Source organism: Lactuca sativa, chromosome 7, assembly GCF_002870075.4.
Source record: "Lactuca sativa cultivar Salinas chromosome 7, Lsat_Salinas_v11, whole genome shotgun sequence".
Lineage (NCBI taxonomy): Eukaryota > Viridiplantae > Streptophyta > Magnoliopsida > Asterales > Asteraceae > Lactuca > Lactuca sativa.
In genome coordinates this window covers 202,250,505-202,316,667 of record NC_056629.2, presented here as the reverse complement: position 1 = coordinate 202,316,667, position 66,163 = coordinate 202,250,505, and the positions used below count along the sequence as shown (strand labels likewise).

At 37.8% G+C, this 66,163-nt stretch overlaps 2 protein-coding genes and 2 long non-coding RNA genes across 4 annotated transcripts in view; 2 read left to right on the top strand and 2 right to left on the bottom strand.

Moving 5' to 3' along the window:
• Window positions 1-828, top strand: part of LOC111904525 (probable BOI-related E3 ubiquitin-protein ligase 2) — a 1,368-nt gene extending 540 nt beyond the window's left edge. Inside the window, exons 1-2 of the mRNA XM_023900273.3 lie at window positions 1-19; window positions 103-828. The exon at window positions 1-19 is cut by the window's left edge and continues 540 nt beyond it. Coding sequence (XP_023756041.1) covers window positions 1-19; window positions 103-690 — 607 coding nt within the window. The 3' untranslated portion in view covers window positions 691-828. The remainder of the gene's footprint in view (window positions 20-102) is intronic.
• Window positions 829-28,625: 27,797 nt separating this feature from the next.
• Window positions 28,626-31,499, top strand: LOC128127012 (uncharacterized). The gene is made up of 3 exons (XR_008224999.1): window positions 28,626-28,694; window positions 29,460-29,526; window positions 30,523-31,499. It is a non-coding gene; the product is annotated as an uncharacterized LOC128127012 (long non-coding RNA).
• A 355-nt stretch (window positions 31,500-31,854) lies between these two features.
• On the bottom strand, window positions 31,855-33,737 carry LOC122195123 (uncharacterized). The gene is made up of 2 exons (XR_006185139.1): window positions 32,759-33,737; window positions 31,855-32,166 (listed from the first exon to the last, which is right to left on the bottom strand). It is a non-coding gene; the product is annotated as an uncharacterized LOC122195123 (long non-coding RNA).
• A 2,500-nt stretch (window positions 33,738-36,237) lies between these two features.
• LOC111904524 (elongation factor 2) lies at window positions 36,238-40,229 on the bottom strand. The gene is made up of 4 exons (XM_023900272.3): window positions 40,085-40,229; window positions 39,159-39,221; window positions 38,968-39,055; window positions 36,238-38,860 (listed from the first exon to the last, which is right to left on the bottom strand). The coding sequence occupies exons 2-4, from the start codon at window positions 39,159-39,161 to the stop codon at window positions 36,420-36,422; spliced, it is 2,532 nt and encodes an 843-aa protein (XP_023756040.1). The 5' UTR covers window positions 39,162-39,221; window positions 40,085-40,229; the 3' UTR covers window positions 36,238-36,419.
• Between the last annotated feature and the right edge of the window lie 25,934 nt (window positions 40,230-66,163).

Here is a 66,163-nt window from a genome sequence, read left to right as displayed (position 1 = left end):
TCAATTCGTCGCTCATCATGTAATAATCCTAATTATCTCATTCGGTTTTAATTTCCAAGTGTTTTTGTTCGAACTTGTTTGCTAAATTGTTGATTTTCGCAGACGGAGAAAGTGAGACTCGATATTGAAGAGAGACGAAAGAGAAATTCAAGGAGATTAATTGCAGCAGTAGAGGAAGGAATCTCGAAGAGACTAAGAGCAAAAGAAGAAGAAATCGTGAAGATCTCGAAATTAAATTGGGCATTGGAAGAGAAAGTGAAATCCTTATGTGTCGAGAATCAAATCTGGAGAGAATTAGCTCAAACCAACGAAGCAACAGCAAACGCATTACGCAGCAACTTGAAACAAGTCCTCGAACAAGTCGTCCATGACGATTTCCGCCACCGTAGCACGGCGGCGTGTGTAGACGACGCCGAAGACGCACAATCATGCTGCGAAAGCAACAACGAAGAACAACAACAACAACAACGAATCGGTCATCATCATGATAATAATCATAACAACATGAATGATGATTGTAGCAGTAGCAACAACAACAGATTATGCAAGAAATGTGGTCAGGAAGAATCATGCGTGTTGCTTCTTCCTTGCAGGCATCTCTGTCTTTGCACAGTATGTGCTTCCTCTGTTAACATTTGTCCTGTTTGTAAATCCACAAAGAACATCAGTGTTCATGTGAACTTGTCCTGATAATTAAACTTGTTTTTTTATTCTCTTCAATTCAATATTACAATGACAAATAGTTTCAAGAAAACTAACAAATTGTAGCCATTTTTGTTGTTCAATGTTTCAATAGTGTTAATCGAATGAGCAAATATGTTTATTTTATTATTATTATTATTATTATTATTATTATGAGATTTAATTCTGATATGATTAAAGGAGATAGGGATAATAGAGGGGTAATGGGAAGATAGGTGTTGTGATGTCAACGTGGGAACAGGAAAGTGCAAAGGTGCAGTGGAAGCCTCCCAAATGTCCGTATTTGACCCCACTCCCATTTTATTGTTCTTTTTCACTTTTTTTCTTTTTAACGTTTATAATATCAAGAATTATAAAAAGGACTTATTAAAGTTCGTGTATAATTTGATTGACCCAATTTAAAAATTAACAAACATTTTATTACCATACTGTATAAATTATAGAAAAATCATCTTTTTATTTAAATAAAATAACATGTGGAATTTACTAAGTCTCTTTAAATTTTGCTGTTGATTTTGGCATTTGTATTTATCCAAAATGCATAAGAAAGATAGAAAAAAAAAAGTTCTCTTTGTTTTAATTTAGGAGGTCTTTCTTTTTTTATTATTAACTTATTTACAAGTTGAATTCAACAATATTGGTGTGGATTTGGATGAAAATTAGGTAAATAATTGTTGTCTTAACCTATTATTCTAGATTTTCTGACTTGACCCCTTAAGTTAGAATATCCATGTTGAATAAAACACAAGACATCATTTATATCTATTTAGATTAAATATTCAACTCAGTAAAAGAAAAAAAAAACTTTATCTAAGATGACATGCATTTGTCATTGTGACCACTTGTTTTTTATTTATTTATTTGAGGGGGTATTGTTATAAATTATAATATGCGAAATGAAAAAATGGGTAGGAATAATGTAGGCGTTGATAATAATTAAAATTAAAAAAGAAAGGGAGGTTGCATTTACTTTAGTGTTATCCCTTTGGGAGAAAAAAAACAAAGGTATATAAAGAGGCGTGAAGCATCTCTTTGACATTGGAAAACGATAGGGGGCAAAGTAAAATACAAGCCAAATTTATGAGGTAGACACATTCATCGTATTCGTTTTTTCCTCAAACCTCTTTTCAAGGCATTATTTGTGGTTATTCAAAGTTGAATAGATACGTTGGATATGTTTGGAATGTAATTTTAACTTTTTAAAGAGTTAATTCTTAGTGTTCACATGACAAAATTCTTGATTTGATTTCGAAAAAAAATATATATCATTTTAATAGTTTTGAGAAAAGCTAGAGTTTCTAATAAGGGATTGTAGGAGTTTTTTATTCGAAGTGTTTATTAGTTTGTTTATGGGAGAACCTACACTAATAGGTAGGAGCATGGATTATCTCTCAAATTCTCTAAAATAATGTAATTTTTTTCATACATTTTGTAATTTTATTTCGTGCGAACCTTAAAAAAATTATGCAACATGTGAGGTTTTGTTCTAAATTTCCGTGTTTGTTGAGATTTGATACTATCAATAAACACTTATTTTTAACATGATAAATCAAATATATTTTTATCTTTATTTTTTATTTTTCTTTCGATGATCAAGACAAATATCAAAATCAATAGAAAGCTAGTAAGTTTTATATGACATTATTTTATATGAATAAGAAAATAGATATAAAGAAAATATAGTTTTTAACATTATTTTTATAGATTAAATAAATATTTTAAATTTAATAATTTATTTTTAAATGGACATTATATTTTTATCTTTTTAAATAATTAAATATGAAAATCTCATTATACCTCTTATTGACCGTCTCCTAGCGGTTAACGTCTCGTTTTTCGGCCAACATTTATGTGTATAGAATAATAGAAAGAATCACATAAAAATAATAAAAAAATAAGGTACATACTTATTAGTTTTGGCATGTAATAATATTAGTATATAGATGTAATAGGTGGGGCCCAAAAAGACGGATTATAAACGCCAAAGTAGACATTTAATGGGAAAGAGACATTAAAATAATGAAGAGGGAAGGGATCCTTAAAAGTAGGTTTTTTCTTCTGTAAATTGGGTCCCACAACCATCTGTCGCTTTATGGCCGGCATCCCACTCCTTTAACCTATGTTCCATTTATATTTTAATTAGTGGTCCCTTGGTCTATGTACATTTTCATTATAGGTCCTTTGTTAAATATTTATTACACTATTAGTCCCTCATGTCAAACTCATTGCCCAAACAGTCATTTGACACCAAAAACTCATGTCACATTGTGTGTGCTAATTAAGTTTGGTTACGGCCAATTATTAAGTAATCTACGTTGTATTTATCTGACAAAAAAAAAGACTTCTAATATTGTAAGAAACATTCTTCTTCGAATTGTGTTTGCTAATTAAGAATAATTGGGTGGTATTAAAACATCATCATATAATGTAAAAAAACCTAAAATTATTAACAACTTGTATCGAAAATTTGTGACTATTAAAATCTCTATTTATTTCAATTAATACAAAAATAAAACCTCTAATTCTTTCAAGTAATAGGACAAAACTTTAAGTTTATATTCCACTAATAGACCTTGATGTCAAAATCATTTCCCAAATAGTCATTTGGCACCAAAAACTCATGTCAAATGGTGTTTGCTAAAATTAATTGCAACCAATAATTGAACAATCTATGTTGTATTTATATGAAAAATATAAAGTTTCACATCTCTTTTATTCGTACATGATGTTGATAAAAATTTCTTGTCAAATAGTGTTTGCTAATTAAGATTAACTGCGACCAATAATTGAGTAATATATTTTGTATTTATCCAACAAAACGAAGTGTTTTTATCTTTTATATTCACATGGGATGCTAGCAATAATGAATATGACAAATGTAAAAGAAAAGATAGCTTATTATGAACTACAAAACAGAAGAACTACTATATTAATTTTGGGTCTATTAAAACACCATCATATATCAAATTATTTACTTTTATTTTAACTTTGTGACTATTAAAACCTCCCGTTATTTCAAGTAATAGGAAAAAAGTTTATATTATATGTTTTTAACAATAGTCGTTGATGTCAAAATGATTTCCTAAATAGTAACTTTGCACAAAAAACTCATGTCAAATGGTGTTTGCTAATTAAGATTAGCTGCGATCAATAACTGAGTATCTTATATTGTATTTATCTGAACAAAAAAAAAAAATTACTCATGTCTTATATTTGTATATGTTTCTGGCAAAAAAAAATCTCTTGTCAAATGGTGTTTGGTAATTAAGATTAATTGCGACCAAAAATTAAGTGATATATGTTGTGTATATCTAACAAGAAGAAGATTTTTCATTTCTTATATATATTCATATAGGATGATGGCAATAATGAATACAACAAAATGACAAATGTCATAAAAAAAATATACATAGCTTATTATGCACTACTAAACGGAAGAATTACTATATTAATTTAGGATCTGATCATAAAATTATTATATTAGCTTTTTGGTTATTGACTTGTAATAAGTTGTATTTTCTGATATTTGCCCAAAATGATATAAACTTATTATAAATACACCTTTATATTTATCTTTATTGAGCCGACTCATTACAAATAAACTATATTTTCTTGAAAAAGAAAGGAATACAGATCTTTAACGGAATTTCTTATGTTATATCATTTAAACATTCTGTTTTCCATAACGTTGTTTGACAAATTATGGCATTGAATGAGATGTCAAAGGATTAGGCCAAAGAAAAACCAAATACAGACGTATTTTATCTTTGGTTGAAGAAAACTTCAAAGCAACCAAGAGCCGAAATTCCAATGATAAAATAATAAAATAACGTTTAATATATCACAAGATACTGAGTTCATATCTTATTAAATATTATACACTAATTAGTAATTACAATATAAATTCAAAACTTTTTTTTTTGAAAAGAATATAAATTCAAAACTTTGTAAGGTTAAAGTCAATATATTCTTTATTAATCATTTAAAAATGTTAGTTAACACCCAAATCATATGTAATCTTTAAAATATATAGATCCATCAGGACTATATATATTTATTGATTTGTAAGCATATGTCAATGAATACAATCAAATACATGATACAAGTTTTCTATTCGGACGTGCCTTTCCAAGTGTGGTAAAGAATTAAATATACAAGTCTAATTCATGTGGACAATGCACATGAGACATGAATATAGAATACATTACGTAATAAAAACTATAAAACTCTTCAACCATCTCCATCTCCATCTCTAAATATAAATATAAACAATTGAATTATTTATTTCTAAATTTTTAATTCCCAACCAACCATTTTACAAACCTAACTCCAAATGTGTTATCTTGATACAATATTTTAGTTTGATTAAATTATTACATCATAAGTACATTCCAAAAAATAAAATTAAAAAAAAATGATGCAAGAAGTAGGCAGTCTCTGTCAAATAGTAAAAATAATGCTTTCATAATTGACATCCAATATAAAAAATAAAATCAATAAATAGATAAAAATTTGTATAGTTCACCTGTCCATACCGACTGATCTCCTGCAATATAAAAACATCAGTTAGAAAGAAAAATGGTACTATATTATTAAACGAAAAAAAAAAATAGTATAAACAATAAAGTTTGGATGTAAAAAAGCAAAGGTAAGCAATGTGATTACTATGAAGATACACAAAAGTAAAAACAAAATAAAAATAAATTTTCTCAGCCATTCCAAAAAATAATAGTAATAATAAAATAAAAAGCGGATATTGATGCATATTGATGTGGTGGCATAGGGACAACAAACCAAAGCAAATAGAACTTATTAAATTATTGTCTGTATATCATGATTTTAAATCACTACATGCTACTTAAATTATTAAATTATTGTATTTACTAAACTAATAGGAAACTAATCAAATTGAATTATTTTATAATTAAATAGTTTATACGTAATTCAAAATTGGGTGGTGCAATCCACATTGGAAACCCCATCTCCCATCACCATCTAAAATTTGTCAAAATCATCACGTCTTCTTTTACACTTTAAATACCACACACACACATATACATATAGCTTTTAAATATATGCGTGCCGAATAAAGTCAATCCCATTGATCCAAAACTTGTTGAGATATTAAATTAACATAATAATAACAATAAAAACACCCCACCCCACCCCACCTCATGTACTCATTAAATATTCATCAATCTCTCTCCTGTAGATGATACATATGGGTCATGAATTTGTATATATTCATTCTTTTTTTTATTTATTTAATTGATTAATTGAAATGGGAGGGGAGGTGTTTGAATAATATCACATGAATCCATATTGGGGCATCTTACAGACCACGCACTCCCTCATCAATATGCCGGTCGAAGAGGACAGTGACACACTGCCCTATGGATTGATGGGTGGAGAATGCATTTATACCCATGCCTATGTTTACTTTCAATCTTTCTTCTTTATTATTATTTTGTAAAAAAATTATCCCATAATATAATAAAGGCTAATATATCTATTTTAATCAGTGTAGTGGGTTAAGTATTTATTTAAGTATGGACAAAATGGTTTAATTTGTTAAGCCAAAAAAAAAACTAATATTTTATTTATTTGTTTTTTTTTTCTCAATTCCTTTCATTTGCATGTTAAAATGGATGAATATTTCTACATTGTGAAATTTGTTTTTTCAATAGATAAAATGGTAATTTACTTTTATTCAGACTATTTATTCAGCATAAAAGAAATAAATTTTATGTATATAACATTTTATCTAAATATTTATAATACATTTATTAATACGTTACTTAATACTAGAACTAAGTATTAGCTACCTGATTGGATCGAGAAATTGATCGGTTAACAAAGAATGTATCTTAAGACTATAATTGTACCAAATCCTTATACTATTATTGCTATATTCGATTCATATGTGATATTATGTTGGTGTTTTTGATGGTACCGGTTATTTAGTGCAATTGGAATTAACTCAGATATCAATGAGAACGTAAACTATGATATAATAGTATAAGTTAAATGGTATGGAATACGCATTTATATATAAGACAAGAATGATCTTGAAACAACTAATAACAGAGGGGTCAAATGGTGAGCTTCTAGTGGTTGAATATGGTGAAAAAAAGATGATCATAACGAATGATCATTGAAGAAAGAAACATATATTAGGTATGCTCGGTGGCAAATCATGTTGCCTGAAAACCAAGCTGCCTGTGGTAGGTTCTACTGTAGGAACAAGTTTTTTTCAATCGTTAATTAAATATTTACGTTGATCTTATTCATATCTTGGATAGATGAGTCTACGTACTCATACTTGATCATTTTTTGGATGCTCTTATGAATTCTAACAATCCATATACTCTCTAATAACGTTATTTATGTTTTATGCCTAAAACTTAAAGTGTTCTTTAAAAATTATCTTATATTGAATTTCTGGTAACCTGGAGAAATATAAATATAGAAAGTAAACATACATGATTACTGAGATTTCATATTCATTTATCATCACTACCTTTTTCACAACCCTTACCCTAAGATATTATTCCAAACCCTAAAATATCATCAAGGAACCAAATGAGTTTCTATGCATTCAAGTTTTGAAAATATTAAAATCAAATCAAGTCACCTTTTTCACGAGAAGTGAATGTGAAGCATAGGGAAGGGAAGGGGGCCCAGAGGAAAAGATGGGAAAAGAAAACCCAAAGAAGAATATAAATCTTATGTGAAAGGGTGAATCATGTAATGTGGAATAAGTATTCCATCAACATCATCAATGTGTAGTAGGTTTTCATATAAGTTTTCAATTGTCCTTGTGGTGGTTTTTTGAAAAAGCAAGAATAGTACAGTACTACTAGTAGTATTATTGAAATTGACACAACATTTAATTGACCTTTTCAAGAATACCCCACTAAAAAGACAAAACACCCATCATTTTATGTTCAACCATCATTAATATTTTCCCAGTCAAGTCACCATTCTCCATATTCAAGCCAAGATGGCTTTGTTTTGCTGTTATTGTTATTATTATTATAATAAATTATCAGGGTATTTATTCCCATAGCAGACTTAGGTGTTGTGGGTCATCCACATTCTATACACCTCTTTTGATTTGATATTTCACCTGAAAAATATTAGCCCATCAACCTTGACTCTTACCATCAATCACACCCACCTATGCTTCCTTCTCTTTTACCCATAATTTCATTAGAATTTAGAATAATCAATATTTTACTTTTAATCTCCACTAAAATAAACAAATTGAGAATATCACAAAATCACTATCTTTTAACAACTACAAATAAAGGCATTTGTAAATAGATTTTTGTGAATTATATCTAATTTAACAAAAAATTATGAAGGATTAACAATTAAAACTTTTCATTTGTCATTTATAGAAACACATCATATTTGGTAAAATGATAATATTTTATCAAAATAAACGATAATAATCACACTCACAAAGACACAGTATTTAACGTGATTCATTTAATGTATATTAAATCCGCATAGCATCATTCTTATACATAATTTTGAAAGCAGTAGAATAGTATAATTGAAACACCGCGTATCAGCCGACATATAGACAAAATACAAACATGATCCATTTTATAAAATACAGTTGTTTTTTGATGTATTTGAAAAATATGGTCATTTCTTGTTAGTATTTCTTTTTGTTTGGTATTTTAGTGAATAGTTTTTTTTACATGTTATTGTTTTTTGTTACTTACAATACTTTATCATTTTTGTTCAAAAAGTTCATTTTGAATCTTGGTAAACTCCGTTTTAAAATGCTTAAATCCAAATGATCATAACTAAATCACAATGATAACATGTATTGTGACTTTATTTGAAGCAATGGACATCTTAATATTAATCTATAATCATAAACAAGTGGCTGAGTGAATTAAGGGTGATACTTTTTGAAAGTATAATAATTAAATATGCACATTAAAAAGTACAACAACTTTGATAACATAAATAAAAAAGTATGTTGCTATTTTTTTATATAGTTAAGTATAACAAAACTCTAATGACATCTCACGCGGTTTGCTTTCTAGTTGATCCCCAAGAAACCTCCTATCAATTTCCTATTAATAATCACACAAAAAGAAGATAGTAATGATTTGTTTTATGTAGATAATGGGAAAGAAAGTTTAATCAAGAAAACACAATTGCACATGGCATCATAACAAGAAAACAAGAGGGAACATGAGAGATTAAAAGCCAAGCTATCAAAGGTTGGCCAACAAGTGTTTAAAATATTAAATTGAATAATACTACACACAAAGTTAGAGAGAGAGAGAGAGAGAGAGAGAGAGAGAGAGAGAGAGAGATCACTATTCATATTATATAAAGAAAAGAAAAAAAGAAAGACAGAAGCAAGTGGGGAGAGATCTTCCACATATCAATCGTATCTTAACAAAACAAACCAAAAGACACATAAGCAAAAAGAGAGTACATTATGGTAAACCAATAGTATCTCTAACACTTTAAGAAAAGATAAAATAAATGTGTTATGTGTGTCTTCAATAATACAATAGTACTTCCCACTCTCCTAGAAAAAAAATAGAAATAAATTCTTTTTTGGCATATAGCTTTCAATTCACACCTAATCTTCTAACATCTGTATTTTTATATATCATATTTGAGAAATCCGATACACTTTAGTGTTCATATCAGATTGGACATGTACTTTGGCATATCATTATAAATTAGGAATACATTGCTGTCGAGAATTAATTACTTAATTGACAAATGATAACGAGATACGCAATTTTAAAATTGTACTGTGGATACTTGAACTTCAAAAATCGAGTAATATATGTGATTTTGCTAATATTGAGTGGAAAGTAAATATTTTCATCCGATCATTTTGACCATTTTGACCTGACCAGATCATATCACCAGTGTCCACAACAGGAAAAATATTTGGATCCACAGTTCATGATGTATGGTAGTATTTTGTTAGTCGCTTACACATTGTTGTTGTTGACATTACTATGGACATATACTACATGTGCATGTACATGTACGAAAAATAAATGCAAGAAAAAGGGTACATTCATAATTACTACATAGTCCTGTTACAATATAATATAGAAATATGCATCGGGTGTTACTACATATTCCTTATGTTTTATTTTGTTTATCGTATGTCCCTAATACTATTATTTTTCAACTCTACTAAAGAACCAAATGGTTAACAGATATACTTTCCAAATCCATTTTAAGTGGTTTGGAGATATATATAACCTAATTTGCTACACTACTACTAGCTCATGCTTACTTTTTTGTTTTCCACTCATTTAAATAGTGCACATAAGAACAAAAACATGTATGTGAATTGTGAAGTAATGTTGCAATCAAAGCACATGCACTTTTCAAACAAAAGCAAGCACTTGAATACCAAACATTAGTCATATGCAACAACAGTGGTTTGCTTTAGTGGCAATGCATCATCATCATCATCATGTACCTAATGGTGGATCCTTAACAAATCATGACAAATGACACCATCTATTCTATACATAGTTTTTTTACCATGATATATTATTTATACCCTTTTAGTCCAAATAATATTATGTGTCAGTGTTAAGCACTCAAAGGGCTCTTTAGTCTTTAATCTTTAATCTTTATGGTCCACTGTGATGAGAAACAGGAAAAAGAGTTGTTGATTCAGTGATGTCTAATAGGGTCCATTGATCACTAAGATCGCTATCATAAATTTAAGAATCACACATTTATAAGTAATATATACAATAAGTGGTCCATCTTTTATCGCATCAAAATTACAGCAAAATTGACTCAGAACCACCAACAAGTATGCATAATGGCCAAACAAATGACAGTGGGGCACCTTTTTTGTCTATATTCTCACATGGGAATCATTCCCAATTAGGTATAAGATCCCCACAAACTTTAAGAGTTTCAACTAAATAGTCATGAAATCTCACTACCTCTTTCAAAAAAAAAAAGGCAAAAAAGAAAGAAAATTGATAGGTGATTTTTCCCCACTATGAGAAAAAGGAGTTAGGAAATTTGGTAGATAAAATGATATAGTGTCATGCCTAGACTTTTGTCAGAAGTTCCCATTGCTTTGCAGATTTTACTTACACCCACATACCACTTAATAAGTGGTGGAAAGATGTCTAAAAAGTAGTTTATGTACTATTGTCTATTGGTGTGGTGGTTTGTGATTTCAAAAGGTTTGAAAATTATTTTTTATAAGATAGAACATTATCGTTTTATCCATCAGGTGTTGAATGGGTTGATTTATCTTTGGCCCATTTGATTTGATTTCTTTATTTTAATCTTTCGACGATTTGGAATATAATGCAACTTGAAAATATAATTAAAATCTTAGAAATATAGAAATATATACATGTATAGTTCTTTGTTTTCGACTTAATCCAGACTTAATTGGTTAAAAAAAAACATGTGTATTAAGACAATAAGACACTAAACCTTTACATGTTTGTTTTTCTTTTTTCCTCCCAACACCTCTCACAAAGTTTATATATTTTCCGATTTTTTTTTGGAATATAATGGTAAAACAAACCATTCAGTCTGATTTTGGTTATTCAGTTTATCTAAACAAACATCATTACTCATTCAGCCACTTAACGGAAAAATTAACGGAAAAATAAAAGGACGTTTGAAGATGAAGTTAACTTTGTTAAGAGGATCAAATATTGTTGCAAATAATTGAAGTGGGATAAGTTTGCAAAAAAGTACAATGAATTTTAATTTTTCACCTATAATTTTCTCAATGAAATCAGATTTGCATAGCAATGGGCCACCAAAAGGAGATAAATTGAAACCATAAATTAATTATGAGTATGTATGCATGTGTATTATTTAGGGTCTGCATGCTTCCAGTCATGGCCTATCTTATATATGGCCCCCAAGGTAAAGGACGCAAAGGCAGGACTCAAATGTTTGCTGCAGGGTGGCCCACCACAAGTTAAGTGGTCGACTCAACCTACTTCTGTGAGTATCAATTACTTACTGTCCTCTCTGCCAAGATACATTCAATCATTCAATAATAACATAGTCCTCTCAACAAGCTTTAGGCTTATTTATTTATTTACTATCTTGCCATTTCTAGCAATGCTTGTTTTTAGGTCACAAAATCTACTAAGGTTGATAGACACATCTCTGGAATGACATAGACGAAACATGGTGACAAATCAAATCACATTCGAGCTCGATCGAGTTCCATGTGTATAAGCTTATGCCACGAAAAATACTTTTAATGGTATTAGACAAAACCGGTTCCAAGTTTATATCTAAATAAGAGATGTTGGTTTATAGAAGTAAAAATTTATAATGAATGTCTTGTGCCATAAACGTCTTTTGACCAAAAGTCATTTTTGAGTTGTGGAGTATGAACTCCAAAACAACAAGCGGGTGTCTAAGGGCGCATCATCAATAAAAAGTGAGAAATAACATAAGACATAGCATGATTACTCTAACCATGTGAACGACGTAAACTCTTGTGTTCTATCTTTTTCTCTTACCTTTGAATTTATTTTTGGTTTTACCTAACACTTGCAGCCCACATACCTTACGAATTAAAATGTCAATTAGTCCTAAATACCTTACAATGTCAAATGCTTAAACATGTCGATATATATTAAACCTAACTTCACATTAACTCACATCCTCTCTAGTCATCAAGAAATACGTTGAATTGTGGAGTATGATTGCTTTTGGATGGACCTTATCACTGTTATTTAGACCAAATAAAGTGGTTTTGGGCTCGACCAACATGCTAATTTAGATTCGAAATTGAAAAATTGGCAGTTTTATAGTCGAAATAAGATACCTAGTATATATATACATCTTGATGTAATTGTAAACATTATTAACTTTGTAATTCGATTGTAACATGATTATCATGATCATCTGAAACGGAGGCAATGCACATAAATACCAAATGGCTTTCCAACACCCCCAAAAACACAAAGTAACTTCTGAATACTATAAATCAAGCTAAGGTTGTTAAATACGAACAAGACCCATAATATTTGCAGACAGGGACGGAATTGATATACTACAAGGGGCAGGGGCGGTTTTGATGTGGTGTACCGGCAACACCTGTTTTTCCCGCACGCAGTATAAAATTTTTCGATTTTATTTTGTTTTTACCTTTTGTGTCACCACGTGAAAAAACCGGCAACTACGTGAAAAAAAATGTCAGTATATTGGACTAGCACAAATAATTAGTAGCCCAAACACATTTTTATTTTAATCCAACTAATATTAGCCCAAAGGAAAAAGAATAGGAGAAAATAGCCCAAATAAAACAATTATCCAATTGTCCAATTGGGTTCAATACTCCAAGTCTCCAATCGGTTGAATCAAAAAAAAAAAAAAAAAAAAAAAAAAAAAAAAAAAAACGAGGAGACCTCGTCGTTTCCTTCTATCCGCTCCTAGCCTCCCATCGACGACTTCTTCTTTTCCTGTTCTTCTGTTTTGATCGACAATCGACAATTTCCCTTCCCAAGTGCAAAAAATGAGGTGCTTCTTGCTAGCTTGAGGTGCAAAATTCAATTCACAAGTGCAAAAACAGCTCCGATCCAAGGTCCAATCCCTAATGAAGCAAGTAAGTATTTTTAATTTTCTATGGTTTTCGAATTTATAGTTGTAATTGCTAAGCAAAATTCGAAATTGCTATGGTTTTCAAATTTCCAATATGTTATAATTTCTGTGTGTTTATTGAAGTTATTGGATATTTGGATGATTTGGTAAAATTGTTATGTTCTTATAAAAATTATTGTTTGATTAGTTGTAATTTCTATGCTTTTTATTGAATTGATTGTTTGATTTGTTAAAATTGCTATGTTTTAGGTTTACATGTTATTGTTTAATTAGGTATTTAGGTGAAAATTAAAATGGCTATGTTTTTATTGAATTTATTGTTAGATTTGGTGAAAATTCTATGTTTTATTGAAGTTGTTTTTTGATTAGGTTAAATTGTTGTGTTTTTATAGGTTAAAGTAAGTGGTTGTTTTACGAAAAGACCAAGACCTAATCCTAATGAAAGTGGTGAAGGATGTTCCCAAGCACCAACCACCAATCAATCAATCCCTTCTGTTTCTAATTCTAATGCAACTCCACAAACACCAATCACCAATCAATTAACCCCTTTGGTTTCTAATGCAACTCTACAAACACCATGTTCTAATGAACCTAATGATAATGTTGATTTGAAAGATCTTCCAAAGGACCTGTCGGATAAGCCAAAGATTACAAGTTACAAATCAAATGTAAGAGATAATGTAAGAAGAGCGTATTTGCTTCAAGGACCTTGTCAAATAAGGTTACATAAGTTTCCAAAAAAGAAAATAGGTGATAGATTTAGAAGCTTCGTTCCTTCATGGTATGATGATTTTGATTGGTTGGAATATAGTGTGAAAAAGAATAAAGCATATTGTGTATATTGTTATGTGTTTGGAGACCTCATGAATCAAAGAGGAGGGAGAGATGCATTTGTTTCCCAAGGTTTTGACACTTGGAATAAAAAAGATGCATTTTGGACTCATGTGGGTAGTTGTAACACCGTAAATTTCAAAACAATTTTTCGCATTTTATAAAAACATAAATCATTTAATATTCATAAAACATCAATGTTTGAAACTCAATCCATGCCATATAAAATCCCAAGATCTCATGACATAAAAATCCCGTGTGTGTGTACTGATCAAGCCGACGCCATCCCACGGTCATCACTAGTACCTGAAACAAATAACACCAAACACTGTAGGCACAAAGCTTAGTGAGTTCCCCAAAATACCACACAACACATATTAGCCACTCGAGGCTATAACTCTGTGGGTCCGTGCACCCATACTCTGTGAACCCTCAGGTTCTAACTCTGTAAACATGCATAACATAAATCACATAGAATGATGCAGTGCAACACATAATATACATAGCATACAAATACTCTATCACATAACTCTGGTTACCTACTCAAGGTAAAGTATAGTGAGAAAACTAACCTAGCGTATCTCGGTAACTCGCAAATCCCTGAAATCACTCGTGCTCGATCCCCCGATCTATAGTCCTCCTATAACACAATATATCTCTAAATTAGCAGTTTCACAAGTGAATGGAATGATTCTTCCCCCAAGGGTGACTTCACTACCTGGATCACTTCACAAATAAGGTTGACTAACCCTATCAAGTCAACACTGGTCAACACTGGTCAATGGTCAACGGTCAACTTTGACCGGACTCGGCGAGTGCACTATAGCGACTCGGCGAGTCTATACGCATCCACTGAGTCCCTGGGATCCTCTCTCGACACGTCGAGTATTTTCCTAACTTGACGAGTTCCACCTGGCATGAGTTGCGGGGCCACCACGACTCAACTCGTCGAGTCTCAAGAACAACTCGGCGAGTTCCAGCTTGACTCACTCCACCTGTCAACCCTCTCTGACTCTCCCTGACTCACTGAGCCAACCCCTTAACTCGGCAAGACCACTCACTGAGTGGTTATGGACAATCTTCATGCCACTCGCCGAGTCTGTTCTTCAGACTCGGCGAGTCTATGTCATGCATAAACTCAAACTCACTCCTGAGGTCAGATCCGTTCCAATAACTCATAGATCCAGTCCTTCCAAGCACATACATCACGTAAAGTTACTATCTTGGTGCTCATGCAAAGGTTCAAAGGCCTTATTTGATGATATGGTCTCTAGAATGCTATTCTAAGCTCATGGCCTCCATTAACACTCATAAAGCTTGAGGGAAAAGAGTCTCTGGACCTCTTTGGGTCCAGATCTAAAGCACCAACACGAGAAGAGGCCAATTACTCCATGGATCATTCCACAAAGAAACCCTAACTCTAAGATTTACACCAAGGACTAAGAAAGGAACGAATGGTTACCTCAAATGAAGTCTCTGAGCTCAGGAATCGCTGGATTAGCACCTTCTTTGGTCTCCTCTTGCCTTGATCCTCTTCTATATGCAAAAACATCCACAAATAGTCAAGGATCTTCCTCTTCTCTCTCACAAAACGCTCAAAGACTCTTTAGGGTTCTCTCTGGGGTTGGTGGCCGCAAATGACGGCCATAAGCCCCTTTAAATAGGTCTCATACCCTGGAAATTAGGGTTTCATTAAACAGCGTGGACTCACCGAGTCCACTCTTGGACTCGCCGAGTCTAGACGCGAACCCATGCCCATAGCCGCGATCATACTCGGCGAGTTTGGGCTCCAACTCGCCGAGTCTCCTCACAAAACACCAAAAATATATAAATGAATAATACCTGGGAATCCGGGCTGTTACAATTCTTCCCCACTAGAACTAGACTTCGCCCTTGAAGTCTCGCTCTGTAAATAACTTCGGATGCTGCTCACGCATCTCACGCTCCGGCTCCCAAGTCATCTCGGACCCCTTCCGATGCTGCCACTGAACCAAAACCAAGGGTACCTCCTTGTTCCTCAGAAACTTGATCTTTCGATCTCTGATTGCCACTGGTCTCTCAGCATAATTCAGGCTCGCATCCACCTGAATATCCTCTAATGGAACCACTGCCGACTCATCGGCTATACACTTCTGCAATTGCGACACGTGGAATGTGTCGTGAATCTGCCCTAGCTCTGTTGGCAAATCCAGACGATAGGCTACCCTGCCTACCCTCGCGACCACTCGGAATGGACCAATGTATCGGGGCCCTAACTTGCCCCTCTTCCTGAATCAAATCACTCCTTTCCAAGGAGAGACCTTCAAGAGCACAAGGTCGCCGACCTGAAACTCAAGCTCGGACCGGCGTCTGTCTGCATAACTCTTCTGACGACTCTGGGCGGTCAACAACCTCTGTCTGACCTGTTGGATCTGCTATGTCGTCTGAAGCACGATCTCTATACTGCCCATCACACGCTGTCCAACCTCTCCCCAACAAATGGGGGTCCGACACCTCCTCCAATACAACAGCTCAAAGGGCGGCATACCAATGCTCGAATGATGGCTGTTGTTGTAGGAAAACTCTGCCAAGAGTAAGTACGTATCCCAACTTCCCCCGAAATCCAACACACGTGCCCGGAGCATGTCCTCGAGTGTCTGAATCGTCCGCTCACTCTGCCCGTCCTTCTGGGGGTCATATGCGGTACTAAAATGCAGCCTAGTACCCAACTCCTCATGAAACTTTTTCCAGAATCTGGAAGTGAAACGTACATCCCGGTCTGAGACAATCGAGATCGGCACCCCATGCCGAGATACCACTTCCCTCACGTACATCTCTGCTAACTTCTCTGCGGAGGAGCTCTCACTAATAACAAGGAAGTGGGCGCTCTTCGTCAACCTGTCCACAATCACCCAAATTGCATTGACTCCCCTAGCGGTCCTTGGCAATTTGGTGATAAAATCCATGGTGATCTGTTCCCACTTCCATTCGGGAACCTCCAACGGCTGCAACTTACCATGCGGTCTCTGGTGCTCGGCCTTAACCCTACGGCAGGTTAAGCACCTCTCAACAAACCATGCAACATCCCTCTTCATACAGGGCCACCAATACTCCCTCCTCAGGTCCAAATACATCTTAGTGGCCCCAGGATGGATCGAAAATTTCGACCGATGAGCCTCTTCCATCAAAATGGTACGCGCCCCTCCAACAAACGGTACCCATATATGCCCCTGGAAAGTCATAAGCCCCCGACTATCGGTAACAAACTTTGATACCAACCCAACAACTCGCTCTCTCTTCTGGTTCTCCGATCTTACGGCCTCAGCTTGTGCTCCACGAATGGTGTCCAACACCGGAGCCATCACGGTCAATCGCAAACATACACCTCGTAATGGGGCGCTCTCCGCCCTGCGACTCAGGGTGTCGGCTACCACATTAGCCTTGCCCGGATGGTACAGAATCTCACAATCATAATCTTTGACCACATCCAACCACCTCCTCTGCCGCATATTTAGGTTGGGTTGATCCATCAAATACCTCAGACTCTTATGGTCCGTGTATATCGTACACCGAACCCCATACAGATAGTGACGCCAAATCTTGAGGGCGAACACCACTGCCCCCAACTCTAGATCATGGGTGGGATACCTCGTATCATGAGGTTTCAGCTGCCTCGATGCGTATGCTATCACATGCCCTCTCTGCATCAGCACCGCTCCCAACCCCAAGATCGATGCATCACAGTATACCACAAAGTCCTCCATCCCCTCCGGGAGGGCTAACACCGGGGCTTCGCATAACCTTTGGCGAAGCGTCTCAAAGGAGGCCTGCTGCTCGGGGCCCCATGAAAAAGCGATACCCTTCCGGGTCAACCTGGTGAGTGGCACTGTGATCTTGGAGAAGTCCCTGATAAATCTCCGATAATAACTTGCCAACCCTAAGAAACTCCTGATCACGGAAGGCGACCTCGGCACTTCCCAACTCATCACTGCCTTGACTTTGGCCGGGTCGACCAATATCCCTTTCTGGTTAACGAGATGTCCTAGGAACTGGACCTCTCGCAACCAGAAATCACACTTGGAGAATTTGGCATAAAGCCTCTCCGATCTCAGAACTTCGAGGATCTCCCTCAGATGCTCCTCATGCTGCTCCCTAGATCTCGAATATACCAAAATATCGTCGATGAATACAATCACCGACCGATCCAACATCGGCCTGCACACTCGGTTCATGAGATCCATGAACACTGCGGGGGCATTAGTGAGCCCGAAAGGCATCACCACAAACTCGTAATGCCCATAACGCGTCCTGAATGTTGTCTTCTAGACATCCTCATCTCGAACCCTCACCTGATGATACCCAAACCTCAAATCAATCTTGGAGAACCAAGATGCTCCCTGTAACTAATCGAACAAATCATCGATCCTTGGCAACGGGTAACAATTCTTGACTGTCAGCTTGTTCAACTCCCGGTAATCAATGCACATCCGGTGTGAACCATCCTTCTTCTTGACAAAAAGGATAGGCACTCCCCATGGCGAGCTGCTCGGCCGAATAAACCCCTTTCCCAACAGCTCCTGAAGCTGCGAGGATAGCTCTTGCATCTCTGGAGGTGCAAGGCGATAAGGCACCTTGGCGATAGGCGCGGCACCCGGGACCAAATCGATACTGAACTCCACTTGCCTCACGGAAGGCACACCCGGCAACTCCTCTGGGAATACATCCAGAAACTCACGCACTATCGGAACCTCCTCAATTAACCTCGGCCTCTCTGAATCAACCCTCGAATCCATCACATACGCCACAAAGCCCTTACAACCCTGCTGTAGACACTGCCTCGCCCTAGCGGCCGAACAAAATGCTGACCCAGAACGGGTACCCTCGCCGTACACCGTAAGAACTCCCCCACTAGGGTCTCGTATGGTCACCAGCTGTCGTTCGCAGTCGATAACCGCACCGAATCTGCTCAAGCAGTCCATGCCCACAATGACACAGACATCGCCCATCGCGATAGGAACCAGGTCAATCAGGAACTCGACCCCGAAGATCTCGAATACGCACCCGCGGATTACTTCTGTGGCATATATCACCCTCTCGTCAGCTATGGAAACTCTCAGAGGCCGACTCAACGCCTCACGACTAAGACTGATCTGCTGACTAAAAGCTAAAGACACAAAAGACCGACTCGCACCCGAGTCAAATAACACCAAGGCAGGCACAGAATTCACAAGAAAAGTACCTACGCATAACATAATATAAGCATGATATCTCAACATCAAAATAAATACACGAAAGAATACATACCAGCCACGACATCGGGCGTTGCGCGGACCTCCTCCGCGGTCAACTGAAAGGCTCTCCCTCGTGCTCTCGGTGCCTCGGCCTTCACTGGCCGACTCTCGGTAGCTCTGATGGCGGCAGGGGCAGATCCCTGAGGTGCTCCCTGAGATGATCCCCGCAATTGCGGACACTCTGCCTTCCGGTGTCCGGTCTAGTTGCAGTGGAAATACACCGCAAACCCCTTGGGGCAGTCCTTGGCCATATGCCCCTCCTTGCCACACTTGTAGCAAGACCCCTCTCTATAGACTCCATCATGAACCTTGTCGCACTTCCCACAAGTGCGGACCTTCTGGCTCCCTGATTTGGGATCAGCGGGCTTGGCCAGCTTGGCTGCCGGCTGGGACTGTGCCGGTCGCCGATCCCTCCCCTGAGACTCCGCCTCCTCCCTAGCCTGAGTCTCTAACTCAATCTCCCTCTTCCGGGCATTTTCCTGAAGCTCGGCAAATGTCCGGTACGAGGAGTTCGCCACGAACTCCCGAATGTCTCATCTCAAGATACTCAAATATCGGCTCATACGTGCCTGCTCAGTAGACACGTGCTCAGGGCAGAACATCGCCCTCTCGTGGAACATCCTGGTAATCACCGTAACAGACTCAGTACCCTGCTTGAGGGTCAGAAACTCTTGGGCCAAATGCTCCCTCTCTACCTGGGGAACGTACTCGTCTCGGAACATGGCAGTGAACCTCTCCCAGGTCGCTGCCACAAGCTCAGCAGGCGTAAAGTGCGCCGTCACAAACTTCCACCAGTCCTTCGCTCCCAAGCGAAGTTGGTTCAACGCGAACCGGACTCTCAAATGCTCAGGAGATGAGCAAGTGAAGAAACACCCCTCTATGTCAGAAATCCATCTCATAGCCGCCACCGGATCCTGGGTCCCATCAAACTCTGGAGGTTTTGTGTTGTTGAACTCTCGGAACAGCAACGCATCACCACCTTGCGGCCTTGCGGCAGCAATAGTTGTGGTGGCCGCTGCAACAGCAGCCTCAGAAAGAGCAGCATAACGCTCGTCGAAGGTCTCAATCAATGTGGTCTTAATAGACCCGAACATCTCTAGTATCTCTGCCCTGATGGCCGCAGCCACCTCCTCATGGATGATCCGGCGGATCTCCTCATCACTGGCCCCACTGCTCTCAGGCATAAGATGTGTCCTCACCATGATCTACCTCTGAAATACAACATATGATAAATTAGAATCCATTCGAGCATACTCACACTCGACAACTCATTCCTCCTTGATCCTTGGTATTCCAAAGATTCTTACTTGGGCTGTACACCGCCCCGGTGCTTTCAGTAGTACGGGCCCAATAGTACTGTTCGCATCGTATCAGAATACACCCCAAGTCCTCCTCTTCGGATCCCAAATTCCAAGTACTCTATCATGCATAATCCACTCTCTAACCGATCTCTCATAAGCCCCTCGCTGCTACCTACTCACTCTCAAGCACCTCATAGCAGCTCACCTCTCCCTAGGCTAAGGCATCACAAATCAGGCCACTCTAGTCCTAATAAGAGTACCTAGCCTACTCTAGCATGAGAATACATCATATCAATATCAATATCACATAACATGAGGGTATTTTGGGAAATCACCGTTCGGGCGCGGAATGATCGTACACACAACTCTGCTCTGCGTTTTTCCAAAAAATCTTTTACTCTTTTTGAAAATACTTCTCAAATCCTCAGTTTGAGTTCAAATACGCCCGAAGGTGTACTCGAATCCCTCAAACCAAGGCTCTGATACCAACTTGTAACACCGTAAATTTCAAAACAAGTTTTCGCATTTTATAAAAATGTAAATCATTTAATATTCATAAAACATCAATGTTTGAAACTCAATCCATGCCATATAAAATCCCAAGATCTCATGACATAAAAATCCCGTGTGTGTGTACTGATCAAGCCGACGCCATCCCACGGTCATCACTAGTACCTGAAACAAATAACACCAAACACTGTAGGCACAAAGCTTAGTGAGTTCCCCAAAATACCACACAACACATATTAGCCACTCGAGGCTATAACTCTGTGGGTCCGTGCACCCATACTCTGTGAACCCTCAGGTTCTAACTCTGTAAACATGCATAACATAAATCACATAGAATGATGCAGTGCAACACATAATATACATAGCATACAAATACTCTATCACATAACTCTGGTTACCTACTCAAGGTAAAGTATAGTGAGAAAACTAACCTCGCGTATCTCGGTAACTCGCAAATCCCTGAAATGACTCGTGCTCGATCCCCCGATCTATAGTCCCCCTATAACACAATATATCTCTAAATAACACTTCACAACTAAGGTTGACTAACCCTATCAAGTCAACACTGGTCAACACTGGTCAATGGTCAACAGTCAACTTTGACCGGACTAGGCGAGTGCACTATAGCGACTCGGCGAGTCTATACGCATCCACTGAGTCCCTGGGATCCTCTCTCGACACGTCAGGTATTTTCCTAAATCGACGAGTTCCACCTGGCATGAGTTGCGGGGCCACCATGACTCAACTCGTCGAGTCTCAAGAACAACTCAGCGAGTTCCATCTTGACTCAGTCCACCCGTCAACCCTCTCTGACTCTCCCTGACTCACTAAGTCAACCCCTTAACTCGGCAAGACCACTCACTGAGTGGTTATGGACAATCTTCATGCCACTCGCCGAGTCTGTTCTTCAGACTCGGCGAGTCTATGCCATGCATAAACTCAAACTCACTCCTGAGGCCAGATCTGTTCCAATAACTCATAGATCCAGTCCTTCCAAGCACATACATCACGTAAAGTTACTATCATGGTGCTCATGCAAAGGTTCAAAGGCCTTATTTGATGATATGGTCTCTAGAATGCTATTCTAAGCTCATGGCCTCCATTAACACTCATAAAGCTTGAGGGAAAAGAGTCTTTGGACCTCTTTGGGTCCAGATCTAAAGCACCAACACGAGAAGAGGCCAATTACTCCATGGATCATTCCACAAAGAAACCCTAACTCTAAGATGTACACCAAGGACTGAGAAAGGAACGAATGGTTACCTCAAATGAAGTCTCTGAGCTTAGTAATCACTGGATTAGCACCTTCTTTGGTCTCCTCTTGCCTTGATCCTCTTCTATATGCAAAAACACCCACAAATAGTCAAGGATCTTCCTCTTCTCTCTCACAAAACGCTCAAAGACTCTTTAGGGTTCTCTCTGGGGTTGGTGGCCGCAAATGACGGCCATAAGCCCCTTTAAATAGGTCTCATACCCTGGAAATTAGGGTTTCATTAAACAGCGTGGACTCGCCGAGTCCACTCTTGGACTCGACGAGTCCAGACGCGAACCCATGCCCATAGCCGCGATCATACTCGGCGAGTTTGGGCTCCAACTCGCCGAGTCTCCTCACAAAACACCAAAAATATATAAATGAATAATACCTGGGAATCTGGGCTGTTACAGTAGTGTTGATAGTTTTCACAACAATGTAACGACCAAAAAATTAAGGGTAAAAATTTCGTTTTTCATTATAGTCAAACACAAATGCTACTTCATCCAATCATTCAAAAACATTGCTTAATTAAAACATTATCAGAGTTATGTCCCAGAATCACATAATGCGGAAAACACAGGTGTGTGCGCTGCAATCAAGTCAGACCCTTCCTTTCCAAACCAATGATACCTGAAACCATAAACAAAACTGTAAGCACGAATCTTAGTGAGTTCCCCAGAGCATACCCCACATAATCCACATAACCGCATAAACCATATCAATTACATAGTCCATATCAATCACATAAGCCATATCAATCATATAAACCATATCAATCACATAAGCCATGCATATAAACATATAAGGATGTCGTGGGCTCCTCCCAAGGTCTTATTCTAGGGTGTCGTGGGCTCCCCCCAAGGTCTTACACATATGTGTCATGGGCTCCCCCATGGTCTTTACCTGGAAAGCCATGGGCTCCCCCACATGGTCTGCCATCCAAGTGTCATGGGCTCCCCCACATGGTCTGATATCCAAGTGCCATGGGCTCCCCCATGGTCTTTACCTGGAAAGGCATGGGCTTCCCCCATGATCTTTACCTGGAAAGGCATGGGCTCCCCCCATTGTCTTTCATGCAAATATCACATAAACAACTAGCATACCACATAGCATATAACCAACTAGTATACCACATATCACTACATCAACTAGTGTACCACATATCACAAAAAGGGTCGGCCTTGGTGCCTTCGACCCATTGGTATGGTGAGGAGACTCACCTCATATTGCCGAAGTCCCGCAGATAAAACTCTAGCTGCTGGATAGCAGACTCCCAAACTGTCCATATCAAAACAACACCCAATTAATAATTAGGTTCCAATATATAAACATACGTCCATTCTTGGGGTAAAAGACTACTTTACCCCCAACCTAGCTTGATCCAAGCCCAAGGCCCAAACACATATTCTGAAGGCCTAAAACTCAAACAATGAACCAAAGCCCAACATATGGCCCAATTTTCCCAGTTGGGCCAAAATCTCTACATGGTTTTATCTTATGGCCAAACCATTTATCCTAGTCCAAACATGTGGCATTCCGATTGTCCAATATCTCATAATCATCAAGGCCCAATTATGGCCCATATATGGCCCAATTTTTCAAATTGGGCCAAGCCTTTCCAATGGGCCTTATCCTAAAGCCCAATAACTTCTTTAGTCCATAAACATGTTCCCAATTGGCCCACGAAGGCCCATAGCAACTTAGTCCAAGAAATGGCCCAACAAGAACCCAACCCTAATTAGAGTTTTCGCATAAAATGACGATTAGGGTTAAGTGTTCTTACTTAACCCATTAAAAACTTAATCCATTAAGTCCATCAATCTACTAGGTCAATCATACAGTGTGGTTGGGCTTGATTCATAATTCCAATCCGATGGTCCAAAATACGGGTCCCGACAATCCCAAAACTAACATATCCAAAATTAGGGTTTCCAACCCCAATCGCGTGCCAATTAGTCCATTGGTTAAGTTTTTAGGTCAATTTGTGTTAAATAAGTCGGGCACCACCCACTACTACCTTGGGTAGTGGTGGTCAACAGCGGCTCCCGGCGGCGGCCACTACTTCATGGTGGTGGTGGTTATGATTCTAGTCCAAAACATGTCCAAGCAACTCAATTAACAATCCAATCACACATAAATGCACACCGCTACCCAACACGAGGCAACCACCACCTCACAATGGTGGTGGTGGTGATGGTGATTTCCTTGATTATTACGGCCAAAACTATGATTATACAACATAATATCCAAAGTAAACACACACAATATATAACACACATACAACCACCCTTACAGCGGCAGGCAGTGGTCGGGATTGAGAGCCACCACCTCACAGTGGTGGTGATGGCTCTCTTGTGATGTTCGGTCAAGCAACACACATGCCCTTGCATGAGATATGAATGAAACCACCCACCTGATGGCGTACGGCAACGGTAGTAGGTGGAATAGCAGCGTTACCGGCGGTGGAGAGACAGTCGGAGGAAATGACGTCGTTGACGGCCGCATGGGCAGCGACGGACATCGGCATAGCTGAGATGGCACAGAAGAAAGGAAGAGAAGTGATTGGAGCGGCTACGACCTCGTCGGAACAGGCCAGCAACGGTATCAACGGAGCGGTGTTTGTTCGTCGACGGCTCCGTCTTCATGTGAATGGAGACTCTTCGTCTTCGTCGACAACAAAACGACGACGATGGATACGTGGTGGTTCTCCGGCGTCATCAAGTAAGGAGGCGGCGGCGGCCGGTAGTGAGGGATATAAGGTTGGTGGCTGGAGGATACTACTAGGGTTAGGGTTTACACAATGCTATATATATATATATATATATATATATATATATATATATATATATATATGTGTGTGTGTGTGTGTGTGTGTGTGTGTGTAACGTCCCAAAATTCAAGACCAAAAATTTCTTTTAATAAAACATTACTTAAAGCAAAATTATTGATTCAAAACACAATCAGAGTATTAGTTTCCAAAACACATGTTCGTTATCAGAGTAAAACATTCTCAGGCTGTCTAATCTATGGTGTGTGCCATGCGATCACCCCGAGCTCTTCCCTCCGCTACCGGAAGTACCTGAAACCAAAACTAAAAACCGTAAGCATGAAGCTTAGTGAGTTCACCCATCATACCTCATACCATACAATCACATAACATACATACTGCCAGGCAATTCTGGGGTGCCCAACCTACCCGGTACAACCATTCTGGGGTGCCGACCTACCCGTGTCAAGCCATTCTGGGGTGCTGACTACCCATGTCAAGCCATTCTGGGGTGCTGACTACCCTTCGGTCCTAACGACCGAACCTCGGGGACTATTTTACCCCCTACTACTACTACTATCATATATCATGACGTAACAGATTATCAGACATAGCTGGGGTGTCTGAACTACCCTTCGGTCCTAACAACCGAACTTGAGGACTGCTCCCCTCCTACTACCTCTAACTCATATAACAGATCATGCTAGCATGTAAACATAACATCGCATACTGTCAGACGTATCTGGGGTGTCTGACTACCCCCCGGTCCTAACAACCGAACTCTACTGATGAGTCATGGAACCCCGTCCATGCTCCTACTGATAGTGAGATACGGGCCCAGCCCACACTCACTCTTTCCCTAACTTGGGCCTCGCCCCTGATCTGCTACTAATGAGATGTGGAACACCATCCACACTCTGCTATTGGTGAGATACGGGACCTCGCCCACACTCACCTCCCTACCAGGCACATACAGACAACAAGTATAAACTATCACATAAGCCATTCCTTGGGCACCCGCCCGCTATCATTGGACCTCGTCCTGAATATCATACTAGCATACTGTGCCTAGGGCTAACCCTTGGGTCTTCTACTCATAACTACATGGGCCGACATTGTGGCCGCAGACCCATTCACCTGCACTAGCTGAACACGTTGATGATCCCACTAGCTGCTGCCTGGCAACTCTCTGAACTCCTGCTCCACTAGCTCCCTGAGCTATCAATATCAATGTAACACTTAGTCTAATTGACCCCCGAAAGACAACCAAGCCAACTCTGGTCAAAGTCAAAGTCCTGGTCAAAGTCAACCTCCCAGGTCAACCCTACTCGCCGAGTCTGCCTACCGACTCGCCGAGTTCATAAACTCAGAGTCCTTCCATTCGTGACTCGACTCGCCAAGTCAGTCCATGACTCGCCGAGTCTACCGATTTCCGAGTCCTGACCTGTCCAACTCACCGAGTCTCCACTCGACTCACTGATTCGAGTCTCAACTCGAAGGGTTTGGGGTTTCGCGACCTGACTCGCCGAGTCCAAGACAACCTTCAACAGACTTGCAGAGTTGTTCTTCCAACTCGCCGAGTTCCTGCCCAACTTCATCCCACTCGTCGAGTTCCTCCTAATCTTCATGCTACTCGCCGAGTCCACTCAAAGGACTCGTCGAGTCCATTCATATCTACATACATGCAGAGGACTTCTGAGTCATGCATGGACTCCAAACTGTAGATCTACCCTTCCCAAGTACACCATAAATACACCATAAACTAGACTAAATACACCATAAACTAGGGTTTAAGGCAAAGAGGCCCCAACATCAACTCAAGGGCAGATACTTTATGCTTCACAAGGCCACAATATGCTTAGATTCGAAGTAGCAACTTCAGATCTGGCTTCTAACTCAAATGGATAGCTAATGTAACGCCCGCAAATCCGGGCTAGTCAATTTAGAGGCAATAGGGGTCGAAAACGACTTTTCGACAAAAGATTATTTAGAATAAATAATCTTAACCAAGTTGTATAGTATGTTACAAGGTTTTCGTACATATAAAGAACGCCGAAAACCGAGTTATAACGAAGAAGTTATGACCCGTTGAAGTTTCGCGACGAAACCGGCACGATACCGGGAAGCGTAAATAGTGAATTTACGATAGAGCGAGATTTAGCCTTAGCGATCTAAACGAAATTCGTAGAATATGTTAAACTAAGAAAATCGATAAAAAGAACGCCCAAATCTGACTTCGTATGAGGAAGTTATGATTTTTCTAAGATTTAGCATAGCAGTGCACAGCCCGAAATCTGAATTTTAGATCGGTCGATTTTTAGCCGACGGGATCTAAATGAAAGTTATAGTACTCGTAAATACCAACGCGTGGATATAAAGAGCGTCGATAATAGAGCTCGTATGCAAAAGTTATGGACGAAGCTTAGTCCCTACTTTTCGAGCGCGGCGAATTTGATACAGTTTTGTAAATACGAGATAGAATGAGAATTAGCCAACGAGGTCTAAATGAGAGTTGAAGATCTCATTAATAGGAACTCAACGGTAAAAAGACAGACAAAAATGGAGCTCGTATGCGAAAGTTATGGACGAAGCTTAGTCCCTACTTTTCGAGCGCGGCGAATTCGATACAGTTTTGTAAATACGAGATAGAATGAGAATTAGCCAACGAGGTCTAAATGAGAGTTGAAGATCTCATTAATAGGAACTCAACGGTAAAAAGACAGACAAAAATAGAGCTCGTATGCGAAAGTTATGGACGAAGCTTAGTCCCTACTTTTCGAGCGCGGCAAATTTGATACAGTTTTGTAAATCCGAGATAGAATGAGAATTAGCCAACGAGGTCTAAATGAAAGTTGAAGATCTCATTAATAGGAACTCAACAGTAAAAAGACAGACAAAAACGGAGCTCGTATGCAAAAGTTACGGACGAAGCTTGGAGACTACTTTACTATACACTTCCTATAAATACAAGGGTGAACTCCTCATATTTTCTTCACACCATAAGCCTTTCTTTCTCTCTCTAACTTCTCTCTAGCCTCCCTAAACCCCTCCCAAGTCTACGGAACCTCCCTATCACGAGAAGAAAGCCCCGGAGCGCCCGACGGCTCCGAGAAGAAAAGATTTCGGCTCGGAAACGCTGCTCCAGCGAAGCCTGGTTTTTAATAAAAACCCGTTGTAAGTGAGCTACGCCTATAGTATATTTAATATAGATTTTATTTAATTATAGTAACATTGTTAGGACCTTAAAATAATTATTTAGGCTATTATTATGAGTTATATTGAGTGTTATTTAAACGCTTATATAATAGTAATAATAGCTAGACTATTAAATTAGTCTCGTCAAGCGTTAGACTAAACTCTAGTGGTAATGATACTAGGTTTCGTCAAGGGATAATTGTTTTAAGAGTGACGAAGTGCTGTACGAGTGCCGACTCACCACCTTTCAGGTGAGTGCATAGTCCCTTTCATCTTACACATAGATATGAAGTATTTTATATAAACTACGTGCTATGTGTGCACATTATCTGAATACTTGTTGTCTATGTTGGTTGAACGTTTTATACATGTTTTAAAGGACTTAAACTGTATACGTATTTTATATATACAAAAATGTTGGGTATGAGATGGGTAGATGAATGATGAGAGATAGAAGATGACGTGAGTATACATTGGCAGCTATAGACTTAGTGCCTATGGGACAAACACCGGTAGCTATGGACTTAGTACCTTTTAGACGTTGGTAGCTATGGATTTAGTACCTGTTGGGAATTGGTAGCTATGGACTTAGTACCTATTAGTTAGACGCTGGTAGCTAAGGATTTAGTACCTGTAGGAATTGGTAGCTATGGACTTAGTACCTGTTGAACATTGGTAGCTATGGACTTAGTACCTATTAGATAAAGACTGGTAGCTATGGATTTAGTACCCGATGAATAGACTATAGCAGCTATGGAATTAGTGCTTTATGAACGAACATTGACAGTTATGGATTTAGTGCCAGTCCTATAACCCTGGAAGTAAGGGACTTCAGAATAAACGAATGCAGGATAGATGACTCTTAGGTTAAATCCTTAAAGAGTAAAGAAGATAATGGGGATGGGTAATTGGGTTGATCGTTTGATTGAACATAATAATTATATTATTGTGGGTTGAAAACCCTATGTACTCACCAGGTTTCCCAACCTGACCCACTCAGTTTATGTATATCACAGGTGACGAAGTGAAGTGACATTACACTGAGAGATTTAAAAGAGATGTAGATCACTAGTGTAAATCATTGTAAGTTCTGTTTATGCTTATGTTTCGGTATTAACGATGACATCCCAAACATTTTAAAATGAAATAAATACGTTTCTTCGAAAATGTTTTAATAACGTATTTATCGTGTTTTTCTGGGAACAAATTCCGCAACATTTTTATAAAATGAAGTACTCTGATTTTTATAAAGCATAAACAAAATCGGTCTTTTCTGGCCGTGATTTTGGGGATGTCACAGCTAATCTTGGCCAAAAAGCCCCAAAACTCACAACTATAGTAGATCTAAAGAAGGGAAACGACCTCATACCTTCAATACCTCAGAAAGGCTCCCCAAACTTCAGATCTAAGTTCAATCCTTGAAGCTTCAATGATTCCCCTCTTTCTTCTTCCTTCAAAACACCCAAAAAAAATGGATTGGAAACTTGAATGCACAACAATGGAGACTTAGGGTTCGTATTCTGGGTTAGAGAGGCGGTAAAGGAACCCTAGGGAAGAGAATGAGGCGCTTAAATAAGCTCCAAGTCCCAAATTTAGGGTTTTCCTCATACAGACTAGACTCACCGAGTCTCCTTGGCCAACTCGCCGAGTCGGTCACTTACTCCTTGACCCGGATCCCGCTCGGACTCGCCGAGTTCCTCCTTGGACTCACCGAGTCGTCCCATAAACTTAGGGTTTCCTTTCTTTTCCTGGCCTTTCTGACTTTGGGTGTTACAGTGTGTGTGTGTGTGGAGGCTAAATGAGGGTGACGAGTTTATCCCGTGGTTCACCTTCAAACATATGCACATTTATACGTTTTGTCCCTCCTCATAAGAATCTTTTTCAATTTAAGCCTACAATTTATAAAACAGCCCCCAACATCCAAAATTCATAACAATCCAAGTCCAATATTTCAGTATAGATCCCCAAAACTCCAAAAATTATATCATTTAACTTTTCATGGCTAACGTTTACACATTATCACGGATTTAGGGTTATTATTCAATTATTAATTTTTATCTATTTGTTTATTTTAAACAGAATGTTACAAACAAATCAAGAGAAAAGTGTGAATTTTTATTGAGAGAAAAACAAGCTATTCATGTAGTCTTGAGGAGGCAAACCGAAGCGGAGAACCATAAATATTAAGATCGATTACGTGTTTCTATTATTGTTGTTAGACTTTTATTGAAAACCGGTTTACCGTTTCCTGGTCATGATGAGTCGGTTAACTCAGAAAATAGAGGAATTTACATTGAAGTGTTAAAAGTCATTCAGGAGACTAGTGAAGACATTTTCAACAATACTTTAGAAAAGGCTCCTAAAAACAATCAACTTACAAGAGAATTGTTACAAGAGAATGACACAGATTTTTATGTGCATTGCTTTGCACACCAACTTCAATTAGTGTTTGTGGCTGTAGCAAAGAAGCATGACAGTGTTAGTGACTTTTTTTGAGCAAATTTTGTTGGTGGTTAATGTTGTTTATGTCTCGTGTAAAAGAAAAGACTTACTACGGGAACAAGCAAGAGAAAGGGTGCAAAAAGGCTTGTGTAGTGGTGAATTTGAAACCGAGAGAGGGTTAAATCAAGAGACTACACTTGTTCGAGCGGGAGATACAATATGGGGTTCACATTTCAACACACTCACGAGTTTGATGAAGTTGTTTGCGAATGTTCTTGTACTTTTAGAATTTGTGAAAGTGGATGGAGGGTCATTGGCAAACCGTCAACAAGCGTCCGGAATCTTAGCATATTTTAAATCTTGTGAGTTCGTGTTTACTTATAAAGGATGTATGACCTTTTACGCCTCACGGTTACATTATCAAAGCAACTTCAAAAAAAAAGATCTAGACATTTTAGAAACGGCTTCGATGGTTAGAGGGACAATGGACGCATTGCAATCTTTAAGAGACACAGGGTTTGCTAGCATTTTTCCAAATGTATCCCCTTTTTGTCAAACACACAATATTGTTACTAATTAGCAACTAATGATTTTAATTGAAGATACATGACAAAAGGTTTAATAAATTTCTCCCAATGGAACCCCCACAATTATGTACTTGAAGAAGATGAAGAAGAAACCTAACTTGATAACTCTGCAAACGCAACATCTAGTTTTTCTATCAACTAATGGAATGTATCAGTAAATTCATAAATTAATTTACAAACATCAATCATACAAATATAAAACCTAACTAGATTTCTCATATCCAAAAGAGTACATATCGGATATACACAAATTCAATGCAATTATAGAAGAAATAGTGATAATTTTAGCAATTAGTTCAGAAAGCGATTGAAGGAAATCAAGTAAGAATGACAAGATTCCGTCAAAAATACATTGAAGAGATTGATTTCTTCGAGATCCATATCAGAGAAAAGAAACAGATTCTTCTCATTTAACAGACATGATCTCATAGTAGCATTCTCCGAGATGAAAACTCTCATGTTGATTATCATCTTCATAATATGTCTCTTCATCTCCATATGCAATCATCGATGGATGCGACCAAATCATTATCTCTACAAAAACATTTACGCCCCTTCAATTTCACGAGAAATTAAAAATCATCAATCGACGTCAAAATTATTGGAGAATCTGCAAGTTTGTAGGTGCTTGATGCGAATAAGTGCTTCATTTTTGTTTACGTTTGCTTGGGCGGCAGAGAAGCATCCACTTCCACTGTTTAGAAAGTTAGAAGTGATGAGAGTGGAGAAGAATTTAAGCGATTAACGAAGAAAAGTTTGTTATAAAATAGGATTCAGTAATAAAAGTATAAAATCGACCCCATTAGCTTAAAAATGAGCGCATTATTTATTATATTTTAGGGATAAATCAATAATTATGGTTGTTTTACTAAAGTTTTTTTTATTACTAACATAATATTGAAATGCAACGCATCTAAGAAATGTGTGTTTAAACTAAAAAATGACAGGAAAACTCTTTGTTACTAATTAACTTAATATAATCAAATTTGCAATATGGTTTAATAATATGATGTTCAATTCATAACAAAAAAAAATCAAGTATCAAAATAAATAAAAAATCAAAAAGTGATAATATAGTGTCTTTTATACCATTTTACCTAAGAAATATATTGTAAATATCCTAATTTAGTTCCATATATGTTGTTCGACTTCATTAATCATTGTGCTCATCTGAGTGCAACTTGTGATCATGACTACTAGGAAAAAATCCCTATTATGAATTTTTACGCGCCAAGACTTTCTCGAATAAGGTTCTTGTACAAAGGAGGGAAGAAATAGGAACTTACATATGGTGTTTATCTATATAGAAAAATCATACATAAAGGACTTTAGAATCTAGAAGGGTCCGAATATATCGAAGGTCTATGATAAGTGTATGAACTGTAGTTTGTGACACAAAGTCTTCCCTCTTGGAGTAAGCCTTCATTAGCATTTGACACTTAGCCCTTACATGTTTTCTCTTATTACGGCGAGGTATATCATCAGTTATAAGGTGAGGTGCCATGGTTTATGGTTTCGCATGTGACATTGTTTTGGTTATAGAATATAGGGTTGAATAGAAAGTTGGGTTGGATACATAGACTAACAACATGGATAATAAATGGATTAGGATCAACACAACTAAGACTAATTACGTATGGTGCAGTTTTAGTGGGGAGCAACATAGTGAAAGGGTATAAGTGTGCATCGGTCAGCAAATCATACAACTAAAGAAGAGCTTCAAGTACTCGGGGTCTATGACTCATAAGGATGAGGGTGTTGAGGATAATGTTATCGAGTGTATAAAAGCAAGGCGGATAAAGTAGAGGGCAGTCACTAGAGTTTTGTATGACAAGAAGCTCCCATTGAAACCAAAAAGGAAATTTTTTTAGGGTGGACATAATCCTAGGTATGTTGTATGGATTTGAATGGTATCCAACTAAGAAGGAACATGAGAGGTCGCATAAATGAGGATGTTGTGGTGTGTTTGTGGTAGAACCCAATTAATCGTGTTATCAACTTGACAATTAGAAACCCACTAGAAGTGGTGTCAAACAACGAGAAATTATGAAATAAAGATTATGGTGGTTTGGACATGCTCGTTGGAGACAACTTAAAATTTACGCTTAGGAGGGTGGAGACAATTATTGTAAACGATGGAAGGAAGATAGAGTGCCTGCGAATGAAGTTGATAGATAGTGTGATGTTAGACTTTAAGTTTAAGGAGTTAAGGTCATTCTAAGGATAAGGATATGACCTTAGATAAGGATAAGGATATGACCTTAAATAGAGGCATATGATGAGGATAGTGAAGTAGTATATGAGTAGTCATTTGTGCTTAACCTTTATTTGTACTTATGGCCCTTTCACGCGTACCTTTTTTTGTGCTAGTAGTCCTATGAGTTTGATATTTTTCCCTCTTTATTATTTGCTTGTATTTGCTTCATGTTATATTACTAGTATTCTGTATTTTATTTGTATTTGGAATCCTTAGAGGGTAACATTTGTTTATGCTTTTAATTCTATGAGTATATCCTTTGTTTGGGCTAATAGTCTTATAAGTAGAACATTTTCCCTCTTGTATGCTTATATTTGCTAGTATTTTCTCCAAGTATTTGCCTCATGTCATATTGCTAGTATTTGTTTATGTTATATGTATTTGTAGTCCTTTTAGGGTGACCTATGTTTGTGCTTAAATTTCTATGAGTCTATCATTTGTTTCCGTGTTATAGTTTGTTGTAATTGCAAGTTTTTGCTTCAACCATTGCATGTATATTTTATTTAACTATTCATTTATGTTTTTGGTAATTCTTGACGGTGAATTGGCGTTTAATTTGCATGAGATCTTATTTGATGCTTTATGTCTTTTTCACTTTCTTGTTTTCTTTTACTTTTGTTTGATGGATGTCTTTTTTGGAAATAGCTAAGGTTGTCTTCCATTTTATCTCCATCCTTTACTAACTCTTACATGACTTAGAGTCTTCTTATTATTGTTGTTATACAAAGCAGGAAAGACAGTGTGCGATTGTCAAGGTAAAATACAAAATATTAATGCTAAAGTGTAGGATTTACAATCATTACATTTTCAAATTTAATGGAAACCCTATATGTGAAACCTTTAAAAAAATGACCTTAATTTCAATAAGTAATCAAGTTTCATAAGTCAGGAAACGAAATTTCTTTAGATATGATTGATTTTCCTGGAAAAGACTACACTTTTAGGTTTCACAAATAGTATTGTACGCCTACTTTTTTTGCAAATGTCTATGATCTATCATAAAAATCCATTTTTGTGTTCTCTTCGAGTCACAAGCAACCATTCCATCTCCAGAATATTCATAGTATTAGCAAGTCCTTAGATTCTTTGCACTGAGTTCGTGGGTCCAAAGGTCATCTCATCGAGTTTGCAGTGTAAGAGTAGGCAAATTCACAACTTTTAGTCTTTAGATTATTTACAAGATTTTCCACTAATGTTTTTCCCACAAAACGTGAGGGCTCTTCCCCTTTAAACCCAATTTTGTGATCAAATTCTCCTTATATGCATGTATGCAACTCCATGTCACCGAACTTGTATTAGATAATAGTTTTTATCTCAGGAAAAGTATATTAGCTCGACCTCTCCAACATATTTTCATGCATTATTAGGGTTATAGAACATAATCAACCGGTTTTACTTTTACTACAAATATCACATTTTACATCGTATCGTATGATGTATTGATAAAATAGAACAAGTATACTATGGATATGGAATGATGCGCTAGTTTCAGGGAGACGATGTATGTTTACCACTATAAAATCGTTTGATAGTGATGACTACATTGTTGATGAGAGTAGTCACTTTCATTTGAAATCTTGCATAATATGCGAGCATAGTGGGTGAGGTACTCAGCGTCCCCCTTTCGCCAAGGAGGTTCGTTTAATGTGCTATTTAATGCTCCCTCACTCGCACCTATTGTTGTAATAAGCCCCCAACTGATTATTGAATCGGAAAAATAGTATCTTTGTGAGATACGTGGTTAACTCACACATGATTCTTACAAGTTTTAATCTATTCATTGAAAAAGGTACCTTTTCAACACAAATATGATTTTTACAAGTTTTATCTTCTTGTTTCACATTTATCATGACTTGAAATCTTAAATTAAATTAAGGAGCCACAAACTCTTGACCTTATCGAACACAAAACTTAAGCTAATGTGTAGACGAAAGAAGGTGAAGATAAAGATACTTTCGGTACCTTCTTCTGAAGACAATTAGCCGTTTAACATTTGTTAAAGACATTTCCTAATTTGAAGAAATTTACATGCTCTACACATAAGTAGAGATATAACATAAAAGTTTATATCTTATCAAAGTTATGTCCCAAATTACTACTAAAAATCTAACAATGTATACATACTACAAAAAGCAACTCTCAACATATCCACTTTTTGCATGAATTGGTATTAGCAAGTAAAATCCCAACATAACCATTACACATATTGTTTACATAAATAAACTCTATAGACAACCCAATAGAGACAAATAACTCCACTATATAAAAGTCATTAATCTTCTAAAATACATTTCAAATCCACCTATTTTTTAATTTGTATAAAAGTTGAAAACGGAAAACCTTTATAGTTTATACTTATTTTAAAAATCATAACCACAATCATAATTTTTGCAGTAGAATACTCGCAATCCCTATGAATACCATTTTTTCAAAATATAATTTAATCTATCAGAAAAAATTAAGAAGACTATAAATTAAAACAAGTAAAAAAAACTCAAAACTTAAAAATAGTAAACAAGAACATCAAAATTATAACAGCATCGTACGCAAACAAGTTTAGTTCTCACGACACCTAACAACAAAACATACCACAGTAGCAACTGAAAAAAAAAACAATATAGAAAATCCGACACAGCATAAAAATAAAAACCCAGCGAATAATAATTATACCTCACTCTCCAATCCGCTGCTTACAGCTTGTCCTCAAAGTCAGACAAAGGAGTCATCTGCTCCTTCAAACCCTTCCTCTTCCTAATCTGTCCCACAAGTGTACTTGCCTGAGACCCAGCCTCCAAAGGATCCGAACCCATCATATCCCAATGATCAAACACACACTGAGGGAAAGCTTGACCTGAAGTCGAAGCCCTCAAAGCACCAGAAAACCCAAAAGACTCAACCACAGGGAGATAAGCTTTAATGTTGTACAAAGGTGTTCCTTGCCTCTGCATCTCCTCAAACACATGCCCACGCCTTTGATTCAGCACACTGTAGATTCCACCAAGCGCCTGCTCCGGTGCTTGAATTTCCACCAAGTAAACCGGCTCCAACAACCTTGGTTTTGCGGTCAGCTGAGACGCATAGATCACACGTCGGGCAGTCGGGATAACTTGTCCACCACCACGATGAATAGCATCAGCATGGAGCACAACATCACACACTTCAAAACAGATGCCTCTCATGTTCTCTTCAGCCAACGCGCCTTCCTTTGATGCCCATTGGAAACCAGCAACAACCGAATCCTTGATTTCGTTCAGGTACTGGACTCCCTTACACATGTCAACAACCATGTTGGGTCCAGTTGTTTCAGGTCCAAAACACCAGATCTTCTTGGCAAGATCCTTGTCCCAACCGAATTCTTCTGAGAGAATCTTTCCTCGGACCTTTGGGTCGTCACGTGGACCAATACGCCCTTCGTCAATGGCTTCCGCCAAACCTTCCTCCATTGGACGCGCTTCCATGTACAAACGGTTATGTTTGTTGGGGGATTTGCTCATCACAGTGCGTGAAGATTTCTCCAAAACAGTTTCACGGAAAGACACAACAGGGTCAGATACAACAATTTCAGCTCCACCCATGAAGTCATCTTGCAAATCTTTCAAACAGATTTCCAAATGGAGCTCACCAGCACCAGCAATAATGTGTTCACCGGATTCTTCAATTGTACACACCACCATAGGATCGGATTTAGCCAATCGCTTAAGACCTTCAACCAATTTAGGCAAATCAGACGCAACCTTACACTGGACTGCAACACGGACAACCGGAGACACTGAAAACTTCATGGCACGAATAGGGTGAGCCTCGGTTTCCTTTTCATTAGTTAGAGTGGCGTTTTTGGTAATAAACTGATCCAAACCAACAAGAGCGACTGTGTTACCACAAGGAACATCTTCCACAGTTTCTTGTTTCTTTCCCATCCAGATAACGGTTCTCTGAACACTCTTAACATACAGATCTTTCTTCTCGCCCGGGACGTAGTTCGGACCCATGATCCGGACCTTCAAACCGGTAGAAACCCGACCCGCGAACACACGCCCGAAAGCGAAAAACCGACCCTTGTCGGATGCGGGAATCATCTTGGATACATAGAGCATGAGAGGACCATCGGGGTCACAGTTTCTGATGGCATTGGCGTACTGATCATCCAAAGGACCTTCATAAAGATTCTCCACACGATATCTCTGAGCAGTATGTGGTGAAGGCAAATGAAATATCATCATTTCAAGTAGAGCAGTAGCAGCTGGAAGCCATGTCTGCATCACACGCTTCATCAAAGCCTTTCCCATCAACTCTTTCTCCTCTCCTTTCATGGTGACACCGAGTTTCGCCAACATAGGCCACAAGATATCCTTCTGGTCATTCATACACGTGTTGATAATCTGCTTAATGGGTTCATAACAAAACTGAACAAACCCACGTTTGCAGGTAGCTGTTCCGGTGCTTTTTGTAGTCCACTTCTTGGTTTTTGGGTCAAAGTAGTTCTCACCCCAAAGCCTCTCCATCATCTTTGACTCGTCAACACCGAATTTGGAAGCGTACATTTTAGCGAAATTGGTCAATGTAAACGCCCACCCGTGGAGCCCGGCTGAAAACGCGACTGTACCTTTCTCGGGGTACACCATGACATCACCCAAAAGTGGGTCCTCATAAGTAGCCATGATGACATTTGCGTTTTCAATAACTCTCTGGAAAGTTTGATACGCTTCTTCACCATCGACTTGAAGTTCAAGGAAACATCGGTCCATTTTGTTGACAGTCAACACGGGTCGGATTCTTTCACCGAGAGCTTGACGAAGGACAGTTTCGGTTTGGACACAAACACCCTCGATACAGTCAACAACCACGAGAGCACCATCAGTGATACGAAGGGCAGCAGTGACTTCTGAGGAAAAGTCAACGTGTCCGGGTGAGTCAATGAGATTGATGAGGTACTCGTTTCCGTTTCTTTCTCCCTTGAAGGCCTTGAGGGCTGCATCGGTCATTTCATAGTAAAGGGAGATACCAGTGGACTTGATGGTGATACCACGTTCCGCCTCGTCGGCACGGGTGTCAGTCATACGGACATCACCAGCAACTTCTTGGGCAATGATACCAGCAGCAGCCACAAGGGAATCAGTCAAAGTGGATTTTCCTATAAAGATTAAGATATGAAAAAACATTAGTACACAAAATATGAAAATTTCACATACTGTATATGTTGATAAACAAATTGAATAGAGATGTAAGATGTTAAAGTACCATGATCAACATGAGCAATAACAGACATGTTACGAATGTTATGCTTGTAGTCCATAATCCTACGAAGCTCTTCAGCTGTGAACTTCACCTGTTGTGTCAACAAGATAGTTTATAATGTAAGCTTCATTGGTATGAAATACAATAATCCAAGATAGATGTAAAATCATAACAAGGGTGAAACAATGAGTTACCATTTTGACTGGTGTTTAGTTGTCTCGAACAAAAATGTAGTTTGAATGCTTCTAACAGAAATCCTGTCAAAAGAGAGCAGATAGTAGATTAGTTTAAAGGTGGATTTGAACTTGCGAATATGATTGATAGTTCACATGAATTCAGTTTGTACTTAACTAGTAAAATTGTAGACAAAAATAAATAAAATATAACAAACAAAAAAACTTTCATTTGACATGAAACTTATAAACAAGTATCAAAAGCATCAGTTAAGGCATGCTCAAATATATCATATTCCACAAAAAAACAGAGTGTCATCTCTAAGATGTCCAAAGTAAACTGATAGATTATTAAATACTAACTCTGTACATACTCGACAAAATATTTAAAAGACTCGCACGTATATTTAATAACTGTGGAAAAGATCACACAACGTGTTAAAGTCAACGATTGATGTTTTTTTTGATAAAATCAGATGTTAAATCGTTTCTAAAAGTATTCAAGCCACAAAACTTTTATGAAGAAATTGGAGACAACACGAACAGTGAGCAAGCAAACAGCTAAATATTATCATATCATCAAACGGAACTCGTAGTATCCAACTTCATATCCTACAACACCAATATACGATTATTCAACCAATCATGCTTGCTTTTAATACCTAATAACACACCGACTGCTATTCAATCAAACAAAACCAAATCGATTCAAACAAAACAAGTTCAATCTGACGTAAATCAGATAACAATAACCACATAAATAGCTTCACTAAATAACATGAGGTATACAAATATCATCTACAATAACGAATAACATTTACAACTGATATTGAGCATCGAAAAAACAAATCAGACAACACAAATAACACAAATAACCGATAATAATCAAGATCGAAAACAGATCAGATGAAATAATCAATGAGAATAGACGTTTAGATCGAGTTTACCTAAAAGAAAACGAGAGAGAGCGGCGGCGAAGATAGATGAGCTCTCAGAGACCTTTGGCTTTGGTCTACAACGAGAGATATAAAGTGAGCGGCGTATGCCTCTCTAAAACCCTAATATAGCGCTACCCTCTTACGATATTTCATTTTCTTTTTCGCCTTGAAATAAAGTGGAATATTCGGCCTCAAATTGAGATTCGGAACCCTTAACGAATTGGGCTGCCTGTTGTTTATAAAACAGTCGTTATGAGCCCAGTAATAAGCAGATCCTAAAAGAGTGAGCCAATTTACAAAAATAGTTCTCAAATCTCAAAACGATAGTTTACCAATAATAAGAAAAAAAATAGTTTCTTTTCACTTTCATTCCTTATCTTAATAAATCACTTACAGTCGAGTCCGTTTTATAAAATAGATGTGTTTGGCAAAAAGAATTGAAAGTTGATAGTGGTAATAGTTAAAAGTCGAAAGGTGTAACTTTTAGTTTAGACAATTTTATGTTGGTTTTTATAATATTTATATCATCTTGATGACAGTTATAAGAAATGTTGCGTTGTGGTCCTGTGATTTCTAAGCGTTACTTGTGTGCAAAAAAATATCACGTTGATTACAACTATCAAAAACACTACTTCACAAACCCTTATTGGCTAACACCGTTAATTAATAACCGTTACGAATATGTAAAAAGACATGTATAATCCTACTTTTTTTAATAAATCCACGCTAAATAAATATTAAGGGTGCGTTTGGTTTTCTGTAATGGAATGGAATTCGGGGAAAAATAACTCCAATTCCACCACATTCCAGTGTTTGGTTCAACTTTGTGTGATGGAATTGGAATCCTAAATGAGAAAACTTTTCATCAAATAAGGGAAAACACTTTCCTTCAAAAAGATGATGAAATTAATTCTCTCCTAGGAAGAAAAGTGGTATTTTACCTTATTACTCTTGTTTTATTTCACAACATAACCTCTGCCACCACTCACCCACCACCACTACACCACTACCCACCACCACCGCCGTCATCACTACCACCTACCACTGACACCGTCGCCACCTCCACCACCACTACAACCACATGTCGCAGCTGCCTGTCGCAGCTGCCAACACCACCTAGCGATGTCAAAAAGTCCCGTTGGGGCCCCGTCCCGTTTGGGGGATTTTTTTTTAAAAATCGGGGGCGGGGACGGGGGCGGGGGCAAGGTTAACCCCCGTTTTAATTTTGGGGGCGGGGTAGGCAATCTCGTCCCGAAATCCCCATGGGAACCCCGTTAATAAATTACACATATATTTACATATATTAATTATATAAATATAATAAACTATAACATGATTTTGAGCTTCCAAAATTCATCAAAAAACATATTTTTAAGTTGTTGGTATAATTTTTTAAAATGTCATAACTTTTTTATTTTTAACATATAAAATTTTGCTATAAATAATTATTTGTTACCTAAAAAATAGCTTATTTTAGCCCGAATAACAACTTCTTTTAGCCCAAAAAAAAGTAGCCCAAAATCAATTGGGGGCGGGGCGGGGGTAGGAACATTGAACATTCCGGGGGCGGGGGCGGGGGGACGGGGAAATTTCGGGGGCGGGAGCGGGAGATGCACTCCCCGCCCCGTTTGCTCTCGTTGACATCCCTAACACCACCAACCACTGCCACCTACCACCAACACTGCCACCTACCATCACCTATTGCAACCGTCAACACCACCAACCACCTACCACCTCTACTGTCATCGTCACTGCCACCACCCACCACTTACCATCATCGTCACCGCCACCATCACCTACCGTCATCGATACCACCTACTGCTATTGTCACCTACCACCTGCCACTACCACCATCATCCACCGTCACCACCACATATCCCTATTATTACCACCCACCCTACCTCTATCGTCACTACTATCACCCACCATCACATATCACCGCTACTACTACCACCACCACCCACCTCCCGCCAGCATCACCACCACCCACCACCCAATTCCATTTCATGTCAACCAAATAGTATGTGGAATTGGATTCAAATTCCTGACAAATTCATTTTCCAATTCCAAATCCAATTCCTTCATAAACATTTTGTGAACCAAATAGCACCTAAGGGGTCTATGTGTAAATAAAGATAAATTCCTTTTTCCTTCCTCTTTCTTGCCATCGACTGCAAAAAAATCGATCGAGGAGAACACACACACACACATTCTCACACACACATACTCTCTCTATTTATCTATCTCCCTCTCTCTTTCTTTCTTGTATATGTGTAATTCATTGTTTATGGGTTTGATGCAAGAATCGATTTTCAATTGGTCCAGTCATGGGTTCAGTGAATCGTTATCTCCATCTTTGCATCAATTAATCTTCTATATATCTGTAAATATTCGGTTCCTTTCGTTTCAAACAAATATACTATAAACACAAATCCATCTTAAGAAAATAAGAACATATACGAATAGTTCTCACCTTATTTTGAATGTTAGAAATCACCAAAAATCTTATATTCTTGAACTATGTCTCTTCAAGCTTCATAACTTCTAATATCAATCACTTTATATCATTACAAGGTGTCAAATAACTAAAATACCATTCTATGGTCAACTCACCTATATATTCTTAAATATTCTAAAAATGGTCCTTTAAGAATCAAGGAATCCAGAGAAAATCAAAGGAATGACGTAGACTCAAAACACATGAAGATCACAAAGACAAGATCGAATGGAAAAAATATGGAAAGCATCGCGACCTCCTCCAGATCGCTTCATGACTACTAAACAAGAAAAACATAATTTTTGACTTTATTTCTCATTTAGCCAAAAAACTTTCAATAAATCTCAAAATAATTTCAATGATTCCCAAAGCTCACAATACACGTTTAAATACTTCAAATGACATAGGAAAGGATCTTAAGTGCTTCATATCTTTTTAATAACTTTAAAACGCTTAGACTGTTTATAAAAATCATTTTAAAGATCAAAGAGGCTCAAGACTCCAGAAGTGGAAGAATTTATTCGAAAGACAAATTGATTTGATTCCACATATAACAATACACATTTCAAAACCATTTTAATGAGAGAAAGATGTTATGAATAATTAGAACTTGAAACATAACTAAATATCTAATTCTAACATTGCTATGAACTTTACGACCATTAAAACGTCATTTATGATACTTGATGAATAGATTTCTATATGAATCATTAGATGATGGTAGAATATAAAAACTAGACATAAGGATAAGTTCAATGTGGGAATTCAAGCTTGGTGATAATCAACAAAGTTAAAATCCCCAAATTAAGGCAGGGTTTTATTCTAAACTTCATAATCTCATCATGAGGCAAAGATTGTCAAATGGATCATAGATTATAACAGAATTACATAATTTAAGCATAACATTGAACTTATATCGTTGTTTGAAACCATAAATCTTGATCTATAACACTATAAGGTTAAAAAAAAAACTCAATTCATCACATGGAAGCTAAACTTGAATCAAAACCTAGAAAAATCTCACCATTAGTCATGAATTAACAAATAGATCATAGATTTGAAAGAACATAGACAATCCAAACACAAGTTGTAACACCCAGCCAACCAAGTAGTTTCCTTTCTTGACCCAAAGTATTAAATTATTGCACAATGGTCCTTACGCCTTGCGTACTTGGGGCGTAAGCCCTTAATGAATGATGTAGATGTTTATGAGTACGCAGGGCGTACTCGACATATATGCAAAGCCTAAATTCGGGGTTTTGAGTCGAGACCTATTTAAGCAACTTAACCCTCATAAACCCCTTCCACCTTCAGCCTCCATCCTCCCAAACGACACCTTGCAAAACCTATTATTCATTTGAGAGTTTTTTAGCTTTTAGAGTGTTTTATGTTCATCTTTAAAGGAAGAAGATCATTGAAATGCACTTGGAAAAGCTTCAATAATTGTATATTTGGGGTTTTCAACTCTCAAGCAACCTCCGGGAGGTATAAATCTTTGAACTTGATGAATGCTTCACTAGATCTTGTTAGTTCTTAAGTTTTGTGCATTTTGGTCCCATAATCTTACTCTAGTTGAGTAAGAGTTACTCAAGACCTTATGAGTATTCGTTTCTGATGTTTTGAAGTGCATGGAGTCATAAAAATGTGATCTTAATCCTTTCCTTTCATCCATGCATGAGTGTTGGGGCTAGAATCTTGTGCCATGTTAGGTTTTTAGATTTAGACACTTTCTAGTCATTAAAAGTCATAAAGTTGGAAACTTTATGATTTAAGATGTTATTTGGGGTTAGATCTGAGACTTGGATGTAAGGACTTACAGGAATAAGCACTTAACGAGAATTTTGGGAGTTGACCGAGTACATAGGGCACACAATGAGAGTATGCATGGCGTACTGGGTTGGACCTCCATAATTTGGGAAGGGTACTCTTTACGTCATGCGTAGAGATGGAGTACATAGGGCGTACTCAGTGTGGTTGAGATTTTGATTTTTGACTCTTGAACTTTGACCATGGACTTGACCAAGTTTGACTTAAAGGCATTTTGGAAATTTTAGATAGTAGATTGAGATTGGGTGCCTGTTATTTGTATAAGTGATCTATAGAGACAATATTTGGAGCAGTGATCTATTCAACTAGTTTTTAGATTGTGATGTGAGTTTTCCTCACTGTACTTGTGGGTGGAAGGCACCAATGTCGATCCACTAGTTTATGTATCCTAGTATAGTATGTTGTTATGTTATAGTGATTTGTTAGATTTGCATGATTATTTGTTTTGATGTTATATGTTTTTTTATCTATTGAATATGTCGACATAATGTGGTTGGGTTAAGGCAATACTACTCTCTACAAATGCCAACAAACATGGGAGCAATCCAGACATAAGTTGTGGGTCGGGAGGGCAATCCAGACTTATGATGTGGTCTCGGGAGCAAACCATACATAATCTACTCAGCATTGTAAGCGCGGTAATTTGACTATATTTTTGGTAATTTGACAGCTTTAGCCCCCATCCTATTTTTTTCTTCATAAATTATCCTTAAGCTCACCTAAAACTTATATTAGCCCACAAATGTTCCTCCCGTATCTTAACCTGTATAAAAAAGGTCTGAGTGTTGGGATTTTATTCAAAATAGTCTAATTTTAGTGTCAAACTTGACGTAATTAATAACATAAACGATTTTAAAACCGAATAAACTAAAACCATTTTACCTACCAAATATTATTTTGAAAAAGTAAGAAATATTAAATGAAACCAAAGAAGAAGAAAGTAATACAACATTTGAAGACTTTGATTCCTCTCGGGAGGTTGGATGTTGATGAAGAATATAGAACAAAACACCTTATTGTTTAGGACACCAATTATGAATAAACTTGATGGGGGTGCTAGCCAAATCTTTTAATAATATAAAACTATTAAGCCTTAAGTTAATACCAAGTATTAAATTAAAGAGAGTGTCAAAACATCTATCTATTCTTCAAGCCTTAACACCTGAGCATGTTCTTCACGAGAAGCCTCACAACTAGCTACTAAACTCTTCTTTCATTCATTGAATTAGTTGAGAACAAAGGACAATAGCCATACCAAGTTATGACACAGGTTATGAGGAATAAATGTGTACTTCATGGAAGGATTGAGAAGCAACAATCAATTCCCCATTATTCCTTTGTGTGTACAGTTTTAAGAGCAAGAAAGAAGCCAACAAAAGTCAACACTTTATTATCATTATTATTATCACCATTATTATTATTATTATTATTATTATTATTATTATTATTATTATTATTATTATTATTATTATTATATATATATATATATATATATATATATATATATATATATATTGTGACATCCCCATTTTTACGGCCAGAAAAGACCGATTTCGTTTATGCTTTTTAATAAAAATCAGAGTAACTTCTTAAGAAAAGTGTTGCGAAATTTATTCCTAAAACAAAATATGATAAAAATTTATCAAAGCATTTTTTAAAGAAATGTATTTTCATTACATTACAAAAACTCAGGATGTCAATCATCGATACAGATCATAATCATAAACCAAAAACATCATAGGCCACAAAACACAATCTGGCCTCAAAACAACATAGGCCTTACAATATTCAATTTATTTTCTACTGACCTAAAAGCCATAATCTCTCGTCAAGTCATCTAACTATGCTTTTTCCACTACCTGTAATACAAGAAACTGAGTGGATCAGGCTTAAAAGTATGGTAAGCATATAGGGTTTTCAACCCACAATAAATAAGTTTATTATTTTCAACATTCATTAAACCCGATTACCCGTTCTCGTTATCCTCACCTTACGTCCCTAAAGCATCTATCATAAGGGACCTATCCTAAGGAATTTCATCGGGATGGACACTACTGCTAAAGGGATTTCTCAGCCATAAGTGTCCGTAAGGAAACCATGGGGGGGAGTACATCTTCATAAACACCTACAGGTTGCGAGCCTGCTAGTGTTCAGCTGGACTGCCTAGAAAAGTCTATGGTCGTCATCTATACTCCGCTAGACGACTGGATCATCTTAAACATCATAAACATCAAGGCTTCTCATCATTTTATCACACATCATCTATTTCATCTACCTATGTTCTACCTAACATATTTGTAGATATAAAATACATACATGGTCCAGATATGTAAAACAAAGCTTATATCTTTCATCCAACATAACTTTCAAAGCATAAAATACATATACAGTCTAGATCTGTAAAATAATGTTTACATCTTTTATCCATCATAACTTTCAAAGCATAAAATACATATACAATTTGGATCTAAAGAAAAAGGTCAGATCTGAAAAGAAAGGAGATCAGATCTTTCATCCATCGTAGATCTCAAGGTATAAAATACATATACATTTTAGATCTGAAGAAAAAGTCCAGATCTGAAAAGAAAGGAGATCAGATATTTCATCCAGCGTAGATCTCAAGGTATAAAATACATATACATTTTAGATCTGAAGAAAAAGTTTATATCGGATATGATAAAGTGTAAATCTGAAGGAAAAAGTTTCGGATCTGAAAGAAAAAATTTAGATCTGAAAGATAAAGTTCAGATCTGAAGAGAATGTGTAACGCCCGTAGATCCGGGCTAGTCAATTTAGAGACGATAAGCGTCAAAAATGACTTTTTAATGGAAGATTATTTTGAAGGAGTAATCTTAAGTAAGTTGTAGTATATGTTACAAGGATTCTGTACATATAAAGAATGTCGAAATCCGAGTTATAACGAAGAAGTTATGACATGTCGAAGTTTCGCGACAGAATCGACACGACACAGTGAAACGTAAATAGTGAATTTACGTTAGAGCAATATTTGGCCTTAGAAATCTAAATGAAATCCGTATAATACGTTAAACCGCGAGCGTGCATAAAAAGAACGTCTAAATCTGACTTCGTATGAGGAAGTTATGATTTTTCGAAGTTTCGACTTAGCAATGTACAACCCGAAGTTCGAATATGAGATCGAGTGATATTTAGCCGAAACAATCTAAATGAGAATTGAAGATCTCATCGATAGTAGTGCAACAGCGGAAAGACAGATGAAAACGGACGTCAGACAAAGGAGTTATGATTTTCTAAAAGAGTTTTCCTGTCCCGACCTACTAAAAATAATATAATAAAATATATTAAAAATAAAGTCAAAGTTAGCCAACGAAGTCTAAACGGGAGTTGTAGAGCAGAATCTCACCTACGCGTGCATATAAAGAACGTCAAAAAAGGAGCTCGTATGCGAAAGATATGAATTTCTGAAGTTCGGGGCACGAAATCCGACCCTGTGTCAGAACTCACAACGTGAGCACTGTTTTCACGACGTGATCTCAGAAAAACGTCACCTGGACTCTGTCAGACCCCGCTTGTGATGACGCATGCAATGACGATCAAGCCCCACGACGTGGGAGTACTTTTCACGACATGAATTTCAAGAAGATGACCCTATAAATAGAAACCGAAAGGGTAGTCGGCCATGGTTGCTATTTCACCATCTCTCTCACTCCCCGATACCCCCTATAACTACCCCGAAGTACCCCCGAAGCCCTGGTAACATCCCGAGTCCCGAAGCTCGAAGATCCCGAGAAGTGAAATTCCCGAGCCGAAGCTCTGCCCGCGAGAAGCCGGTGTTTATGAAGATCTTCCAGATCTACCAAAGAATACTACTTTTACAAGCCGTAGTGCTGTCCAATCATCTTCTGATCAAGTGAGTGTATAGTCCCTTTCATAAACACAATTTTAATACAAGTATTGTTTGAATGTCTTAAGTATATGTTTTGGGTGAGTGTGCAGTTACTTTCTTGTAACACATAGATATGAAGTATTTGCTATGAAATACGTGCTATGTGTTTATACACTGTTTGTTTACTAGATATGGATGCTGAATGAATGTTTTATACGAGTTTTTAAATAGTTTTAAACTGTATATGTAATTTATATCTATAAATATGTTGGGTATAACATGGGTAGATGAAATAGTTGGCGTGTGATGAAATAATGTGATAAGAGATAGGTGAGGCATAATGGTGATGATAATTAGGTGATGATAGATAGGTGATGAATTACGAGTCCAGGCGATGTTGTGGCTGCGTATTCATGCGATGATAGTCTAACCCTTATTATGAATTACAAGTCCAGACGATGTTGTGGCTGCGTATTCATGCGATGATAGTCTAACCCTTATTATGAATTACAAGTCCAGGCGATGTTGTGGCTGCGTATTCATGCGATGATAGTCTAACCCTTATTATGAATTATGAGTTCAGGCGATGTTGTGGCTGCGTATTCATGCGGTGATAGTCTAACCCTTATTATGAATTACGAGTTCAGGCGATGTTGTGGCTGCGTATTCATGCGGTGATAGTCTACCCCTTATTATGAATTACGAGTCCAGGCGATGTTGTGGCTGCGTATTCATGCGATGATAGTCTAACCCTTATCATGATTTACGATTCCAGACGATGTTGTGGCTGCGTAATCATGCGATGATACCCTAACCCTTACTAGACACATATTGAGGGAGTTATCCCCAAATTAGTATTGTCTATGTGATGTAGGCGATGATCCTTAGGAAAAGTTCTTACGAACTAACCTATAAGGAAATAAGATATAAGGAGATGAGAGGTAAATATGATATAAGAGATGACCCTTAGGATAATATCATTAGGGAAAATTAAATGAAGATAATGAGGATGGGTAATTGTGTTGATTGTTTGATGATTAAATATATTATTGTGGGTTGAAAACCCTATACGCTCACCAGGCTCCCAAGCCTGACCCACTCAGTTTTTCTTTGCATTACAGGTAATGGCACAAGAGTATAAGTTGGTGGACTTGACGAAATATTTTGGATTATAGATCAGTAGTTATAAATAACTGTTGTAAGGTCTATTTTATATTGTTTATGCTTTTGGTATGTATCGGAACATGACATCCCGAGATTTTGTTATTTAATGAAAATACATTTCTATAAGGAAATGCTTTGATAAATGGTTATCATATTTTGTTTTTGGGACAAATTCCACAACTGTTTTCTTTAAAAGATAACTCTGATTTTAAAACAAAGCATAAACAAACCGGTCTTTTCTGGCCATGAAATCGAGGATGTCACAGTTGGTATCAGAGCATTAGTTTAAGCGAACTAGGAATTTGTAGGTTTTCAAGACTTAAACTTAGAATGCTAAGCGATGCTTGTGAGATGAGTGTCTACCATATTTTAAGACACGAGCACTAGTATATTTTAGGAAAGTTGCCTAAAATGCTTTTATGTGCTAAATGTTATATGTTTTCCATATATGATATTATTTGTTCGGATCTATGGTCTGTTGTCGACAAGGTTTGGAAACCTTATGTGTTTAGGATTCTAAGCGTACGACTACGATATTAGAACTAGCATGTAAATGTTTCGGAGTGATAAGGAGATTTATATGTCTATCGTAAATAAAGCTTTCTTATCCTAAATTCTCGCTTGGTACACCGAACGTCTGCTTGGGTGTACAAAACGCTATGGTGAAGATTCATAGAGAATTGAGTAAATGGAGGAAATAAAAGGCTTATGATAGTGAATGACACCTATCGAAAGATATCGTAAGAGTGGTGTCTTGCCTTTAGTTTATGTCTGATAAAATAACGGAACGTTTAGAAGAGTACGATACGTCTGAAGAACACCTTCGATTGGCAGGATGGTGGAACGATTGGTGAAATTCTCAAAGTTGTCCCATCGTCTGGAATTTCCATCACCAACCGAGTTGAAGTAGAATTAATGATTGAAGATATGCATGGAAGAAGTCCTAGTAGAGTCTAGGAAAATTTTATGATTAGTTGGGCACATTCGTATGTGTTAAACTGTTTGGTTATTTTAGGACTTGGGGACTGTGAGACAATATTTGGGACGAGTATGAGTAGGTATGAATAGTAGCAGAGATCTATACTACTGGAAGCACATAACTCACGCTTGGATCAGGGAAAGTCACAAGGTTACCAAGAAGCTAGTGATTGATTCCGTTTTTATTTAAGTGTGTCATTACATTTGTTTCGGTAATGACCAGTAGGATGATTGTCATTCCGACCCTAGTGGTCATACCAAATTGAGTGTGAATACGATGAGTTTGTTACATGGTTTAGAGAACCAAGTTCGAGGTATCATCTGACTCAAGTCAGAAGATTGAAATCAATGTGATCGATAGCATCGCGCTCGTTGTTAAGGAAGCTTGTAGCTAGAAATGCTACATGCAAAAATGTGATTATATTACATTAGAATATGAAGGAAGGTATATTCCATTATGGAATTTGACTCTAAGAGACTTGAGTCTAAGCATTGCATCATACTATGAGAGATCATTAGAACACAACCCATCGGTCTGTTACAATAGATAAAGGAAAGTACTTATCCTAAGAAGAAGAAGGAGTCCTCAATAAGGATTTATTTTGTAACTCGAAGGTTACGATTGAAAGTCCAACATAGTACGAAGAGCAGATGCAGGATTGAGCAACAAGGTTATTACTTAGGATGGAGAGATAACGTATGGAGTCAATATACGAATCCTATTCCGTTGATGATTCCGGGACGTAATCATCCTAAGAGGGAGATAATTGTAACGCCCGTAGATCCGGGCTAGTCAATTTAGAGACGATAAGCGTCAAAAATGACTTTTTAATGGAAGATTATTTTGAAGGAGTAATCTTAAGTAAGTTGTAGTATATGTTACAAGGATTCTGTACATATAAAGAATGTCGAAATCCGAGTTATAACGAAGAAGTTATGACATGTCAAAGTTTCGCGACAGAATCGACACGACACAGCGCAACGTAAATAGTGAATTTACGTTAGAGCAATATTTGGCCTTAGCAATCTAAATGAAAGCCGTAGAATACGTTAAACCGTGAGCGTGCATAAAAAGAACGTCTAAATCTGACTTCGTATGAGGAAGTTATGATTTTTCGAAGTTTCGACTTAGCAGTGTACAACCCGAAGTTCGAATATGAGATCGAGTGATATTTAGCCGAAACAATCTAAATGAGAATTGAAGATCTCATCGATAGTAGTGAAACGACGGAAAGACAGATGAAAACGGACGTCAGACAAAGGAGTTATGATTTTCTAAAAGAGTTTTCCTGTCCCGACCTACTAAAAATAATATAATAAAATATATTAAAAATAAAGTCAAAATTAGCCAACGAAGTCTAAACGGGAGTTGTAGAGCAGAATTTTAATACAAGTATTGTTTGATCATCTTCTGATCAAAGTGAGTGTATAGTCCCTTTCATAAACACAATTTTAATACAAGTATTGTTTGAATGTATTAAGTATATGTTTTGGGTGAGTATGTAGTTAATTTCTTGTAACACATAGATATGAAGTATTTGTTATGAAATACATGCTATGTGTTTATAAATTGTTTGTTTACTTGAGATGGATGTTGGATGAATGTTTTATACGATTTTTTAAATAGTTTTAAACTGTATATGTAATTTATATCTACAAATATGTTGGGTAGAACATGGGTAGATGAAATAGTTGGTGTGTGATGAAATAATATGATAAGAGATAGGTGAGGATATAATGGTGATGATAAGTAGGTGATGATAGATAGGTGATGAATGACGAGTCCAAGCGATGTTGTGGCTGCGTATTCATGTGATGATACTCTAACCCTTATTATGAATTACGAGTCCATACGATGTTGTGGCTGCGTATTCATGCGATGATAGTCTAACCCTTATTATGAATTACGAGTCCAGGCGATGTTGTGGCTGCGTATTCATGCGATGATAGTCTAACCCTTATCACGATTTACGAGTCCAGACGATGTTGCGGCTGCGTAATCATGCGATGATACCCTAACCCTTACTAGACACATATTGAGGGAGTGATCCCCGAATTAGTATTGTCTATGTGATGTAGGCGATGATCCTTAGGAAAAGTTCTTACGAACAAACATATAAGGAAATAAGATATAAGGAGATGAGAGGTAAATATGATATAAGAGATGACCCTTAGGATAATATCTTTAGGGAAGATTAAATGAAGATAATGAGGATGGGTAATTGGGTTGATTGTTTGATGATTAAATATAATAAATATATTATTGTGGGTTGAAAACCCCATACGCTCACCAGGCTCCCAAGCCTGACCCACTCAGTTTTTCTTTGCATTACAGGTAATGGCACAAGAGTATAAGTTGGTGGACTTGACGAAATATTTTGGATTATAGATCGGTAGTTATAAATAACTGTTGTAAGGTCTATTTTATATTGTTTATGCTTTTGGTATGTATCGGAACATGACATCCCGAGATTTTGTTATTTAATGAAAATACATTTCTTTAAGGAAATGCTTTGATAAATGGTTATCATATTTTGTTTTTGGGACAAATTCTGCAACTGTTTTCTTTAAAAGATAACTATGATTTTAAAACAAAGCATAAACAAATCGGTCTTTTCTGGCCGTGATATTGGGGGTGTCACAGAAAAAGTATGGATCTCTCATCTAGTAAACATCTCGGGTAAACAGATAGCGTACATATATACACATAGCACGTAATTTATATAAAATACTTCATATCTATGTGTAAGATGAAAGTGACTATACACTCACCTGATAAGGAGTGATTTGGACAACACTTCGCGTCTTAAAATAATCTTTTTTGACGAAATCGGGATGTTTGTTTGAAAATCGGGCTCTGCGCGGGTAGAGTTTCAAACCGAAAAACTATTTTTCTCGGAGACTCTGGGCTCTTCGAGGCTTTCTTCTAGTGCTAGGAAGTTTTCCTAGGCTTTTTTTTTTGGGGGGGGGGGGGGGGGGGGGTTGGGGGTGTTAGAGAGTGTTTAGAGAGAGAAAGAAGTGGGTAAAGGTGTGAGATTGGAGGCAGCCCCCGTACCTCTATTTATAGGCTTCCTGGAGCGACTCCACGTCGTGGTGCCTCTTTCCACGTCGTGGTCTCGCATAGGCTCCAAGGCTTTGCCTGGTGTTGACACGTGGCGCCGAACACAACAGGTAAAACAACTAATCTTTAAAAATTCATAACTTTGGCATACGAGCTCCGTTTTTGACGATCTTTATATTCACGCGTAGGTAAAGACAAGATCTACAACTTTCCTTTTGACTCCATTGACTAATGCTCGACTGATTTTAAATTTAACAATATGAGAAGATTATACTGTTAGATGACTGCGTAAAATTCATAACTTCTTTATACGGACTCCGTTTTCGTCTGTCTTTTTACCGTTGTGCTACTAATAACGAGATATTTAATTCCCATTTAGGTTGCGTTGGCCAAAAACCGCTCAATCTAAAATTCGAATTCCGGGTTATGCACTGCTAGGCCAAATCTTAGAAAATTTGTAACTTCCTCACATGAAGTCAGATTTGGACGTTCTTTTTATGCACACTCTCGATTTAACATATACTATGACTTTCGTTTAGATCGCAATGGCTAAAAATTCCTCTATCAAAAATTCACTATTTACGTCACACAATATCGTGTCGGTTTTGTCGCGAAACTTCGACAGGTCATAACTTCTTCGTTATAACTCGGATTTCGGCGTTCTTTATATGTTCGGAATCCTTGGCACGACCACTAACAATTTCCTTCATCGATATTGGGTTTATCTAACATTTTATTGTTGACACTTATTTTTACCCTTTATTTATTACGTCGTTATAAACAAGTATAAAACACATAAATTCACATACGACGCAAATAATTCATCTTTATTACTCCAAAATAAGTTACAAAGGGTGTGACAACACGAAATTTCTATTGTGTACAGCATGTCAAGTCAATAGAAGTCAGAACAGTTACTGTTAATTTTCAGACTTTTTGGAATAAGTTTGAGTATTTCAGGATTAACACTTTAGGAGATATCAGGAGAGAGGATGCCCTAGGGTTTATTGTGCAACAATAAAGTTCCGACACATCAAAAGTTTAGAGTGTACGGCCTAAACAAGGAGTTTACGGCCGTAAACCCTAAAGGAAAGTGGTAAAAAGGTAACACTTAGTTATTTTTACCATTTCCAACTTTCAAGATCCAAATCTCAAACTCTCTCAAGTATCATCCAAGTTTTCTTCAAGATCTTCAATCTAGTAAGTGTTTCTAGCCCTTTCAAGTTAGTATATCACTTAATCTAATGATTTAACACACTTCTATCCATGAAATCTTTCCAAAAGGTTGAATCTTCAAGTTTCACCAAGAACACACACTAGTGTTCTTGGCCTTTTGGTACCGTTTCAAGCTTCTAACTAGTAAGTACTCCTACCCTAGTGTATTGTAAAGCTTGTTACACTTCCATACATCAAGAAAACACAAAGAAACACCAAGATCAAAGGTTTTTACATTCCAAGAACACCTTGGACCGTAAACCCTTCTTTAGGGGCCAAATGTGACCCTAGTCCCTTCCTTCCCTTTGGAAACTAGTATAGACTCACTCCTTAATGTGTATAGGACTTGAAAACATCAAAATACCATGATCCATGAGGGTTTACGACTGTAAACCCAAAGGCAATGGTCCAGGGACCGTAAACTCCATTTAGGAGTGAAATGGTGCCCTAAAACACTTCCATAGGCTTAAGTATGAAGAGAGGATACTTCTAATGGCTTGTAGAGCTTCAAAACAACAAATGGTCAAAAGAACATGAGTTGACGGCAGTAAACTCATGTGTTTACGACTGTAAACCCATGGGGTTATGGTCACAAAACTGTAAACTCCAAGGGAGTTTACCCTTGAACCCCAAACACAATAGCAAGGTCCTACAGCACTTAGATGCAATCCTTATGACTTGTAACACTTATATAAGGTGTTTTACATGTCTTAGGATGTCTTAACTTTGTCACTTAGTAGTGTAAAGACTAATTGGATACATATATGTGTTATTATATGTAAACTAGGATCTTTGAGTGTGTACAAGTCTTCACTTGACACCTAGCAATCCTACATCATTCAGTTCATCCAAACCACCATCTACAAGTGAGTTCATACCCCTTAATCAATGTTTTAAATTATTTTAAATGCTTTAATGGGGGGGGGGGATACAAGTAGAAAACAATATGTTATAGAATCAATCACATGTGATTTATAACTGTGTTTTCAACCAACTGATTTCACATACTTCAAAATGTGATACATGAAATGGTTTTCTGTCTTAAAATACTTTGTTATCAAATGAATTACTTTTGAAATGTTTTATAAAATGACATCAAGTCATTGTTATTTATTGTTCAAAACTCTTAAATGTTTTACAAAATCTCTTTCATCTTCTTCATCAAAACAATATCTATATACTTATGTTCATATATATATATATATATATATATATATATATATATATATATATATATATATATATATATATATGTATGTATGTATGTATTGATATGAGAGCATTCATTCTTCGTTCAGTTCCCACACACTTGGGTAGAAAGGGTGTATAAACCTTCTTGGACATCTATTACATTCCAGTAAACTATTATAGGGATAGTTTAGGGGATACAAAACATTATTGCTATTACAAGGAATTTCACCGAAGTCAGTTCATTCATGAGTCTATACTAAATGCTATATGAAGAGATACACTTACATGGATCCTATTACATGGATACACTTACATGGATACTTGTACCTAGATACTATATGATAAGATACTATTACATATTAGACATGTAGATTAGATCTGTCTATCCTAGTACAAAAGGATACTTTACGGGACTAACCATTCCTAAAACCTCTGTTAGCTACAGAGGTAAATGCACATCTACGGATGTCTACGGTTGATACTATTACAGGTATACTTAAGGGACTAACTATTCCTAAACCCGGTTATTAGCAATAGAGGTAAATGTACATCTACGGATGTCTACGGTTAATACTATTCGACATTTACTATGTCATGTTTATCCTAGTACCAAAGGATAATACTTAAATGTTTATATTTTCCATAGTACTTTTATTTTGTGATACGTTCACACAAACGACGAGGTAGACTATATATTGTTAATAGTAGTCATACAGGGGAAAAACCATCTTTGTTACAGAAAAACATTCGGGTCTCGGTAGAAGACTACTTTTATACTAGTAGGAAATATGGGATTTTCTAGGGTTTTCACACTTATACCAAATGTTTCATTCAAAGATTTACATGGCATTCATAACAGCTTTCCAAAACAGAGTAATGACACTTAAATACTTATGAATTCACCAGCTTTAAAGCTGATTCTCGCTTTCAAAATAACTTGTATTCTCAGGTCACCAGTAGACAGGTACGATGACCAGGTTTTGAGAAGATGGAGCACAGACAAGACTCGTCTTTTATTTTGATTACATATATTTGGTGTCTTATTACTATGAAAGAACACACATGTATTAAAACTTTACTTTTAATGCAATGGATGATGTTGTTGCTTGTTTACTACTTTGCACTGTTATGATACTTCACATGACGTCCTCCACCCTTGAACGTTTCCGCCGTTCTTGGTTTTGGGGTGTGACAGATTGGTATCAGAGCTTTGTTTATAGTGAATTAAGTATATCAACCCATAAAAGATATACTAACTATAAATACATTGGGAGTAAAACACTTTGACTAAGAGTTTATACTTTTAAATAATAAAATATTTAAGTAAGTATACATGCCTGCATTCATACTAAAATCAGTGTCTCAATGACAAGAACAAAAGTATTATGATTGTTGAATATCACAAGTAAGTTTGGGGATGTATGGTCAGTCCTGGGAATGGCATAGCTTGATCAACTATGCTGGTCCGAGGAGTGATTAGCATATGCCCAAGAATGGTTGTGATGTGGCAACAAGTCTAAAACTTACCAACACAACCACAAAGAAATACCATAGGGGTATTTGGTCTTACTATAATTACTTATCAGAGAACTAAATAGATTTTTATTTAGCATGTCAATAGTCGTTTAGTGGGTTCACTAAAGTTATATGTACTAGGATGTCAAAGACTTAGAATCTGTGAAATCTTTGCCTTATGTCCTGTCCTCATTGGGTTGGGGGCTTAGGGTTAGGGTCACTTATTCGAAGGTCTATCCTATCCTAACTACATATAACTGGTATGCACTAAACAAGTATTGAAGCAACTGATAAAGATCATCTTATAATTATCTTAGTTAGTTCATCTATTTAGTTATTTCTAATATCCTTTTCTCGCGTAGATATCATGGCTGGATTCTCCTCACGGCGACCTGTACTTCCCAAACCAAGGCAATGTTGGATGGCTAGAGGAAGAACCAGAAGATGATCACCCAATCCCTTTGGATGATTACCATGCTGAAGGCTTTTCTGATAGTTCTGACTCGGAGCCTGAAGTCAACAACCTACCTCCATCTGCCCAAAACCCAAACCTGAACCCCTGTCTCGCATTTCAAGGACCCATACCTCTGTGGGCCATAAACTTGAATAGGTGGAGTCAGGAACAGGGTCAACATATCCCCTACAATGGAGACATAAGCTTCTACAACTTCAATGAGGGAGGTTCTGCTGACAGGGTCCTACCCATCATGGTTCATAGGATTTCTCGGAACACAATACCGGGTCAATCAACTATCAATCGAGTCGTGGAGATTGACGCCAACTCTGGCGTTAACACAGTCCACATTCGCCAACTAGAGTCTACCCATGAAAGGACTCTGGTCTGCAATGCAACTCTGTAGAGAAAACTTGCTGAAACCCAAGCTGAAGTTAGGGAACTTCGAGCTCAACAAGTGAGAGCTGACAGGCGTATGAGGGACATAAAACGCCTACTGTCGGGATCAAGAACTCATGCTAGCAGTTCTCGTCGCCGATAGAATCTCATCGACTCATCTTTTGGATATAACTTAGTTTATATAAAAACTTTGGTCTAATTTCCTATCCTTGTAAATCTTAGACCCGTTAGGTCTTGATCTAGTCATAGTTCTGTCAAGATTTTCCTATCTTGGTTGATGTAAGGCCTACTCCTAGGCCACTTTTCCCGAACTTGTTACATCTGTAATTCCAGTATTATTGACAGATATCTAATCATATGGAAATTATTATCCAAATGCCATCATCTTCATTCAAACATACTATTCATTGTGTTGTTGGACTATGGAGAGTTAGTCCATGAGTCACTCTCATTATTCATTTATTTTTATCCATGTTGTCATCTTTTTAAACGTATAGTTAAAAGATGCCGCCTCGCAGAAATCCTAGGCGTAACCCAAATAACGAAACACCGATACCACCACTTCCTCCACCACCTCAACCACCTCCTCCTTTCGACACTGCCATGTTCCAGGCAGCCTTCACGGCAGCAGTAGCAGCTGCCGTGTCAGCCATCAATACTCCTGTCCCTAGTGGATCGGGAACAGGTGCACATCCTTCTAACCACGGCGAGAGTCATGGCCATCCTAGGGAATGCACCTACAAGGACTTTACAAATGCTAAACCCCGAAACTTCAATGGAACTGGTGGGGTTATGGTCTTAAGGCAATGGATTGAAAAGACGGAAGCGGTCTTTGAAATTTGCGCCTGCCCGGAGGGCAACAATGTCAAGTTTGCTACTTGTACCTTTTCTGACAGAGCACTAACTTGGTGGAATGGCCATGTTAAGTCTCTGACTATTGTGGTGGCAAATTCTATCAGCTGGGAAAACTTGAAAGCCATGCTGATGAGGGAGTACTGTCCTCGAGGGGAAATTCAAAAACTCGAGCAGGAACTCTGGGGTCTAGAAATGGTTGGTTCCGACATATCAACCTATATGAATAGATTATGTGATCTGGCAATTCTATGCCCTGAAATGGTTGCTCTGGAGAGCAAAAGAATAGAGAGATACATTTGGGGACTGTCGCCCCACATCCAGTCAAGTGTGTTAGCATCCATGCCTGTTACTTTTGACAGCGCCAAAGAGCTAACACAATCTCTCATAGATCACGGAAAACACCAGAACCCAACAATCCCTACACCCGGTCCACAAAAGGACAACAACAACAAGAAAAAGGTGTGGAACAAGAGGAAAAGCGGGGCTTCGCAAGAATCCTCAAAGAAACAACAACTTGTGGTAATCAATGCTGCCACGGTAACCCCTGTTGTCCCTGCAAACCCCTTACCAGCAAAAACTTATGCTGGAAATCTTCCGAGGTGCAACAAATGCAACTTCCATCACCACGGACCTTGCAAGGAAATGCAGTGCTCTAACTGCAACAGAAAGGGGCATACAACCCGTTTCTGCAAAATTGCAGCAAGGCCGACCGCCCAAGTTCCTAACGCCGGTGTGGGCCAAGCTTGCTACGGTTGTGGCAAGGTAGGCCACTACAAGAGGAACTGCCCTAAGGCGGGGATGGCTGGCGGAGTAGGAAGAGTTATGGCCATAGGCCACGAGGAAGCCGTAGCTGATCCTACGATAGTTACTGGTACGATTCTCCTCGATAACTCAAATGCTTGCATACTTTTCGACAGTGGAGCAGAGAAAAGTTTCGTAAGTCATAAATTTGCACACCTACTTAAACAAAAACCATGTGCATTAGATAAATCATTCATGGTAGAAATGGCAAACGACAAAACGGAAAGTACTAATTGCATATACGTAGGTTGTACTCTAACTTTAGATGGCCATACTTTTAAGATAGACCTCATGCCGGTCCCAATTAAATGTTTCGACTTTATCATCGGCATGGATTGGTTGAGTCTTCTTCGCGCCGACATCTTGTGCTTTGAAAAAGCAGTTCGTCTTAGCCTTCCTAACAACGCAACCTTAGTTATCTATGGCGACAAACCTAGTACGATCCTTCACATCATTTCGTGCACCCAAGCCCAGAAGTGCTCACGAAAGGAATATCATGCATTCCTCGCACACATCGTCGATACGAGTCAAAAAGAAAAATACATTCAGAACATCCCCGAGGTACGCGACTTTCCCGACATCTTTCTAGAAGAACGTCCCAGATTACCACCACAACACCAAGGCGAGTTCAAAATCGACTTAGTTCCAGGGGCTACTCTCGTAGCCAAATCTCCTTACCGTCTGGCACCGGCAGAGATGCAGGAACTTTCCAGTCAACTTAACGAACATCTCAAGAAGGGATTCATTAGGCCAAGCTTCTCGCCACGGGGAGCACCGGTCTTGTTCGTCAAGAAGAAAGATGGATCGTTTCGCATGTGCATCGACTACAAGGAACTCAACAAGCTTACCATTAAGAATCGTTGTCCCTTACCCCGCATTGACGACTTATTTGATCAACTTCAAGGAGCCAACTACTTCTCGAAGATAGATCTACGATCCGGATATCACCAACTACGAGTGTTAGATGAGGATGTTCCCAAGACAGCCTTCCTAACTCGTTATGGGCACTACGAATTCGTAGTGATGCCGTTCGGATTAACAAACGTGCCCGCGGTATTCATGGATTTAATGAATAAGGTGTGTCCTCCTTACTTGGATCAGTTCGTCATCGTCCTCATCGATGACATACTCATCTACTCTCGAAGTAAGGAAGAGCATAGTCAACATCTTCGCAGAGTCTTAGAAATATTACGATCGGAGAAGCTCTATGCGAAGTTCTCTAAGTGCGAATTTTGGATCCGACGAGTCGAATTCTTGGGCCACGTTGTTAGCGAAGAGGTAATACACGTGGACCCTTCCAACATCAAGGCCATTAAGAACTGGTCAGCACCGAAGACACCGACATAAATTCGTCAATTTCTAGGTCTCGCTGGCTACTATTGCAGGTTCATTCAGAACTTCTCCCGCATAGCGAAATCTCTTACAACATTGACCCAGAAGGGCGTGGCCTTTGACTGGGAAGAGAAACAGGAAAGAGCATTCCAAACGCTCAAGCGAGCCTTGTGCGCCGCACCAATACTATCCCTCCCCGAAGGGATAGAAGACTTCGTTGTCTATTGTGATGCGTCAAATCAAGGACTCGGATGTGTTCTGATGCAGCGAGGTAAGGTCATCGCATATGCCTCGAGACAGCTGAAGACACATGAGGTTAACTACACCACCCACGATCTTGAACTAGGAGCAGTTGTGTTTGCTCTGAAGATCTGGAGACACTACCTGTATGGTACAAAAAGCACGATCTTTACAGACTGCAAAAGTCTACAGCATATTTTCGGCCAGAAAGAGCTCAACATGAGACAACGACGGTGAGTCGAGCTACTCAGTGATTACGAATGCGAAATTCGTTATCATCCGGGTAAAGCCAATGTAGTAGCCGACGTCCTAAGTCGGAAAGAATACTCTGGTTGTAGAGTCAAATCTTTGACTCTAACTATCCATTCACACTTTTCCACGCAAATTAAGGAGGTTCAGCTCGACTCTTTGAAACCTGAAAATGTGGCAGGTGAATCCCTGAGAGGGATGGATAAGAATTTAGAAGTCAAGGGTGGCGGAGCCTTATACCTCATGGATCAAATCTGGACACCGAAACACGGTGGCTTCAGAGACTTGGTCATGACCGAGGCGCATAACACTCGTTATTCCGACCAACCGGGTTCAGATAAGATGTATCTGGATCTTAAAAAGTTATACCGGTGGCCTAACATGAAAGCAGATATTGCTACCTTCGTAAGTAAATGCCTTACTTTCACGAAGGTAAAGGTCGAATACCAGAAACCCTCCGGTCTTCTGCAGCAACCGAAGATACCAGAATGGAAGTGGGAGCGGATCACTATGGACTTCATAACCAAGTTGCCCAAGACAACGGGTGGACTTGATTCCATATGGGTCATCGTCGACAGATTTACCAAGTCTGTACACTTCCTACCCATCAAAGAAACTAACAAAATGGAGAAACTTACGGGAACCTACATTAGGGAGATTGTACGACTGCATGGTGTTCCCATATCCATTATCTCAGACAGATATAGTAGATTCACTTCTAAGTTCCGGCAGTCGTTACAAAGTTCCCTAGGAACTAGGTTGGACACGAGTACAGCCTACCATCCACACACCGACAGAAAAAGTGAGAGAACTATCCAAACCTTAGAACATATGTTGCGAGTCTGTGTGATTGACTTTGGGAAAGCTTGGGATACTCATTTACCCCTTGTCGAATTTTCCTACAACAACAGTTATCACACGAGCATAAAGGCAGCTCCTTTTGAAGCCCTCTATGGCCGAAAGTGCAGATCCCCTCTGTGCTGGGATGAGGTGGGTGATACCCAGTTAGCTAAAGGACGAGTTCCTGAAAGCACTCTCACTGGTCCGGAGATCATTCGGGAAACGACAGAGAAGATCGTTCAGATTCGTGAACGATTGAAAGCCTCTAGAGACCGACAGAAAAGCTACGCTGACAAGAGAAGGAAACCATTGGAATTCCAGGTGGGCGACCGCGTTCTACTGAAGGTCTCACTCTGGAAGGGCTTGATACGCTTCAGAAAGCGTGGGAAGCTCAATCCAAGATACATAGGGCCTTTCGAGATTCTTGCCCGAATTGGCCCCGTAGCTTACAAACTCAATCTACTGCACGAACTCAGTAACGTACATTCTACCTTCCACACCTCGAACTTGAAAAAGTGTCTGTCCGACGAGACTCTTGTTATCCCTCTCGACGAGATCGAGATCAACGAGAGCCTCAACATCGTGGAAGAACCAGTAGAGATCATGGACCGAGAGGTCAAGCAAACGAAGCAAAGCTGTATCCCGTTAGTGAAGGTTCGCTGGAACGCCAAGCGAGGACCGAAATTCACTTGGGAGCGAGAGGATCAGATGAAACTGAAATATCCTCATCTTTTTGCTTAGTTAATTGTAACTACTTATTTGCTTAAATTCTAATTTCGGGACGAAATTCCTTCTAACGGGGGGATGATGTGACAACCCGAAATTTCTATTATGTACAACATGTCAATTCAATAGAAGTCAGAACAGTTACTGTTAATTTACAGACTTTATGGAATAAGTTTGAGTATTTCAGGATTAACACTTTAGGAGATATTAGGAGAGACGATGCCCTAGGGTTTATTATGCAACAATAAAGTCCCGACACATCAAAAGTTTAGAGTTTACGGCCTAAAATAGGAGTTTACGACCGTAAACCCTAAAGGAAAATGGTATAAAGGTAACACTTAGTTATTTTTACCATTTTTCCAACTTCAAAGATCCAAATCTCAAACTCTCTCAAGTATCATCCAAGTTTTCTTCAAGATCTTCTATCTAGTAAGTGTTTCTAGCGCTTTCAAGTTAGTATATCACTTGATCTAGTGATTTAACACACTTTTATCCATGAAATCTTTCCAAAAGGTTGAATCTTCAAGTTTCACCAAGAACACCAAGAACACACACTAGTGTTCTTGGCCTTTTGGTACCTTTTCAAGCTTCTAACTAGTAAGTACTCCTACCCTAGTGTATTGTAAAACTTGTTACACTTCCATACATCAAGAAAACACAAAGAAACACCAAGATCAAAGGTTTTTACAGTCCAAGAACACCTTGGACCGTAAACCCTTCTTTAGGGGCCAAATGTGACCTTAGTCCCTTCCTTCCCTTTGGAAACTAGTATAGACTCACTCCTTAATGTGTATAGGACTTGAAAACATCAAAATACCATGATCCATGAGGGTTTACGACTGTAAACCCAAAGGGAAATGGTCCAGGGACCGTAAACTCCATTTAGGAGTTAAATGGTGCCCTAAAACACTTCCATAGGCTTAAGCATGAAGAGGGGATACTTCTAATGGCTTATAGAGCTTCAAAACAACAAATGGTCAAAATACCATGAGTTTACGGCCGTAAAATCATGTGTTTACGACCGTAAAGCCATGGGGTTATGGTCACAAAACCGTAAACTCTAAGGGAGTTTACCCTTGAACCCCAAACACAATAGCAAGGTCCTACAACACTTAGATGCAATCCTTATGTCTTGTAACACTTATATAAGGTGTTTTACATGTCTTAGGATGTCTTAACTTTTTCAATTAGCAGTGTAAAGACTAATTGGATACATATATGTGTTATTATATGTAAACTAGGATCTTTGAGTGTGTACAAGTCTTCACTTGACACTTAGCAATCCTACATCATTCAGTTCATCCAAACCACCATCTACAGGTGAGTTCATACCCCTTAATCAATGTTTTAAATTATTTTAAATGCTTTAATGGGGGGGGGATACAAGTAGAAAACAATATGTTATAGAATCAATCACATGTGATTTATAATTGTGTTTTCAACAAACTGATTTCACATACTTCAAAATGTGATACATGAAATGGTTTTCTGTCTTAAAATACTTTGTTATCAAATGAATTACTTTTGAAATGTTTTATAAAATGACATCAAGTCATTGTTATTTATTGTTCAAAACTCTTAAATGTTTTACAAAACCTCTTTCATCTTCTTCATCAAAACAATATCTATATACTTATGTTCATATATATATATATATATATATATGTATGTATGTATGTATGTATTGATGTGAGAGCATTCATTCTTCGTTTAGTTCCCACACACTTGGGTAGAAAGGGTGTATAAACCTTCTTGGACATCTATTACATTCCAGTAAACTATTATAAGGATAGTTTAGGGGATACAAAACATTATTGCTATTACAAGGAATTTCACCGAAGTCAGTTCATTCATGAGTCTATACTAAATGCTATATGAAGAGATACACTTACATGGATCCTCTTACATGGATACACTTACATGGATACTTGTACCTAGATACTATATGATAAGATACTATTACATATTAGACATGTAGATTAGATCTGTCTATCCTAGTACAAAAGGATACTTTACGGGACTAACCATTCCTAAAACCTCCGTTAGCTACAGAGGTAAATGCACATCTACGGATGTCTACGGTTGATACTATTACAGGTATACTTAAGGGACTAACTATTCCTAAACCCGGTTATTAGCAACAGAGGTAAATGTATATCTACGGATGTCTACGGTTAATACTATTCGACATTTACTATGTCGTGTTTATCCTAGTACCAAAGGATAATACTTAAATGTTTATATTTTCCATAGTACTTTTATTTTGTGATACGTTCACACAAACGACGAGGTAGACTATATATTGTTAATAGTAGTCATACAGGGGAAAAACCATCTTTGTTACAGAAAAACATTCGGGTCTCGGTAGAAGACTACTTTTATACTAGTAGGAAATATGGGATTTTCTAGGGTTTTCACACTTATACCAAATGTTTCATTCAAAGATTTACATGGCATTCATAACAGCTTTCCAAAACAGAGTAATGAAACTTAAATACTTATGAATTCACCAGCTTTAAAGCTGATTCTCGCTTTCAAAATAACTTGTATTCTCAGGTCACCAGTAGACAGGTACGATGGCCAGGTTTTGAGAAGATGGAGCACAGACAAGACTCGTCTTTTATTTTGATTACATATATTTGGTGTCTTATTACTATGAAAGAACACACATGTATTAAAACTTTACTTTTAATGCAATGGATGATGTTGTTGCTTGTTTACTACTTTGCACTGTTATGATACTTCACATGACGTCCTCCACCCTTGAACGTTTCCGCCGTTCTTGGTTTTGGGGTGTGACAGATTGGTATCAGAGCTTTGTTTATAGTGAATTAAGTATATCAACCCATAAAAGATATACTAACTATAAATACATTGGG

What these genes read in the sequence shown, in the direction of transcription:
- LOC111904524 (XM_023900272.3), bottom strand. An exon ending in TATTGCTCATGTTGATCATG is followed by an intron (nt 38,861 to 38,967) that starts GTACTTTAACAT and finishes TAATCTTTATAG; the next exon opens with GAAAATCCACTTTGACTGAT.